Source organism: Mercenaria mercenaria, chromosome 1 (genome assembly GCF_021730395.1).
Source record: "Mercenaria mercenaria strain notata chromosome 1, MADL_Memer_1, whole genome shotgun sequence".
NCBI lineage: Eukaryota > Metazoa > Mollusca > Bivalvia > Venerida > Veneridae > Mercenaria > Mercenaria mercenaria.
This window is the reverse complement of record NC_069361.1, coordinates 80892534-80955000: the sequence shown is the minus strand read 5'-3', so window position 1 is coordinate 80955000 and position 62467 is coordinate 80892534. Positions and strand designations below refer to the sequence as shown.

General features: G+C 35.2%; 3 protein-coding genes across 4 annotated transcripts; 2 read left to right on the top strand and 1 right to left on the bottom strand.

The window, feature by feature from the left end:
* The first annotated feature begins 1964 nt into the window (after positions 1 to 1964).
* On the top strand, positions 1965 to 14898 carry LOC123545434 (probable G-protein coupled receptor 158). The gene is made up of 13 exons (XM_045331752.2): positions 1965 to 2183; positions 3683 to 3824; positions 4016 to 4168; positions 4700 to 4867; positions 5604 to 5768; positions 6373 to 6499; positions 6785 to 7111; positions 8821 to 8889; positions 9049 to 9158; positions 10894 to 11108; positions 11773 to 11908; positions 12372 to 12477; positions 13850 to 14898. The coding sequence occupies exons 1-13, from the start codon at positions 2132 to 2134 to the stop codon at positions 14054 to 14056; spliced, it is 1977 nt and encodes a 658-aa protein (XP_045187687.2). The 5' UTR covers positions 1965 to 2131; the 3' UTR covers positions 14057 to 14898.
* A 10368-nt stretch (positions 14899 to 25266) lies between these two features.
* Positions 25267 to 32797, top strand: LOC123545435 (probable G-protein coupled receptor CG31760). Its single transcript, XM_045331753.2, has 6 exons — positions 25267 to 26331; positions 27064 to 27173; positions 27712 to 27926; positions 29714 to 29849; positions 30863 to 30968; positions 32543 to 32797. Exons 1-6 carry the CDS (start codon positions 26245 to 26247, stop codon positions 32744 to 32746), a joined length of 858 nt encoding a protein of 285 aa, XP_045187688.2. The 5' UTR covers positions 25267 to 26244; the 3' UTR covers positions 32747 to 32797.
* Positions 32798 to 42343: 9546 nt separating this feature from the next.
* LOC123532504 (actin-2-like) lies at positions 42344 to 54811 on the bottom strand. 2 transcript variants are annotated; one of them, XM_045313971.2, is made up of 4 exons: positions 54551 to 54811; positions 54143 to 54286; positions 49451 to 51090; positions 42344 to 49128 (listed from the first exon to the last, which is right to left on the bottom strand). In XM_045313971.2, the coding sequence occupies exons 2-3, from the start codon at positions 54263 to 54265 to the stop codon at positions 50068 to 50070; spliced, it is 1146 nt and encodes a 381-aa protein (XP_045169906.1). In that variant the 5' UTR covers positions 54266 to 54286; positions 54551 to 54811; the 3' UTR covers positions 42344 to 49128; positions 49451 to 50067. The 2 variants fall into 2 exon arrangements, with proteins under 2 accessions (XP_045169906.1, XP_045169899.1); XM_045313964.2 differs by lacking the exon at positions 54551 to 54811 and having other exon boundaries at positions 54143 to 54455.
* Positions 54812 to 62467: the final 7656 nt, after the last annotated feature.

Sequence of the window (62467 nt, the reverse complement as noted above, 5' to 3'; positions counted from 1 at the left end):
AGAGTCATCATTGCACTCTTGTTGAAATATTTTGGAAAACAGTCTAAATGTTCTGAATAGAATGTTGATGCAAATTGATACAATAGGGTTATTGTAACAGTAGCTCGATCTGGGATGCTGTATTCGGCTCGAGTGGATTTTTGCCAGATCGGATCTCAAGAGGCGCGCAAGCGCCGAGTGTGATCGGACCTTGCACAATCCACGAGCGTTAGTTACACTCTAACTTGAGGTTATATCTGATCAGAATATTTTCTTGGTAAATTGTTCACATGTTTCCGATGACGTCATAAGAGTCACAAATTTTGTCCTTAGTTCGAATTATAGAATAAAGTAAGCAGCCCAGATGAAACATGGACAAAATGTTTTTCTTTCGTTAATAGAATCTCAGAGTTTCGAAACAATGTCAACTGGAATGTAAACTATTTCATGATCAGCTAGTTCAAAGTAACAGAAATCCAAAATTAACACATTTAAGGACACATGTTTTATCCGATTTATGTGTGAAACTCGTATGAATGCTTATACTTGAAAATTAGGTAAAGTATCTAAAACTGAGTTAGTTTTGTCAAAAAGAAGCTCACAAAGTTAAATCATAAAAAAAGAACTTGGGATACCACATTGTGTACCTGATCCATACTGGTAAGAATACTGGCACTTTGAATTCTATGTCGACTTAGAGGTCAGCTGGGATCAAAATCCAGGTTACCACAAAAACAGTTTGAACAATCTTGAGGACATCTTTTCTCCTCAATATATCCGAAACATTGAAGGAATGATTGTATTTATGGAATCTAGATCAAGTTTACATGGCGAAGCACCTGGGATTTTGTTTTGGATTTTACTCAGCCAGACCAGAGATACTTGATTTTGTCAATATATGCTTTACGGGCCTAATACATTGTGTCGCATGTATCTCAAAAATATTTGAACTAGAGTCACTAAACTTTATACATTGTAGGATTATTATTCAGCATGTGAAGCTGTACACAAGTGGTTTCGTTTGGGTTCTTTCTCAGTCATACTTGATGTAGTTAAAAATATGCATATAGGACATAAAGTTTGTGTTGCTTGTATCTCAAAAGATATTTGATTTTGTTTGTTTTGGGTTTAACGCCATTTTCCAACAGTATTTCAGTCATGTAACGGCGGGAAAAGATATTTGACCTAGACAAAAAAACATTAGAGTATATATATATATATATATATATATATATATATATATATATATATATATTATATTTGATGTTGTGTACCTGGTGTCCTGTTTTGGATTTTACTCAGTCAGACCTAATTTATGATTCTTGACTTGATGAAAAATATACACATACATTTATAAGTGCTTAAAAAGTCAGGAAACATTGTAGGAATACTATTTAACATGTGAATTTGTGCACCTGTTGTATTTTTTCTTGGAATTTCATTCTGCAGGATACCAGAGTTGTGGCCACTGACTTGGTCAAATTACTAGTATGCATTCAGTGCAAAAAAAAGAGAAAAAAACTTTGCCCCATATATTTTTTAAAAACAAATATTTGACCTGGAAACATGAAACCCTATAGGAATCTTTTTAGCACGTGAAGCTGCGCTCCTGGGATTAAACCATCTTACCCCATACCCCACCCTCCAAAATAATTCTCTGTCAGTTTCCTTTATCTTGGGTTTCTAGTCAGGTTTTATGGTAGTCATACCCTCCTCCTTCCCCCATCCCGCTTAGGAAACTCCAAATCCAAAGTAATATAAAATTTACTTAGTCTTGCATTGTAAACAAGTAACATATGACCTTAAAAGTGAGTGGAAGTGGTGGCAACTGTGTCCTATAGACACAAATTTAGTTGTGTGATTTTTTTCTTTACATTTCGACATTTTATGAGAATCATGAAACGTGGTCGTATCGGAGCGCATAATATATACTATATATGCTTTCGAAAACTCGTTATATGCGATATGTATTAACCAGTGAAATATTAGATGTGAAATACGCTGGATTAATTAGAAGCTCATTGAAAGCAATGCCTGTTAACGATATTCCCGATATAGCTGCACTGATAATCAAATGTCGTTAGCGATACCTGCAATTCATCTGACTGTAAAATGTGGCGATTTTGATCAATGACACTGTATTTGAAAAATAATGGCAAACTTTATCTATGTGGTATTGATAATCGTGGATCTTACATGTGGGGGTAAGTACATTAAATTACTATAAATTCTACAGTTAAAAAAATCCAAGACAAATTACTGTAGCATAATCTACGTTAAGAACGATTATGGTAAGATTTCTAAAACTTTTAGAAATTTCATAAGAATTGATAAAATGTACTTTAAATTAACAAATCTGAAACGAAAAATATAGTGTATTCAGTATTGCAAAGAGTTTGAACAAAGGTTTGGAACAACATTATCCAAAATTATTAGTTCGATTGAGGAACTTGTCATGAACGACTAGATTGTGCTTTTAAAATATTTTCATATATCAACATACTTTGCCGGTCTTTGTGAAATACATGTACATTTAATCTGACATTTTCTTCTCGTTATGTGTTGAAGTTTCTTGTTCACGAACAGAGTGTTTTAAAACACCTACGAAAATCAACGGTACTTTTACTAAATTGTATGTAATGACCTTTTCATTTTTATCGTGGGAAAAATTAAATAAGATAATCATATCGCATTGGTCAGTGTTTTAGATACAAATAACACAATTTAGTATTGAATTAAAGTTTATGTATCAAACTTTTGCAATGGCATATTTGATTTTTATTTACAATGTGCTATGACTTTCGATTTGGACATGATGAAGATGAAGTGTGAGAGTTTACGCGCAGTAAACCAGTGGTTTTTAGCCACTGACAGTTTCCATTCATTAATGTTGATACTGCAATGACCATATAGCATATCTATTAATTTCATGTCAGAAAACTCGAATTTATATCTCAATTTTGGCCGATACCAGAAACTTACATACCCATATGATTCAGTCATTTCACAGAACTCTAAAGAACACTCATATAACTACATCTCATGGGACTAGTTTTGTTGTTTTCAAAACATATTCCAAACGATGCATTGTGAGTCTGGTCCACTTTCTGATCATACCATTAATGGCAATCCCTCGAGTATATATATGATGCGACACGATATTGTAAATTTAAGTAAAGTTGTTATCATGAGATCGATTTTGCCGCCGGGATGTCGTTAATGTTAATGGAATGTTCACATGAATCTGAAGTGCATTGTAAATAATCAACGTTACGTAAAATTCGTGATCTAATATTTTTTTTTTAGTGTTAAACATCTTTTTTCCGATATTTGTCATTAAACATATTTTTTTTTTATTTTCATATATTAATGATATTGATAGTATTAAATAACAATCCATGTACACTTAAATGCATTACAACACACAAGAACTTTAGATTAGGCGGAAGTAATTTTACCAGGAGTACTTATTACTGTTTTAAACATAAGAACGAACTATAATTAAAGGTCATAATACATACATGTTAACATATATTGGAATCTAAAATCCATGCGTAAGTCCACGAAGTTTCAATTCTTGGGATAAAATATCATAAAAATCTATCTATTTATTGATCTGAACTTTTTAGAATTATCTCATTTCACCTGCACATTGTGATCAATAATGCAACTTTTTTCTTTTCTTTTTTTTGGAATATTTTAGCTACTGCACTAAATACAACACACGAAGCTTTGGAATATGTATTCCGTTTAAACCCGAAGACGTGTAAAGCAGGAACAAAAGAAAAGTTGCATTTACAGTTTGATGTAACAGTATGGAACCACTATACAGATCCGGCCATTAGGTATGCTATTCCTTCTTATTGCTCTAGCATGACAATTTCCATTTCAACAATGTAACGGTCTTGAACAACATTAACCTGTATATATTTCTCCAAGCCGACGAGATGCCAATAATGCCTAAGTTACTGCGCACAATACGTGTAACAATTTGCTCTTTGCTGAATTGTTTAACCAGGTGAACTTCGTTTTGCAGGACTGCCAATTTTCTTTCAAATATCATCGGAATGAACAATGGGACACTTAATTCTTTGACAGATGAAATGTTGTTTCTTCTGGGTAGAAACAACGTTCATGGAAACTCGGTGATATTTGGCTCTGGTGTTGCCCTAGAAAAGGGCGTCTACAGGTTTGAAAATTTTGTTTCTCAATTGCCTTTGCACCGCTATCAATTGCCTTTACACCGCTATCAATTGCCTTAAATTGCCTTTGGCACCGCTATCAATTGCCTTTGCACCGCTATCAATTGCCTTTGCATCGCTATCAATTTCACCGCTATGGGTCCGGAGTCCTGCATGTAGTGTAGAATTCTTGTATTTATAGAAGGTTGTTTACATAGAATCGGTGATTGTACAAACATACCCGACTATTCCTGAAATTCTCGGAAGGGCATCTGGGGTATCCAGTCACGATCAAAAGCTGGAAAGTTACTGTATGACCCAAAACTGTATCGGTGTTACTTTTTACTTTTAACCAAACAAAACGTTTTATGGTTATTACAACAGACAAAGTAATTTATTTAGATTCCTTTTAGGTTTTTTTATCAATCATTCTAAACAAACTCAGTTAGTAGATAGCTGAAATAATTGTAAATGTGATCAATTTTGTACTATTTAATTTAGAAAGTTCATGCCATGAAAGCTTCACTTCCTTTTAACAGTAAATATGACAAGTTTTGTCCATACGCACACAAGAAAAATGGAACTGTCCAGTCACATGATATAGCAGTGAACTATGACTACCTTGACACCTACACGATATGGTACACTGACGTCAAAGAAAAAACGTGGGAAGATGTGGACGTTGTCACCGACGTCGTAATAAACAGGTGCTTTATATGCATAATGGATGAATTTATTCTTTCTTTTAAAATATAATGTAACAAGTCTTACATAGTTTGCTAATATTAACATCATGATATAATAAAATCTATCAGAAGGTGGGGAGCATATATGCAGAAAGGGAAAATAACAGAAGGACTCTGCTTGATCGAGTCTATTCATTAGTTAATGAAATGTGCAAAACCCATTACGCTCCCTGGCACCGCCTGAAAACGGATTTATGTAATAAAGGTAATTGAATGGACTTCATTATCCCAGAGGACCTGAAAATATAACAAAAATGATTCCAAGTAGTGTGACATAATTTTACGTCCGCTAAATGGCATTTCCAGACTGCTGGTGTGATACTTAATAAAATTTTCAAAATGATCGCAACTAATTAATAAATTTTTAATGGCATTGAAAGGAAACATATAATTATCATTTTTTCCCCTCTTATAATAATGTGTTTGATTTGTTAGATGAAATGTTCATATTTGTGAGGTCTCCATTTACAAGTGATAAAGGTCACTGTTTTCGAACTTATCCTTTTTGAATGTGAGTTTGAACTCCCATATAAAATACAGAAAGAATCGTCCAGCTGATTTCTGAGAAGCCAGCGGTTATACCCTGGTGTCTACCTGTACTTTCAAAAATGCCAAAGTGATCTAATGCGTTTTTGTCCAGCATCTATAAAATTGTCATATGAACAAATGGTGTTGATGTTTGTCCTTGTATATCCAGAGAAAATGACCATCATTTACCGGAGGTTGAGGTTTCATATCCTGTGGCAAAACTATCTGATGGTCACTGGACAGTTCCATATTTTGACTGCGGGGGTGGAAATGTGTGGATGGTGACATATTCTTCTCCAATTTTTGGAGTACAAAACGGATCAGTTTTGTTTCGGTAAGCATCAACGATCTGCTCTTAACGGATATTCAGATATTGTGTCTGTAACATTAAAACTCCATTTACTGCTTTTTACAAGATAAAATACTTTTTTTAAAAACTAAAGTTTTCACTCTTTTATCTCATTTAATGAAATTTATTTAGTGCAAACTATAAAGTCTTTGCTTTGAACGTTCGATATCCCTTACGGTTTAACCAGTGTTAAGATATTAAAAAAGTATTTAGTGACAAAGATTACGCCTACATGGACTGTTTAAGCACATTTGTTCAGAGCCGATTTGGGATTTAAAACATAAACTAAATACTGACGATTATTATGAAAAGGGAATATTTTGCATTGTCAATCCAAGACGCCTCTGCTGCGCACGAGTTTCTTTCGCCTTGTTCAAATCACATTTGGCACATTGAGGCTTTCTGCACAGTCGAAAGCTTTAAAGTCTACATGTGACCAAAGTAATGTTGGTAATGTTGGTGTGGCTTAGAACCCACTTAAAAATGAAGTACGCCATGTGAGATATATCATCAGTGTTATGAATCCTTTTTCAAAAAAACATTTACGACAATATACGGAATTTTACGTATTGGAAGCTGTATTTTGTAGTGGAGTTGCAACTGTAGACATTGAGTTAACGCAGATTGATATAAACCAGTGTGATAATAACGAAAATGAACGTTCGTCTGGACTTGATGTATTTCGTGGAACACACAGATGTCAATCAACTACAACGGTATACAGTCGTTTTTTTTTTAATAATTCCAGTCTTGACTCTTAAAATGTGTACAATCCATGCTTTTCTTTTTGTACTGTTAAATTAATATCTTCTATTTAATCAGCTAAGCATTCGCTGCATTTCAAAATATTTTGTTATCGTTTGATTGTTTATTGAATGAAACTGAAAATCAAAGTTATACAAATCTCTTTTTGTTATCTGGCGACATGAATGTTTCAGTTTCTATAATTTTAGCTGATATTTAATGAGTATACGTTTCTTTCTCAATTTACACTATTTCAGTGTGTGCCTATGGCAGGAGATGGATTTGTCCCTGGGGCATACAACTGTGTATGTAACGATGGATACTATTTACCCCAAGGTGCCAACAGAAATCAGTCATATTATGGAAGAGAAATAGAAAACTACGTCAGAGAGTTTGGAGTCATCGAACCTGGAATGTTCCAGTGCACTGCGTGCGCAGCCGGATGTACTACATGTGTGGACAGTTCTCCATGTTTATATGAGATTAATACTATCTTGAAGTTCTCTCTTTTGATAGTGACGCTGATAACTGTTTTAGGGATTATGTCCATTGCTGTTATCATTTATATCTACAGAAACAATCCGGTAAGAAAAGAAACAATAGAAAGGCATGCATATCTAAAAAATCTTTATAAAATTGCGGCTTATAATAAATGTTATTTCACACCTATAATTATATTTTAACCAATTGGAAGCTTTTCTTTCTATCACGTGACAATACAATAGAAACCAGTATTGTACTGTGTGTCACATTTTCTTAAGTATATATAGTAAAATCCGAAATCTGCAATCCACAAACTCCATATTTTTTTCATATTGGACTCCAATCCCAAAAATCCATATCTTTTCATATTGGACGGGACAACTCTTCCGATTCCTTATAAGGAGATTTGGAATTACTTCCCTTGTATATAGCGACAGCAGTATTTTTTAAAAAAAGCGATAACTTTCTTATTTTTGAATGAAACATATTAGTGTAAGCACTCAATTTCTTAGTTAGAACGTTTCCTATCCAGTTATCATGGTTTCGGTTCAAAATTTCAGGAAATGTTGTTTTCGAAAAAAAATGTGCGCCGAGAGTAGATCTTAATGTACAGAACCTATGTGTTATCAGAGAAGAACGTATTTTAAATTAATGTGTGTTGTTGTTTGCGAGTTAAAATGTATAAAGTAATGTTTTCTACATCTATTTTTATGGTGTGAAATAAAGAGGTAATTTAACAGTGTTGAGTACAATACTGAATTCGATTTGACTCGTACACAGCAGTAATAACCCATATTTGGACTCGGCCTTCGCCTCGTCCAAATATGGATTATTACTGCTGTGTACGAGTCCAATAGAATTCAGTATTGTACTCAACACTGTGAAATAACCTCATATTTATTCTATATCTGTTTTATTTACCCAATCGTGTACGTTCATTTGCAACACGTGACCGTACAATATATCACCTTATTGGACGCACGTGCGTACAAAAATCCTGAAAAAGTCCCATGTTAAACATACGATAAAGCCCGAAACGCGTGAAAATGTTCCGAATGTAAATCGGGTGAAGTAGGCGCTTTAAAGTACAGAGTTAGATTATGCGTCTTGAAATGAGGACGGCAGAAATATGATTTTTAATTTTTGAACTTGAATAAAATAGATATAGAATAAAAAGGTATTTAACATTGAACTGTAAAATACGAGATATATTTGGACGAGTACCCAGCTCCAAATATATCTCCGTATTGTACAGAACAATGTTAAATAACCTAATAATATTTTTAGGAGTAGATTACAATTACATCTTATAACTGGCAGCTATAATTCATGGGCAATTTTAAAACTTTTAGTATTGTTGTCTTCATTTGAAACACTTTTTGAGTCCGCTTCTTGGAAAAAGAACAGTACTGGTGGCATATGATGAGGCATAGTCGGAACCTAAGTGGGATACGTACTCAGGACTTGCGGGTTGAGCAGCCAACGCCTTAATCAAAAGACCATCGCTCCCCACAGTCAGTTAATGTCAGACAGATACTTATCAGTCTAGGAGTTGAGAAAAATATGTTGTTGATAAAATATTAAAATGTCAACTATATCAAATAGTGCACAGGTAAGATTCCATTTACTTTACCACCTCTGCTCAATCTTTCAAAAACTCCCCAAAATTCTCAGACAAGTCGTGTTTATGAAACAAGAGTAAGCAGTTTCAATTTAAAATGATACAAAGGTGTAGAAATAGACTTTATATTTTCATTTCCAGCGGATTTCTTATACAGATGTACAAAATATATATTTTGCATATCTACAGGTAATCAAGTCAGCCAGTCCAGCATTTCTAGAACTTATGTGTCTTGGTGGGATATTAATTCTGTCACAGGTAACACATTCTTAAACCTCTTCATTTGTCTAAATTTTGTACTTATTCCTGCGCTTTATTAATTTATTGAATAAATGTTCATAAACTAAAAGGATATGAATATGACGTCATTACAATGTAGATATAAATGAAAAATACGTACCTCGTCCTTGTTTTCAGTTTTTCATTCACTTTTTGGACATGAGTGTGTTGGTGTGTACAATAAGCAACTGGCCGATACACATTGGTTTCTTCATTTTGTATGGCTCTCTTGTCGTCAAAACATGGAGGTAATCATTAAGATTTTCTCTTTTCATGTCAAAATACAACGTAGATATCAATAATCTTGCATTTTCTGTATATAAGTATGAATATAGATATAGTTGAAAAAAGGCTGCAAATATATTGTATTATACTTAATTTTATGTTAGTGCGCAATGTATTTGACGTTTTTAGATCTACTAGTATTGACCCGAACGGCTGGAGAGCGATCATAGGGTAGGTGGTCAAGAATGACCTATTGATATATTTACATGAAACTTTTTCTGTACGAAGCTTGTGCAGGGTTATGGTTCACTTCCAGGACTTTGTATATTTACAGTAAGGAAAAACAATATAAGTGGACTATAATCTAGTGGTAAACACTTGGGTTGTCAGTCCCGTTTAAGTCCCGGAATTTCTGAAATGATTTCCTCGGTATTTCTCACAGAAAGATTCCAGTAGAACTCTTTTCTCTTTTGTGAACTCTTTTCTCTTTTATGTAATAGTGGATTGAAGATTGAAGTTTTTTCTCGTCAAGAAAAGGGTGACATTAAAATTATTACAAAAATGTGTTTGCTGAGCGTTTCTCTGTCAATAGAAACTGCTGAAGTGGTGAAGTGCCCCCCCCCCCCCCCACCCTCGAAGAAGGAGGTGAATATTGTTTTGCAGATGTTGGTCGGTCGGTCGGTCGGAATGCAGACCAAACCATTTCCGGATGATAACTCAAGAACGCTTGGGCTTAGGATCATGAAAGTTGATAGGGTGGTTGGTCATAACCAGCAGATGACCCCTATTGATTTTGAGATCAGTAGGACAAAGGTCAAGGTCACAGTGACCCAGAACAGTTAAACGGTTTCCGGATGATAACTCAAGAATGCTTGGGCCTAGGATCATGGAAGTTGATAGAGAGTTTGGTCATAACCAGCAGATGACCCCTATTGATTTTGAGGTCAGTAGGTCAAAGATCAAGGTCACATTGACCAGGAACAGTTAAGCGGTTCCCGGATGATAACTCAAGAACGCTTGGGCCTAGGATCTAGAAAGTTGATAGGGAGGTTGGTCATGACCAGCAGATGACCCCTATAGATTTTGAGATAAGTAGGACAAAGGTCAAGGACACAGGAACCTGGAACAGTAAAATCGTTTCCGGACGATTACTTGAGAACGCTTGGGCCTAGGATCATGAAACTTGATAGAAAGGTTGATCATGATGAGTAGATGACCACTATTGATTTTGAGGTCAGTAGGTAAAAGGTCACGGTCACAGGAACCTGGAACAGTTAAAATGTGTCCGGACGATAACTTGAGAATGTTTGGGCCTAGGATCACGAAACTTAATAGGGAGGTTTATCATGACCAGCAGATGACCCCTATTTTGAGGTCATAGGTCAAGGTCACTTTGACCAAGAACAGTAGCTTTTTTGTGTACAGTGACCAAATAATTTCTGTTCCTTGTGCAATTACTGAATGCATCAAGGGGGCATTTCGTGTTGTACGAGCTTTTGTTTTCCTTACTTTTATTTTAATAGTGTGCTCAGAAAAAACAATACAGTATCAATCTTGGATCTTATAAAATACTAGGTTATTACTTATCAGGAGCGTCGTACTTTGTTTCGTTCACATCCATACATTTTCTGTCACGTTTGTAGACATGTGATTCAATTCTGTACTATTACATTTCCGACAAAATCAAAATCATAGTGAGATTTAGTAGAGATATGCGCAAATTACCAACATAGTTCAATAATATTTATGCTGTTTTAGAATATCCAAGATATTTACAATTGGCGCTCGTCAGCGAATTCGGATTCCAGATAAGATATTATATCAAAGAATTGGCATTCTAGTGTGCTTTATTTCTGCCATGTTGGCCGCCTGGACAATGAGTGTGCCATCAAAAGTTGTGGAATTGAAAACTTCGGATAATCTTCTCTATTATACTTGCCAAATCGGACCTTTCTTGTTTGCATTCATAGCGGGTAAGTTTATAATACTACTTTTACATGTTCATTTGCAAAGGTTGAATGGCCCAATAAGATTATATCACACATGTATTAAGTTTTAGACCAAAAGATAAAGGTCAAGCTTAATTTCTAAAGATCTCGTTTGGCAAAAGTACATTCCTTGTTAGAGTTTAAAGTGTTTTCAAATCAAGACGTTTACTTCCAAGAATCGTCCCATCTTGCCAAAAAAGTTGCTATAAAATATATTGTGTCAGTGTCTTTCTTATAGTTTGAATGACTTGAGATATTTTTAAAGGCACTTCTTATACAGAAATTATAATTACATATTGTTTATAATGCAAATAATATTATTTTCTTGTTTGGTTTAACATTGTACCGACACAATTATAGGTCATTTGGCGACATTTTTATCTTTGATGATGGAGGAAGACCCCATGTTTATTTCATTATTGTCGGGTACCTGGATAGAACCACCAACCTTCCGTAAGCCAGCTGGATGGCTTCCTCACATAAAAAACTCAACGTCTCACGTAAAACTCGAACCTACATCGATGAGGTGCAAGTCAAATATTAATAACAACAGCAAATATGTATGTAAAAATAAAAACTTCATGTCAAATTTTGCGGACATTGTCTGAAAAACATTAAACACACTTCTGATTATATTCTGGATTTTCAGCTAAAGTGCTTCTATTGTTGTACGGTGTTTATCTAAGCTTTACTATAAGAAAAGCTCCGGCACAGTTCAATGACAAATACATGGGCTATGCAATATACAATGCGATAATTCTAGGAATTGCCATGTCATTTCTCTCGTAAGTGTTATGCTTTGTTGTTTAGATCGTTTCACGCTTCATTTCTTAAAATGAGCCGCGCCATGAGAAAGAAAACCAACATAATGGCTTTGCGACCAGCATGGATTCAGACCAGCCTGCACATCCGCGCAGTTTGGTCAGGATCCATGCTGTTCGCTTTCAAAGCCTATTACAATTAGAGAAACTGTTAGCGAACAGCATGGATCCTGACCAGACTGCGCGAATGGCGCAAAGTCACTATGTTGGTTTTCTCATGGCGCGGCTCAGATATATTTTCTGGTGCCTTTTTTCTTTATTTTTTATTTTTTTTTTTTGAAAACGCACAGGAACATAATGATTCGTATACACAATAAAGCGTTTAACCTTTAGATGCTTATATTCTTTATAGATTTTTTTTTTCAAATAAAAGAGGATATTTGAGTTCAAACTTTATAATTGTATTAATGGGTCTTGGTGTTTTCAGTCGTCTGCTGATATCGATTATTGGTCCAGATCTAATATTTGTGTTCCAATTTCTTCATCTTCAAGTGTTTGCAACGGTGACTCTTCTCATCATCTTTGTTCCAAAGGTACGTATTTGTGATTATGTCTTGTTTTAGTTGAATTTAGAGTCATGCCGACCCAAGTAAGGTCAGTTGGCAACTTCCATCTTTTGATCATTGATGGGCCTTAGGTTTCCCTTTTTTTACTCCTTCTAAACTGGACGAGCGCCTGGGTAGAACCACCGCTCACATAAAGAATTATACACCCATAGCGAAATTTGCAAGTGATGCCAGTTCCTAGACCTTAACCACACGGTCACTGAGTTCCCGTCTGATTGAAGTTAACAAAAAGTTCAAAAATATTTTTACACATGCGGGATAAATTCAATAGATAATAGTTGGACTTACCATCCGAATATTGCCTACATTGTCGGAGAACTCTGTGGCCGAGTAGTTAAGGTCGATGATTTCAAATATCTGTCATGTGAAAAAAAAAAACATCCAGATGGCTTACAGGCGATGGGTAATTCTTACACAACTGCCTGCCCGCCAGCACCTGTAATAATTCCCGTCATCTGGGTTCTTCCTCCACCATCAAAAGCTGGAATGTCAACATATAACAGTGTCGGCCTGACGCTAAATCCAACAAAACCAAAAAAGCAAACCAATACATTGTGCAAATTTAAATGACAGACGGTCATCATACATGCTATAAACAGTTCTATGTAATATAGGTATAGGTTTAATTTATTGTTTGTATTTATAGTCCTTTTTTATTTTCTTTCACAATTTGTAATAAGCAATTATCTCTTAAATGACAAAATCGTCAGTTTTTGGCGATTGTTGGAATAGCAAAACATTCTAAAATCGCCAGACAACGTAAGCTGTCCATGCACATCATCCAGCGAAAATGCATGTTTACAGATGCTGTTACAATAAGTATGTTAACAATTCTACCTGGATGAGCTTTGCGACCATTTGAATGCTCCGTCTTAGGTGCCAAAATATTTATAGAAGTCTGAAATGAATCCACTGGATATAACTCATTCTAAGGAAATAAGTTTTGATTGCAGATATTATAATTTGAATATTTACTCGTATAATATGTGGCGTGTACTGTATTTAGTGATTTGATTCTTTTTATTTCGGCAACAATAATTTCAAAGATGTCTAGTACATTTTGTGCTTCCAAGACCGAGTGGTTAGAGCACTGACTTCAATCACTTGCCCCTCACAGATGAGGGTTCAACCTTCGCCCGAGGCGCTGAATTCATCATGTGAGGAAGTCATCCAGCTGGTTTACAGAAGATCGGTGGTTCTACCACATACCCACCAGTGATGAAATAATGCACGGACTACCTGCACCACCAAAAGCTGGAAAGTCGCCATATGACCTGAAATTGTGTCAGTGTGACGTTAAGCCCAACATAATTATATTTCGAAATCATTTTGTTTCCAGTTTTTCGCCATCCGTAAGAAGAAAGAATCTAGCCCTACATTCGCATCTGTTGTTAACCAAATTTCGGGTATGGATAATACACACCGCTTCCGCAAACGTTCTTCTGCAGATGAAATTAACATCAATTTTCTTAAGTTCTTAGTAGCCATGTCTGACAAGGAAACCCAAACAAAGTGGAAGACAGAGGAAGAGAGCAATGTTGTTTGAGCTTGATAACTTTAACATTTTTAAATGTCTTTTATAATTATTACGTTTAGTTCAATCAAATTATGTCGAGTTTCTGTCCGATGTGATTTTTAGAAAACTAATTTATGAAAAAGACGTTGAACCACGGTCTTATAAAATACAGAGGTGAATTATAGGTTCTGAACACATGGTTTTGCTGTATCTCTATGATTCTATGAGGTGTAAAAAGTTATTCCATACAATTGTGTCGAGCGAAATGACAAATAAAACGACCGATGTACAAAACAGTTCAGTTTTTAAGCTGCCCTATATGTTTTTACAGGAAATAAGTGGCACTGAGTGATACAGAGCATTTAAATTGCATTAATTTTGATACCTTTAAATCATCTCTGAAAATTTGTTCAGATTTCACATTTAGTTTTGACTCTATGAAACTCGTACACAAGGTTTATTATTCGAATCAGAACTGTCTATACTGTATTTGTTGCGGGATTTTAGCCGTTTCAAGTAAGAGCTCAGTGGCCCTGGCAAGGTGATAATAGTACGACGGTTATTATTTTCTTTTATATATTACATACATGTATATAGTTTGATAGTTTATTTGCAATATTCAATTGGACCAAATGGCCCATGAGGACATACAATACATGATACATGTATATGGCAAGACAGTGTACAACATGTAGATCTACATGCATTTGAAGTAGATATGCGGAGAAGGTTTACAATACATTGCTTAATAATATCCTTAATGCATACAAATATCAACGACTATCAAAATAATTAGTATCAAAAATTACAAAACCACCACACAATATTGTGATAAATTTTAAGACGAGTTTTGTATGAAGTCTATTTTTGAAAATTCTTTGTTTAACAAATGTAACATGGTAATGTGTGTAATAAAATGATTACCATATATTATTGTCTTTTTAGGAACGTAATCATACATTGTAATCATACTTGTCAGAAACGAAACACAAGATCAACATATTACTCAAAACAAATGAATGGGATTTATATAACACATTATACTCTACACTTGTTACATCATCTAAAAAAGTTCACATACTGGAAAATCAACATAAGCATGACCAAAAGAATCTGAATGCCACATAAACTGCAGTTGAAAGTTACGGAGCGCTTTAGCAAACAGTAAAGTATATAGGATCAAATTATTATAGCACAGGTTAAAAACCTAAATGATAACTGATACACACAAGTACAATGAGCACAAATATACAGTCATTATTATAAGTCCGAACATATATGTATTTTCTCATCAAAATAAAGTCACGACTTACTATACATATTCAAAATGATAAAAGTTACACGAGTAAAACATTAATATCAAAGACTTCTTCTATCATCAATTCCTGTAAGTATTATGATCAGCATATGACTTTTCTTTTCTAATAGTGGAGCAGCTTAGTGAGAAAATCTAAGGAAATACTTCACTTAATGATACAAGTATGAAATTTACACTAAATGTTCATCATATGGCCCAGATTCAAAAATGATCGAGGGCCACCTAAAAATCATCCATTTTCAAGATGGCCTCCGAATTTCAAAATGGCTGCCAGAATTGAGGCATTTTTCATATAATCAGGATCTGTAAGTTTCTAAAATATCATATTTGTTAGGATATAACATGTTTTTCCCTATCAATTTATTCCCATAAGTTTTATTTCTAATGTTGCCTTTTCCAAATATCGACCCATTTAAGAAGGTCGCCATCTTTAAAATGACCACCAGACTTTTAGATAACGTTCTTATCACGGCCAAGTTTGAGTTTTCTAATTTCAGTGCTATAACCATCGACTATTGATTAGATCCTGGTCCCAGATAAACCTGAAAGCATATTATTATGATATTGGCCTGAAATAAGCCTATATGGTTTATATGGACGTCTCTTCTTTTCAATCTCTTCTCTGTTCTATTCTTCATTTTTTGCTTTGTTTCACTGAGAAACAGTCTCAAAATCATGGCAATACTGAACCATTGCTTATCAGCTGAAACAAAATCTTTAATTAAATGATATGTGTAATGATTCTATAGAATGAACTACAAACACTACAAGGACACACTGATATAGTTCATAATGTCATGTAACTCAGCATGGGGTTCAGTGACAATTTCAATACGTGTATGTATAAAAAAAATCAAAACAAGTCGTATCCCATACTGCAAAATGTTAAAATATATATTGAAGGCGGTAAAAGGATAGTCCCTTGGCCTTCAAATTATAATAGTACATACTTTGTATTAACAGATACCAAATTTGAATATATCATTGTAAGTTTAAGGATCTGTGCTTCTGTTTATGTTCTATTTCAAACTTGATAATGTCGAAAAGAGTTTAACAGAAGACCTCCTAAACTATGGAATAGCTTTCTTAGATGCGTTGAAAATAAAACTAAACTATTTAGTTTTCGTGCGGATAAAACAAGACGTATCACTAATGGTGATGAATATCCCCAGACATCTGCTTATTGTCAGAGGAACAGGGTTATTAAAAATATGATACATTGCTTTGTATATTGTACAGGGAGAAAATGTACAAAGACGCACAAAAATGGTGTGCAAAACTGTATAAGATCTCCAAACTTCACTGCTGTACCTTAAAAAGAAGAAAGTAGGTCAAGATCAAGGTCACTGAAAGTCAGTTTTGAAATGTTTGTTCAAAACTGTACAAGTGGTTCGAATTTTATGGCAATATCTTAAAAAAAGAGAAGAAATTAAGTCAGTTGGTCAAGGTCATGGACAAGGACCATGTAATCTGCTTTTTAATCTTGTCTTTTGGCAGTTTCTGTGATATGCAGGCTCCATAACCACAAATCAAATCAAGCCTGCAATATTTTCTTTTATGTTGTGTTTGGAGACCTGTGGGTTTCCACTTTTGTATTCTATTATATCAACAAGAGTCATCAACTAGTTATACTTAACATAAAAAGTATGTTAAAAAATCCAATGTAACTCTGTTCTTATTTGAAACAAATAAAGGGCCACAACTTAGTCATTCAAATGGAACGTGTTTGCACATGCATAACTACACTTGGTACCAATGATAATAGTAATAACAAGGTGTGATAAAAGTCTGGCATACAATGACTGATAAGTAGCGCGGATATATTTTTTCCATATACATTTATAAAAAAAAATAATAAAGGGCTATAACTATGTGAAAAATAATTCAAATGGAACATGCTTTGCACATGTACAACTTGACTTGGTACCAATGATAATTGCAAGGTTTGATAAGTCTCGTGTATGATGACCGAGAAATAGCGCGGACAAAAGTTTTCCATATACAAATAAAGAAAGAAAAATAAAGGGCCATAACTAAGGGAAAAATCACCCAAATGGAACCCGCTTCGCACATGCGCAACATGGCTTTATACTAATAATAATTACAAGGTTTGATCGAAAACTGACAAATAATTGCTGAGAAATAGCGCAGACAAATTCCATATACAGACGGACGGACTGGAATCCAGAATAGCCTCTAGATATCTCGGGGTATAATGATAACTGTCATAGCAACAAAAGGTGCCGATATTGTTTGCAATTTATATATAAACAGAAATGCGCTTGCTCCATGTAATCACGAAGAAGCCGATAATCGTATATTTGTTCATGCAAGCATGCCTCATTGACATGAAACCGAACAATTACAATTATTAGTTAGTTCTTGCTATGGCAGTGTATTGATGTTTTGTGGATTGCTTACTTGTTCCTCACTCAAAGGCATTGCCATTGTTTCTTGCGACACTGTTTCTGCATTTGTCGGCAAGGGCAAGAAATCTGCATGGCAGGAATGGAATGTTTGTGAAACAGCTACAGTTCATAGTATTTCATAGTCTCAGTGTTGCAAATTACATAATAACTGAGTAGGAAATGGATACATTAGAATTGTTTTTTAGTTATATTGTATGCTTGATCAAGCACGACATGCAAGGTGGATGAAGCTCGACTTGATTTGTTTGCCCGGAAACAAAAAGCATATAATGCGATTCCACCAACAAAAGGTGCTCTGAAACAACTCATCAAGCGAGCAATTTTTCAGGCAGGCCATGTCTGGGGTAATGCAGCTGTTACCATGCAGCAACTGCCACCTCCGTCAAACTGGGGATGGCTGAAGCAGAACAATGTGTGGATCCCTTATCGGATGGAGTTGTCGGTTATAGCTGAATGCTTCCAGGGCGTTCAAAAGTGTGTTTGCAAAAGGACTTTCCTGTACTGGAAATTGCAAGTGCCACCGCTTAGGTCTGTATGCACAGCAATTTGATGTTGCAACTGTTAAGAAAATGGCTAAATGCAGCATATGCATATTTTTTTTTTGTTTCGGTTAGAACACGATTTCCGATGTGTATAGTTTCATGGGTATAGTAAATCAACAGATAGTTTTTTAAGGTTTGCATTATAAGAAAATGTTGCTATTAACTGTGCAAGTGATCACGCTGTCCTATTTCTTTATCCCCTCGTGGTTTATAAGACGCATTTTCTAACGATGTTAATTTATTGCACTGAATGTAATCTGAGTTTAATGTATATAAAACTTATATTGGTTGGTGTGCTTCAGATTTTACCATTGTTCGAAAACAAAACTGCAAGTTATAAAAACTTAAGTGTTGAGATGTCTAAATCCATGAGCTTAGTCAGACAAAATTGATTACAAATTAGAAGAATATGACTACTACAGATTGGTATTCTGTTCTAAACTGAAAAGAAAGTGTATAAATAAAACCAAGGAGCTGCGTTAAATAAACGCTTGATGCCCCCAGTGGCATCCTTGTCAATAGAATTTGCACCTAAGTCCAAAACGAGGTCAAGGTGAAACTGAGGTCAGGTGATGTTTGAAGATGAGGAATGGTCACAGTTTACATCTGTATTAGTATCAATTCTTCTTGTAAGGGGTATTGATGCTAGACGAAACGGTCCCATTTGGTTAACCAAGAGATGGCCCATATAAAGCAACCTTAGTCCAAAATGAGGTCAAGGTCAAGGTAAAACTGAGGTCAGGTGATATCTGAAGATGAGGAATGGTCACAGGTTACATCTTCAATAGTATCAAGTCATTCTAGTAAGGGGTATTGGTGCAAGACGAAACGGTCTCATTTGGTTAACCTCGTATGGACGGACGGACGAACGAACGAGCAAACGGACGGACGGACAGGACAATCACTATATGCCTCCTGCATCAGTAGATGCTGGGGGCATAAAAATGCTATCGTTTTAATGTATTACATGCTTGCCTCAAATAAAGTATTGAAAAGTAAATACAAAAAGGCGGCCATTTTGTTTTTGCGGCGGCCATCTTGAAAAACGACATTATTTCAAGTGGCCCTTGATCTTATGTTAGTTACTGTCCTCAGGTAGTTACTGTCCTGTAAATTTGATGCTTGTATCATCAACTGAAGTATTTTTGCAATATCCTGCTCCACTAAGTCAGTATTGTGCCCTGTTAGACAGTCTCACCATAGCCAGTCAGATTAAATTGTGCATTGTTTCTTTTTTTAGAACGGCAAATTTCTTATCAAAAATCATTGAAATGAACAATGGATCACTGGATTCTTTGACAGATGAATTGTTCTTTCTTCTAGTTAGAAATAATGTACACGGGAATTCCATGATATTTGGTTCTGCGATCGCAGTTGAGAACGGCGTCTACAGGTTCGATAATTTCTTTCTTACTACAATGCTTCCAAAACCCTAGTTTCGTTTCAAAAAAATAGTTACCGTTCCACTGCGATGTCCCAAGTTAATATGTATCACCACGATCTCATCCTTGTAATTTCCCATTACATTTTATGTAAAGTCATTTGTATTATTCATCTTCTTTAAAGAATGTAAGATCTTTAATAAGCATGTAGGAAGATAAACATATCTAACAATTAGCATATCTTTTGACATATTCGCTGTGTTCATATATTCGCATTTATTAGTATTACTTACAATCCTTAAACATGTTTGTCTTTTAGCATTAGGGTAAACTCCACCATTTCATTATGTTTGTGTACCAATCGGTTTTGTGTTAGGAACGAACACGGTGAAATTTGATTGGCTGATAATGACGCATGCAAGTTTATTTACGTTCATAAAATGCGCTAAAAAGTCAATAGATAAAAGTTGAAAATGAATAAAAATAAATATGGTCTTAGAGACTTCGAAATTTTGATTGTTTCTCTGCATTTGTAGGGAAGTGGGCGTCTTCGACTGGAAATTAAGATTGAAAGAAATGGCTTTGACAATGACAACAGCTATAATTTGAGGAACAATTTAAACTATGCCTTTCAGATATTCTTGTAGAATATGTTTAAATCAAACTTCTACTGGAAACTGTGACATCAAAACAGATATATGAGCCGTGCCATGAGAAAACCAACATAGTGGGTTTGCGACCAGCATGGATCCAGACCATCTTGCGCGTCCGCGCAGTCTGGTCAGGATCCATGATGTTCGCTTTCAAAGCCTATTGGAATTAGAGAAACTGTTAGCAAACAGCATGGATTCTGACCAGACTGCGCGGATGCGCAGGCTGGTCTGGATCCATGCTGGTCGCAAAGCCACTATGTTGGTTTTCCCATGGCACGGCTCATATATAGTGTCGCTTCCAATTATTTTACAGTAAATATGACAGGTTTTGCCCGTATGCGTACAAGAAAAACGGGACTGTACGTTCACATGATCTGTCCGTGAACTACAATTATTTCGACCCTAACACAGAATGGTACAATAGCATCAAGATAAAAATTTGGAAAGGTGTCAACGTGGTAACAGATGAAATAATGTACAGGTACTATATTTAAATCGACATGTATATACAAGAGACAAATTGCATTCCAAATATACCTCATAATTTGATTAACTTTAGATTATGATTGCCTTATTCATAAATAATAAATGTTTAAAATTGTTTACTAAAACAAAAAAAACAAAAAACAAAAAAAAAAACAACAACATTTTGTCAAATTGCTTTGACATCTACAAAAATAGTGCTGAGGAAAAGAACACTTGCGTCGTAAAATGAAGACTGGATAGACTTAAATTCACGTAAAGTTATGAGCACTAGCTAGACATGGTGAACGCTGGCTAGTTTTATTCATAATTTATGGGCTTTTTCATATTTATATCGCAATTTTGAAATTGTTGCCCTGAAAGGTTTGTTAAAAACATACAATGAGTGTCAATATTTACATTCTTTCCCATTAACTGTCTAGAAAAGATGACCACCATCTTCCGGAAGTGGAGGAGCCCTATCCGATTGCAAAACTGCCTGACGGCCACTGGACGGTTCCATATTTTGATTGTGGAGGAGGTGATGTGTGGATGGTGACATACTCTTCTCCCATATTTAGAGTAGACAACGGATCTGTTTTGTTTCGGTATGTTTAGACTGCAATGCCAGTTCTAACAATTATTTGCATTGGTTCAATAAAGAAAGAAAGACAATTAAAAGACTTAAAAGTATGAACGTAATAACATATCGATTTCCAAGTTCCACGTCGACAATACCTAAATTCGAACAGTAGAAAGATATGAAAACTTTCTTTATTGCTCAAGATGTGTCTAAATGCTATATTTAGTAACAATACCATTTGCACTTGTGTTCAAAAGATGTGTAGCCATATTTTTCATGAAAATATTACGACATCTAAACAAGTTTTATATCTTATAGAGGTGTAGCAACCATCGATATAGAACTAACTTATATTGACATTAACCAGTGTGACGATGACATATCTGTTATGGGATCAGGCCTTGATGTATTCAGAGGGACGCACAGGTGCCAACCAACTACACAGGTGATAAAGTTTCTTTTATTAATTTCTTTTTACAAAAATTGTTTTCCTTCTAACAATAGCAAAGTCAGCTAAAGCCAATGGCTCAGAAATTTTCTAGCACATGCAAGTAAACTAAATCAATGTTTGGAAGACGATGTTATTCGGAATTGTAAGACTTTATTCTTTTTTGCGTACGTTTCAAGCTGGCGTCAGTGAGTTCATAATTCTGCAACTTGCAATACTGTACTGGACAAAATGAACAAAGCCGTTTATGTTTTAATTTTAAAACGACCCAGTTTATAGCCTACAATTTATTTTCCTGACTGAAGACTGAAAATGTGACGTTATTATGCAACAAAACACAGTTGTTTTTACGTCACAATTATAACGTCATAGCGTCAAACGCCATATACTATAAGCGTGCTGGAAAGAAAACCAAACAAAGCATGCTTGTGGTCAAGGATAGATAATAATCCCCGATATCGTGTTATAATCTAAATAATATATGTCAAACAGTGAGTTAAATTCAATCGTCATTTGTCGTTCACATGCATATAAATACATCACTCAGGCTGTTCCATTGTGAGTCGTCACACAGATCATTTGCTTCTGTGCTCCAGACAATTTTTTTTGTCGATAACATCATTGTTCGGGATACTGTATCTTAATTCCGAAGTAATCAGAAAAAATAGAGATTTTTATTGTAAAAAGAAAGTGTACGGATGAAAATTAGTACCAGGTGCGTTTAATTTTATCTCTTTACTCGAATTTTCGGGATACTAACTATTTCAACCTAATAAATCGAAATTTGAAGTTACTAAACCTTAAATTTCAAGTTACTTCTAAAACATTGAGTTAATTATTGAAATTTCGAGTTACATGACTCGAAATTTCGACTCGTTATCTTGTCTTTTGAACTTCTATCCATTTCTCAAAGGCTTAGATATCAATGGATCTTTGAAAGTCAAAATATATTGCATATATAAACTTAAACATATATTATCATATGTCAGATATGTTAGTATTTTTTTTATGTTCTTTCGTTAGTAAAAACTTGGTTATATTGTATTTAGTTTTCCCTTTTAACATTTCTAATTGTATTTTCATGTTGTAGTGTGTTCCGGTAAAAGGACAGGGTTTTGTTACTGGAGCATACCTTTGTAAATGTGATAATGGATTCTACTTCCCAAACAATACCTATCGAATTCAGGCATATACCGGAGATGAAATCGAAAATCATCTTAGAAAATACGGTGTTATAAAAGCAGGACAATTTCAATGTATTGCGTGCGCAGCCGGATGTAAGACATGTGTGGACAATTCGCCATGTTTTCATTATCATAACAATTTTTTGAAAACTTCACTTTTAATTTTGACGATAATAACCGTTCTTGGCATCAGCTGCATTGCTCTAATCATTTATATCAACAAAAATATGAAGGTAAGTGCTTTTAGCCTGGTATTCGCAATAGGGATAAAATGACCTCAGGGGGAGGAGTGCGGCCATGACTGTTTGTTAAAATAAGGCTGTTATTATTATTATTGTCATCATTAATATTGTTATTATTATTATGTACAACGCCACTGAATATGTCATTGTATAAAAATAGGCGTTAATCAAATCATTCAGTTTTAGTTTCAGTTTCAGGTAAGTAAAGGAAACAAACATTCTTCGTTAAAAAGAAAAACATACCGCGTTAATTTTAAAATTCATTTATAGGTATCTACTTTTTATAGCTAGTTATAGTATAAACACAACCTCCGTGGGCCGGCCGAGTGGTTAGGGTCGCTAACTTCGAATCACTTGCCCCTCACCTATGTAAGGAAGCCATCCAGTAGACAGGCGGCCGATGGTTCTATCTAGGTACCCGCTCGTGATGAAATAATTCACGGAGGGGCACCTGGGGTCTAGCTGGAAAGTCGCTATGTGACCAATGATTGTGTCGGTGCACCGTTAAACCAAAACAAAATCAAAACAAACAAAAGCAAACACATACTGAATATTATTTATATAGAATAGGATATCAAAGATAAAAGTGTCAACAATATCAGACATATTCAATGGTGTATAACCTTCTTATTCGGCATTGTGAAAAATATTCATGTATGTACACCATATATGTTAAAGTCATATCATCTCACAGAAAACTTATCATTAACGTCTCCCATTAGGTTAATTGCCACCGCCTCTGTGGGTCCCTATTTCTGTTGACAAGGCTTGAATAACTTACCATCAAATATTCTTAGTAGGTCTATAATCATTTTCAATTTAATCTAGTCACAAAAGAGACAGTTATATAAAGTACTGAATAAAAAAAATGAATAAAAACATGTCAGACTTAATGGTTATATGACTGCAGATATGATAGAAGTCAGGTGATTTTAAGAACATTATCTCGGGATCAGTTCATCATGTACAATCAATTAATTGCTAAGTATTATAATGCTGCGTAGACAATATAATCTTCGAACACTTTTGACATTAAAGTGATCTGTTGACATGGGAATCAAGATAATAAAAACATGAACCGGGAACCAGTCACGTATACTGTACGCCATTGGTTTTCAAATAAATAACACTCAATATTCAAGTTGAAAATAAAATGTATTTTGATTATATACTATTTCTTATGAATAACAAAAGTTTAGATATCAGTAACAACAAAGATGAGGCATTCAATTAAGTCTAGACATAAAGTCCTTCAAATAACCAATAATGTTCTTACAAAATATGAAATTTCTTAAAGTTTTGTTTATAGTAATAACTGACGTTTTTAATATTTATTCTAAAGCTGTGATCTGCAAGGAATAGCAACTCTTGCATTAAGCAAGTATTTACTAGCTGAGACATATGTTAGTTTACTTCCCTTGCAATTTTACAATTGGGTGGAACTGTAAACAGTATTAGATACAATGTATATATCATAATCAGTGACTCAGATAATAATATAATATTACTTTCGATTTATATTTACACTTGTTTCATTATAATGTCAATTTTCATGATAAATACTGAAGATTTTTTTCTTCTTTTATACATAATGTGTGATATGGTACAAATAATATTTACGGCTAAATTCCAGTTTAAATTATACATCTGAATTTATTTTATTACACTTTAATTGTATCATATTTAGGCACCTGCCAACACATTTTACGGGGAAAAATAATTTCTCTCAAAAATCCATAACGAATGAGTACTTTGAAAGTTACTAGTGGTACAAACTTTTTGACATAAGATTTTTGCAACATATTATTACAGATTAACAAAAATAGTGTGCAGAAGGTAGCAAACCGTTGCAACACTTTTGAAATAATGCAGAAAATTAACATTCTTCTTGCATTTTTACCAATATCTACATTCTTCTTGCATTTTTACCAATATCTAACATTTAATTTCAGCCATTTTTATGTCATATACACATTCTGTGCCAAACTTGATGGAAATGAACATGTTGAAAATGTCACCCAAACTGTGGGCGATTAGCTTTAAAACATTTTCTGATGTCATACAATATGCATGTATCTGACAAGTATTTTTGTATTGAGATGAATTCTTCTCGCAATAATCTAGTTATAATTGGGGATTAAATATTTAATAATAGGCACGACTTTAAAGAAAATTAAACAGGATGTTTCTGAAAATCTGGAACATGATCAAGTCAAGTCTTGAATGATAAGCAAAAGACGTCAGTGCTTTAATTGTTTGTTGTTGTTTTTTTTTTTGTTTTTTTTTTTCAAAATTTTGAAGTTTTAGGTACTGTCTCTTCACAATATCATAAGTTTTTGCATAACAAAAAACAATTAGAATATATTCATATGTGTTTGATTTACCCTTAAAACTGCATCAGGTGTTTATATTGAAGGTGTACAATTAACTTTCAACAAGCCAATAACAAAATAAATATCGCTAGTATTTTGCTTATGTCAAATTTCACAATTACCGGACCGATAGGATAAGTATATTGCAATTATTTTGATCTGTATTTTCTATGCCTACTCTGTAACCCCTTCGCATTACTTAGCATCTTCAATTCAACTATGTGTGTCCACGGAGTGCCCACACTCCTACATCTTGATAAAGTTATTTTGCGTTTCCCCGTTAAACGTTTTTTTTTTCATTTTGCTTTTCACCCATGCATACTAAATAAATGTGTCCGAAACATGAATATTATTTTGTGCCAATTAGGGCCTGGTTTCGTGCTGTTATTGCTCTTATTGCGTAATCCTGAAAGGGTTGACATTTGTAAAAAATACACGTACCATTGCACTGTTTCTTATTTTATCGTTTAGCAAAGATGTGATATGCAGAAATATTATTTTAGGAATTGTAACAATCTAACTACTCATTTTTCTGTGATAAAAGTGTTTCATAGTAACCAAATATTTAAATCACTGGAGTGGTCGTTAATGTAGTAATACAATATGAACATATGTCCGCAGGTTATAAAATCGGCCAGTCCAGCATTCTTGGAGCTGATGTGCCTAGGTGGAATCTTGGTATGCTCACAGGTAGTTTACTAGATATTTGTCGCTCCAATTTTAAAATTCATTAAATGCATTTCTTTTGATAAAGGCAAACCAGTCGTTTTGCTCGGGGATGGAATGATTAATTACGTGATAAAAGTCCAGTTAATTTGTTATCTTTTCCATTAACTCAAATGATGAGAAATTTTACTGATTATTCCAATATGATAAACCACGCACATTTTCATAAAATACGGCATTGACGTTACTCGGTGCCTGTAAGCACCGAGAAAGTGTGCTACCACATTTGATCTGCTCTTTTATTATGAACAGCGTTTAAAAATTGAAATGAAATGATTGAACTTTCACACACTTGGAATCGTTTACTAGCATTCGGCTGGCAGAATAACTTACTAGATACTATTACTACTAAATTATTCCGCGGGACGTGTTTACATCCTGCTAATGACGCGATGACGGTCGACCTACTATATTTGTTGCAATACGTGAGCAGTGAAAGAGCATTTCTTTCTTTTTTTCTACTTGTTTAAATAAGAGATGTATTAGAAAATATAGTTATATCTTAATATGCTTATGCTTGGTAGGCCGTATAACCTCAAACATGGTTCTGCTATATATCAGTAATTAAATATCTTATCTATGTATTTGTTTAAGTACAGTAAAAAAATTCTAATGACTGTGTAATTTTTAAAGCGGTTCTGTTATTGGGATGATAATAAGTTTGTTCTGGGAAGGTAGCTTTTGTTCTATTTCCAGTTCTTCACTGAACTTTTGGAAACAAATGTGTTGATGTGTACCATACGTATTTGGCCACAACATGTTGGTTTTGTTATTTTATACGGCTCCCTGGTCATCAAAACATGGAGGTAACGTATAAACAATAATTAATCATGTAATCGCAGTTAGTCAGAGCTTAATAATAGAAAGGCATTTTCTTATCTAGCCGATAGATTTTGTTATTAATGACTCCTTAAACCAGTTGCTGGTCTGTAGTGTGTGGTATCAACCGGTGTATTGTTCAACACTAAATTTTGCTCGACTAAAGTCAAAACTTGAGGAAAATAGATATGAAAACTTCTTTACTATAAAAACATATTGAATGACTTGCCAGTCAGAAGTCTTCGCACTTCGGGCAATAGTTTTAACTACTGACCGGCAAGCCATACAATAAGTACTTTATGAAGTGTCTAATAATCATGTCGAAACTCTTCTTTAATTAATTAACCATGTTTATTTCATTAATAATATTTAATGAAAAATCTTCTGAGTCCGATTTCAGTGCGTCCGATATGTGGATACTCTATATAAAAGTCATTTAAACGATGAAGGAAATCATAATATTCATGAATTTATGTATGGTATATACATGCAATAAAATAGGTATTTTATATCGATTTGTTGAAGAATATCAATGATTTTCACAATCGGTGCCCGCAAAAGAGTTAGCCTACCGGATGCCGTACTGCATAAAAGGTTAGCTATTCTCCTACTGGCTGCTATTGCAATACTGGCCGTGTGGACAACGAGTAGCCCACCAGAAATAAGTGCACTTAGAACCTCAGACAACCTGATTTTCTATGTTTGCAAGTTTGGAATTTGGGAGTATACCGTCATTGGAGGTAAATACCTAGAATGTCATATTGAAGATCTCCTTGACTGCAATGTCTCACTATTGTTCTCAACTACCTTATAACGTCTCAAGAAAAACCCGCTTATATTTCTTAATTCCAGATTTATTTAAGATATCTTCATGTATTATGTAAGTACGATGGCATACGCCGTTAAATGTTCGATTAAACAAAATTATTTTCCTTGCTCTGTCCCTTTCATTAGTTTGCTTCTCCTTTTTACGGTTCAGCAGTATATCACCTAATCTCAGACAAAAACAATTGTTTTTAATGAATACTGAATATCAGATAAAACATGTTTCTTATTCTTCTAAAGAAATACCATTTTATCAAAGCATGCCTTAAAGAGAGTCCAGGAAAGTTTCACACTTCCGGATAATTGAAAGTTTCTTATATGATATTTAGTCTTTAAATGGCATAACATATATATTTTTCTTGCTTTTGCAATAATATCCGAGCCCTAAAATTAAAATAAAAGTAAATATTTCGTTGATTTTTTTTCTGTTTGACCGCCACATGCCTTTTAACCGATATATTCTAAGGGGAAAAACTAACGTACAGAAATGAAAATAACCATAATAATAGCGTCTTTGAAATGATACTCCAACCAGTCATGTTATTTTGGTATTGGGCAGACCAGTCATTTGACTATCCCTCTAATACTGAGCACCAAGCGAGGAAGCTACTAGTATTATTATTGCACGGCCAGGAAGAGAACCCACGACTCCGTGCCTCCTAAGCCGTGCTCTGCCATAAGGCTGCCGAGGCGGTTGAAAATAATGGCTCACGAAATAGACATAATTCATCCATAAAAAAGAATATAAACCGTAAAATGAACTTTTCACAAATGTTGGTATACAAACAATACCTTTGCTATATATCTACTAGGAAGTTAGTTTTATATCACTTCTTTCAAACTGGTGTCAGAGCTTTTAAAGTTGTCGAACAATCCAGAAGTGTGACTCTTCATGCGTTTTTATTCAGCAATTTAAGGCATGTATCAGAAATTGGCACTCATTTTAAAGACTAATACACATGTTTTATATGCTGTTCAATTTTAATAGAACAACTTTCTTACTCTGATTGGTGACATTCGATTACTTTTTTTAAATAAGAGCTGTCCAATGGCAGCGCGCTCGTCCATTTGAAGCACTTAGAAACAAACGCTTTAGCAAATTTTTCAAAGTGGAAAAGGGAGCAGAATTGTGATAAACGTAGACGCAAGAGTTATGGAACTTGTTCTAAGAGATCATCTCATGATGCCAAAGACATGTGTGAAGTTTGAAAGCATTTGGCTTAATAATATCTGAGAAACCTGCTGACATGCAAAACTTGAACGTGACATTCTAAGTTAAAAAGAGACATAATTGTGACAAAATAAAAGCAAGAGTTATGTTCTTGTACTGGGAGGTCATGTAATGACATGGAGGACAAGTGTGAAGTATGAAAGCATTTTTCTTGGTAGTTTCTGTGAAACCTGATTACATTCAAAACTTTAACCTGAAATTCTGAGTTAAAAAGGGGCATTACTTTGAAAAATAAGTTTGAGTTATGTAACATGTCCAGGGAGGTCATCTTTTGATGCCAAAGGCATGTGCGAAGTATGAAAACATTTGGTCTATTAGTTTCTGAAAAACCTACATGCTTGCAAAACTTTTGTATCGTGGACGTGGACGCCGGCGAAATGGTGATTACAAAGGCTCTACAAATGCTCGAGCTAAACAATATGAGCCATACACTTTATAAATGCAACTTTCGAATATGTTTTGCTGTTTCAGCTGAAGTCATATTGCTGTTGTACGGTGTGTATCTAAGTTTTACAATAAGGAAAGCACCTGCTCAGTTCAGTGATAAATTTATGGCGTATGCAATATACAATGCCATCATTCTTGGCCTAGTAATGTCCTTAGTGTCGTGAGTATGAAAATGATTCTTTGTTTTGCTTTTTACAGAAATAGTTAGTATAAAAAGAGGTCGTGTAATGCTGGCATATTTTGAGAAGGGTTTTGGCGGCATTGGCTTTCTCTTAAAATTCTGGTAAAAAGGGCGCCACAAAATCCGACTGTTCTTTATTTCATATGAAAACAATTAGTTGACATTTTCTAGCATATTAGATTTTCACAGACTTGTATTCCTATAAAGAACAACATCGCTACTATAGCAAATAAAAAAGGTAAAAGTGTGTTACATTTTATATATGAAAGTTACGATTCGTCAAATACAACCCTCTATCCCTCTTCGCTTCTTTCAAGGTCTCTTTCCTACACATACAATTCTTAAGCTGCCGTTTTTTACTTAGCATGCGATACGAGCATGCAGTTTTTTGCACAATGCTTTCAATACATACCAAAACGTAGTAGATTAAAAGAAAACACGATGCTATTGAGAAAGGACACGAGGAATGGAAGAAAAAGCAGCCTAAAACCATGCACTTAATAAATGTGAATGTATTATGAGATTTTTACGTTGGCGAACGCTTACAATTTCCAGCCCATGCAATATGTCAGTGCTACTGTAACACCTGAACAAACTGAGTATTGATTATGTAAAGATGATATTTTATGTGATATGTGATGGGAGTAAGTTTCAGTTATATAACTTTTCTTCGATTTATAGACACGAGTTCATTCATTGATATTGCTCAAACGAAATCTTAAGACATTAGTTTTCTCAAACTGCCATCAACTTTATTTTTATTCAAACCATATCAAATTTGAAAAAAATCTGTCAAATACATCGGTCAGTATGTAGTGAAGATGCGATTGTAAAGGTCATAAAGAAAAGCAATAAAAAAGTGGTTTGTTTAGTATCCTTTAGTTCGTCAACTGTACTGTATCTTAAAAAAATAATCAATAAGTGTGTAAAATATAATGTCTGCAAGTTCATACGATAAGCCATCAATAAGAAATGTTTCTTTTCTTTTTCAGTCGCCTGTTCATACCGGTTACTGGTCCTGATATGATATTAGTACTTGAGTTTGTGCAGGTTCAAGTCTATGCCTCAGTCACACTTCTCATTATTTTCATTCCTAAAGTAAGCCTCTTTTTTCCATTGGAAACTAATTAATGTAAACCAAAAAATGTTTGCAAACGACAAATCCTCGCATATTTCGCAATCAAAGGAAATCGCGAAAGTTTGTCTTTATTAAATATCGCAAGAAGTTTTAAACGTACTTTTTGTCCGTCGTTTTACAGTCCGCCATTTTGAACGCATGGGCTAATAAAAATTCTTATCGTTATCCTCTCTCAGTGAAAATAAAAATAGTTGGCTCATGATTTGCAAACTATATTTTATCAGTTATACAAATGAAAATATTTGAAAATTACTAGTATAACTTGCATTTACTAGTATTTGATTCATGGCCATTACTAGTACTTGTACATCAATTCAATTTCAAATCTGCATAAGAATGACTTCAAGTGTCAAGTGTGTCATCGGTGTTTGCGATTTACCGACTTTCCTTTTATTCAGATTTTTAATACCGGCTCTGGTCGAGCCACGCTGTACATCAAGGCAAACTTTCATGATTTTCGTTGATCGACGGTTTCTCGTTCGCGAACATTTGTTGGTTTACAGTAAAATAGATTACTTACGGGAGGTGTTCAACATATAACTGAAAAGTTTAAAATTCAAATTCAAGAAGCGCGCACGAAATTGATGAAAAATATAAAAATCATATGCGTGAAAATAGGTGATAAATTGGATGTTACAGTCAATGGACTTTCGAAGACTGGCCATTCATATACACGTTTCAAAAAAGTGGTTGTTAAAAATATTCAGTCATATAGATCTAAACTAGCAGTGAGCATAGTACAATAAAAGCTCGCAGTGCTGTTGCACTAAAATATAACACCATAGGCACGCGATATCCTGCCCAACCCAGTTGCAAAGTAAATTAAAGGTTAAAAAGATGGACACTAGATCTACGTTACATATTACGGTTAGATTACGTTATTAGTCAGTTTCAGTTATGTCAATCTAAAAGAACGTCTTTTAAATAGAGGATATTTGTTTGTTTTGAGTGAATATGGAATATATCTCACTGAGAAGTGGGAAAATTCAAATATTTTCACGAGCGCCTAGCGCAAGTGAAAATATGAACATTTTCTCACTTTGAGGTGAGATATTCTATATTCACGAAAAACAAACAAATTTTCTTTTTATCTTATGCTTAATTACGTTGAGATATGCATTTTGCAACAAATTTTAATCTCAACGCGGGAAACAGACGCGCGTAAACGAACATGACGTCAGTCATGATGTAACGTTAGGAAGACGCACACGACATAAAGTTCCATTTTATTTTATTTCTTGCTGCATAACTTTATGAAATTCTCATTAAGTAAAATAATTTGACTCGAGAAATATACTATAAAGAACAAAGTGCGACTACCATTTTCATCCTGTTTTATGCAAATAATTTAAAATTTATACACAATGTACAAGTAGATCGGCAAAGCTATATCATTTACAGTGAGTGATATGGATTATATCTCACTGATAAAACACAGTATTTCATCAGCTAGCATAAAATAAAAAAAAACAATATAGAATCTATAGAGCTACTATAATTATTTACGTTCGTCACCTTATATTTCTATTCCTAGTTTCTGGCTGTCAGAAAGGAGAGAAACAACCAAGTTTGCAAAGCCATTATGAGCCAGACTTCTATACTAGCTGCGGCAGGTCGCTTCAAATCCAGCCCCTCTGTTGCAATGGACTTAAATGTAAATTTTCTGAACTACATGGTAGAACAAGTAGAGAAGTCTACACAGACAACCGAAAATATAGAAAAACAAACCGCCGAGTGAGCAATATTGTATAGATCACAAACGGAATTCTTTCATTTTGTATTAGATCTATGTTTATTTGGGGAAAAAACCTTGTTTTTCGTCTATAGCAATGTATTACATTTAGTTAGAAATAAACTTTAAATAAATAATTATAAAATGTTAATCAACTTATTGTGATTAATTCTGACACCTTTATGATAAGGATGTATGTCCCATACTGTCTCAGATCAGTTACACCATTTTCGAGTGTCCGGAGCAGGCCAATGTTCGCGTTACTTAGTGACTAAAAGTAAAAAAGAAGTCCTCATTGCAAATGCCTTTACCTGTTTATTAGACTTCGAAAAATAAAATTGACAAGAAGAAAATTTGAAAGCACAGAATGCAACAAAGCCAAATAATAGCAGATTTACTGTGTTTAATTGAGCCTGTTCATAAGAGGTAATGAAAACTCGCAACATCCCTAACGCCCAAAGCACCGGATTCAGTGGAACTCTGTTATGTAGTTACATTGACCCCAAAAGGACTAGAAAATACTAGTCCAATTTCGGGGAGACTTTTCACGACCGCCAAATTCATATTGTCAGTAGTACGATCCTTTGGACGCATAGAACGCAGTCAAACAAATTAATAGCAGACTCGGGTCGACTGAATCAGATCACGAGTTCATACCATCGACCTGAGCGGAACCCTTAGATAAAGATTTATGAATGTTATACATACCCAATGACCAGAAGACAAGTGAAAAGAAAGAGTGACTTCATCCTCGGTCTGTAAATGTTTTGCTTCTGTAATTGTCGCAAGTTTCATTGTTGTTACGCTTATATTTCTATTGCATTTAGAGGGTAGCTGCTTCTGTCGAATTCAGACAGGATCATTATTTACTTCAGATGTCTCTACAGAGATATTTTCAAATCAATTAATATCAGTCAGATTACATGGACTGTTCTAAACAAAACACTGCAAGCTCTATACTTGGTTGTGGTTATATATAAAACATCTTTTTTTGTGCATGAAAGATTGACTATCAATTTTAGTTAGTTAGTTTAGTTAGATCTCCTTTACTCGAGATCATTATTGGTTTGGACAAAAAATTCCATCGTTTTGTCAATTCTAGGCTTTACGACCGGTTTATACAAGACCGGAATATGTAAATTCTGGTGAATGAATCAACCTGTAGATTTTATAATATTGCTGGAGAACAAAGAATCTGTCAATTAGGTAACAATAACTTGTTAGGTGATGAATTTCGTTATCTCTTCAGTTGCACTTACTTTAATAATGTTAGAAAAAAAATATAAATGACTATTGCTTTAAACATCCTGCTATTTAATTCTCCAAACTTATGAATTGTGAAAATAGAACTACTTTACTTAAATTGGCAGTCTTTTGTATAACAAATAATGTCTAGGTTTAGATAATTTGCAAGTTTTGGGGTGATGGACCCGTAATCAAACTTGGTTGCTTGTTCTACTTGGGTGGCTCGGCATTCTTCGGATGTAGAAGTTGCCTATTGCTCACATATCCGAGAGTGTTGAGATCGTGTGTGGAGGGTATGTAGTTCGCCGACTGTGATTGCGGGTCCACTACCTTAATAACATTTCTCATCCTTCTCGTACACTGTTATCCATAAATATATCTTGTTTAATATGCCATGTTGTTGTATGATATGTTATGTTTATGTAAGATACCCATAAGGACATTGGCTTTCAATAAACTTTGAAACTTCGGACACTTTCTACATATCTGCTGTGGTAAAAAAGACACATATGCATCGAGATATTGAAACATCAATTTTTATGTTTCATAGCTCGACATGTGTTGAAACTTACTAGGCACATGTTGACAAGAAGTTAAAACACAGTTTATCAACATCTTATCCACACTTAAACAAATATCTAAAACGCAAAAACATATAGTACGAAAAAAGCAGACAACGCTCTAGAAAATGTACACTAATATATGTTTTTATTCTATACCTATTTTATATATCTAATCGCGAACGTTCATTTGCAACACGTGACCGTACAATATATTACGGTATTTGGATGCACGTGCGTACAAAAATCCTGTATTTTCTGTATTTGGACGCACGCGCGTACAAAAAATCCTGTATTTTCTGTATTTGGACGGTTCAACAGTCCCATGTTAAACATACGATAAAGCCCAAAACGCGTGAAAATGTTCCGAATGTAAATCGGATGAAGTAGGCGCTCTATGTACAGAGTTTGATTATGCGTCTTGAAATCTGGATTTGAGTTTTTTTGTTTACAACACACAAAAACGATTCAAGGAATACAATGCTATCTGATTTAGATATTAAAACGTTCGTTAATAATCAAAAACTTAAAAATACAGTAAAAAGGATCATCAGATGTTGGAATATTTGAAAAGTCGCTAAAAGATGCCGTTCCGGACGAAACCTAGAAATTGTTATCAGCCCTGACTGTCTGAATAGCTACCTCAGCAGTTTTTATTGAACGGTTAAGAAACTAAATGGAGAAGATTATGAATGGCAGCGGACGGGCGGTCAGCATCCAAAACATGCCTACGCTATAATTCAGTTTTCGTCGGATCTTCGCCAAACTTGCTGACAATGTTTGTGGGCATTACATCTCGGCCAATTTCGCTAACCAGCCAAATTGTACCAGGCACTGTTTGATTATAGTCCTTGAAGTACTCGGAAAACGGGGAATTCATCCCCAACTTTGAGCGTGAAATATACGAGAACCACAACTCTTGTCGGTATTGATTTTTTGCCTTGTGCGCCGTTGTAGTTGTTTCCCTTTACACTAAAATATCGATAAACCTGCTGTTTGGCATTTAAAGGTAAACTCGGCTCTACATTTTCGAGCAACGCATCTTGGTTAGACAGAATTATTGAAGTATGCTAATTAAAGCAGAATATAACACATCTTTAAGCTACTGTAATTAATTGTATTTTATGGACTTTGCTAGATATCGACATTGTTTCACGAGTTATAAATGATTCTATTATATTAAACAATAAGTAAAATGTACGATTTTACAGTAAAAATACTTGTTTATCATGCGTATGTAATGTTGATTTTCTGTCCTGTATATGCTGAGTGGAGTTATAAGTTTCGTTGAATGCATGGACCAAAAATTTAAAAATAAAAAATGCCACTTTTCAGTGGTAAAGGATATACATAAAACATCACACTAAACGATTCCTTTTCTTTCAAATCCCTTTTGAAAGCATTTCCCCTTTTTGCTGTGAAACGTAATGTTGTAAAATTATGTTCTCGTGTTATTTTTTTTTTAATTTATCGCCATGAAAATTTCGATTTTGACAATTACTGCATATTGACTGTAAGTATTTTACGAGTGATGTTTTATGGACCTTTGCGAATACACCGGATGGAGATAAGTTAAACACCCCAGGCTATGCTAATTACCCCCAAAATACGTCTGTAATAAAAATAATCAACTGAGACATAAAGTAGAGATGTTCTGCCATATATATCTTCTCATAACAGATATTTATTTATTAAATTATTTATCGGCAAATTGATCATAGATGTACTTTTTTTTGCATAAAATTTTAGATGGGTGTAGAAAATTATAACAGAAATTTAGGTGACGGTTAAGCAGTTTGTTTCAGAATAGTTTCGAACAGCTGGACAATACAATCTAAACTGAATTAAACACATATATAAATTTTGGCAATTTCTAGTGTCATGTGTGTTTTTAAATGCCTAGATCCACTACTATATAAATTCAACATTTCATTTTGAGTCATGTTTGTGCACATTTATATTATACATACATTTGTTTAAAAAAAACATTTTATAATTGTCTAAAACACATACTATCTTACATTTTACAATTAACCTAAAGTATCTATTTGCTATTAAAAATTATTGTATTACAATACAACTTCATTGTTTCACAATATTTCGCAAAAAGACCATAAAACATTTGTGAAGAGGTGTCCACCACGATAATCCAATCTAAAACCCCCGTCTTATCTGCTGCTTATCAGCGATTATGTAATAGTCGCTAATTGATGGGCAATTTTTCACAACAGGGGTCCCCGTGGACCATGAAGATTTGTGGAGTATAGGAATTAATTTTCCTTTATGGAATGTAGAATAATAATATAGTTATAAAAAAGGTCATATACAGGTGAAAGTGATTATTGTATTTGATAAATATACATCTGTTTGTTTTTTGTTTTTTCAGTTTGAATAATAAGTTTCGTAAAGTGTACCCTTTTCATCTTCTACTGAATTGTTCGCACGGATAAATAAATCAAATTATCACCACAGTTTAACATGACCATCATTCATTAATTTGTAATTTATACTTTTTCATTCACACAGTGATCAGTGAACGTAAAGAAGTCATGGCTGTATGTAATATTTTAGGCCCATACATAACAAAATTTTCGCGAAATGTTTCAATTATTGAACAGTTTATTGAAATATCGTCAAAAATTATACCGGCACACAGTTTGTAAAGCAATTACATGGAATTAATTCTAATTGCCTTTTTAATTTAAAGCGGACTTTTTAAGACCAATTTATTTCCAATTAAAGATGTGACTTAAAGTTTGCCAATTCAAAAAAGTTAAGTAAATATTTGTGAAAAGTGCTCAAGATTGCGATTACTTCATTTTCAAATTAAAATGGAAGCAATTTGTCATAATTCAATTTTAAAATGAAAAATACCCAGACAATGTTCAGACAATGGAGAATACTTCACGAGGTTATAAAATAATGTCATTTTGATAGAAAATGTCTTTATAGCCTTTTAGAACCTGACATAACCGATCTTTTCAAAATTTCTATATAGAAATACATAGAAACCATAGTCATCAACTTCAAACAAAAATGGAAGCAATAAGTTTTTGTATCACATCGATAAAAAATATATTGAAATAAAGGGCAAAAAATGAAGATTACTTCACGAGGTTATAACATTTTGTTAAATAACGATAAAAATACGTTTTTAATGTTTGAAATATATTTTCCTATACAAATTTATAGTAAAATTGCTTATCGATAAACGTTATCGGGTCCGCGATCCGTGTATATTCAAGGGAGACTACTTTTGCCAAACTACTGGTCAGTGTATTGGAATGTTGGCCATGTAGCCTTGTCCCCTCTTTAAAGTCGAACAGTTTTCATCCGATCTTCACCAAACTTGCTGACAATGTTTGTGGGCATAATATCTCAGCCAAGTATTATTACCACCCAAATCGCAAAATGGCTGTTGTAGGGAGGTTGCACCATATACTTTTTTTAATGATGATACGCAGAAAAAACAACATTCAATGAATTACGTATATTACGTATGAAGTGAAATAAATATAGAATAAAAAGGTTATTAAAGGTCTAACATTGTTCTGTATAATATATATTGGCACTCGTACCAAGCTGGGGAAAAACTAGAAAAGGCAGGAATACAGTATTCAGTGAAACATTTTTAATTTAAACTATTATTATAGTAAGATAAAATAGATATAGAATAAAAAGGTTATTTAACATTGTACTGTACAATACAAGATATATTTGGACTCGTACCCAGCTGCGAAAACCATATTGAACTCGCCTAGCGGCTCGTCCAATATGGTTTTCTCAGCTAGGTACTCGTCCAAATATATCTCCGTATTGTACAGAACAATGTTGAATAACTTAATAATATCATACATTTCAATATACCAATATTAAATGTACAGTTGTTAATTGTTTATCTGTCGGGAAGTTTCCTTGAGGTAACGAAAACGTTCGAGGAAAAAATAATATGTTTAGTCAATTGTTATGATCATCAAAAAGTTTGTGCAAACCCCGGTAATTATTTTAATATAGAATATTGACGTTGAAATATCTGAAAATACCGCTAAATTGGCAGGGTGACCGTCAGTGTGACACGGTGATGTATATGTAACGGAACGATAGAGCAATTGATGAACTGCTCATGCAACAGCTTGCATACGTTATAAAAACTTTGATATTTTCCCTTTACTTAGTTTTTTTTTTTTGTTGTTGTCACAAGAATTCAAATACTGAACGTTTCAGCTAACGCGAGATTCACTTCTTTGCCAATACTGAAAGTAGTTTCTTGAAATTTAGCGTTCCCGCAGGACAGTGTGTCGTTGATAAAATATCAAAGTTCCCGCAGGACAGTGTGTCGTTGATAAAATGAGCCGTGCAATGAGAAAACCAACATAGTGGGTTTGCGACCAGCATGGATCCAGACCAGCCTGCGCATCCGCGCAGTCTGGTCAGGATCCATGCTGTTCGCTAACAGTTTCTCCAATTCCAATAGGCTTTAAAAGCGAACAGCATGGAGCCTGACCAGACTGCGCGGATGCGCAGGCTGGTCTGGATCCATGCTGGTCGCAAACCCACTATGTTGGTTTTCTCATGGCACGGCTCAAATATCAAAGTTTCCGCAGAATCGTATAAAATTACTTATTTTACGACTGCGACCCATTTTTGAAAAGTCATGCACTAAAACATTGGAATTTACAAACAAATGAAAAATGTTATAAGGAGCGAAAACGACCATAAAAATAATAGAGACACACATTCTGACAAAGTTTTATGACAATCAAGTCAAAAATATTGTCTCTAGGGTGTTTACAAGGTGTTTCAATGTTCTGAAATAGTGACCTAGTTTAAAATGTCAGGTATTAAACCTTAATTTCATAGAGACAAACAAACACTCTGACAAAGGTTCAGGAAGATCAAAATGAAAAATGTGGTCTCTAGAATGTGAACAAGGTTTTCTATTATTTGACCTAGTGACTTAGTTAAAGATCTCAGGTAAATTGACCTTAATTTCATCGAGACAAACGTTCTGACATTTTTTTAAAGATCAAATGGAAAAATGTGGCCTCTACAGTGTTAGCAATGTTTTTTCTATGATTTGACCTAGTGGCCTGGTTTTTGACTTGGGGTAAACCATTAGAATTCATAGAGACAACTATTCTGAAAAAGTTTAATGAAAATCAAAACAAAATGTTGCCTTCAGAGTATTAAAAAGAAGTTTGACCTAATGATCTAGTTTTTAACCTCAGATAATCTAATTTGACTTGTTTTATATTTCATAGAGACAAACATTCTGACAAAGTATTATGATAATCAAGTAGAAAATGTGGCCTCTAGAGTGTTAATAAGGTTTTTCTATGATTTGACCTGGTGACCTAGTTCAAGACCTCAGGTATAATAATTTCAAACTTGACCTAGCTTTCATAAAGAAAAGCATTATAACAAAGTTTTACGGAGATGAGGTAGAAAATATGGACTCTAGAGTGTTAACACAGTTTTCCTACTAACTGACCTAGTGACCAAGTTTTTGACCCAAGATAACCCAGTAACAAACTCATCCGTGCATTCTGATCAAATTCCATTAACATCTGGCCTAAAATGTGTCCTCTAGTGTGTTAACAGTCAAATTGTTACAACGCACGACAGACATCGCACGAAGACGGACGCCGGACACTGGGTGATCACAATATCTCATTTTGAGCACTTTGTGCTCAGGTGAGCTAAATATATATAAAGTCGTTGTTGCACCTTGTTGAAAAAGATCGTTTGGTATTTGTATGATATTCAACTATTTTTTGGTTTAAAAATGAAATCTACACCACTGTAGTCTTATAAATTGCATTCATCCATTCTCTAAATACAATAGTTACCTGAAGGCCCTATATCGTTCAAATGACACGTTTTTACCCAGATAACCTAGTATCTTATTTGACAAAGATTGCATAGAGACAACCATTTTTACCATGTTTCTATAATTTACCCAAGTGACCCTGTTACAAATTTATCTAAGACTAAAACAGACAAACATTTTGACTAAGTCTCGTGATGATCAGGTTGAAATAATAGATCAAGCCTCTAGCATGTTAAGAAGGTCTATCTACGCTTTGATCTAGAGACCTAGATTTTATAATAGATAATGTACTTTCAAACTTGACTTAAGTATCATAGAGACAAACACTTTGACAAAGTTTCAGGAAGATGAAGTAGAAAATACGGCCACTAGTGCATTCACATCGGGTTTTTTTGTGGTTTAACCAAGTTACCTAGATTTTGATCACACGTAACCCATGTTTTAAACTGACAATGATTTCAAAGAGACAAACATTCTATTAAAGCTTTATAAAGGATTTATGAAGCTCAAGTATAAAATGTTGGTCCAATTTCGGGGATACTTTTCACGGCTACCAAGTTCACATTGTCAGTAGTTCGATCCTTTGGAACGCATAGAACGCAGTCAAACAAATTAATAGCAGACTCGGGTCGACTGAATCAGATCACGAGTTCTAAGCTCAAGTATAAAATGTTGTCTCTTCAGTGTTTACATAGTTTTTCTATGATTCGATATTGTGACCTTCTTTTTCAACTCATGTAAACCAGTTTTGAAACTGGCCTAGAATATACAGTGACAAACGTTCTAGAGTGTTAATAAGTTTTTATTCAATAATTTATTTTGTGACCTAGTTTTCAACTCGGGTACCCCAGTTTTAAACATGACCTATATTTCATAGATACAAGCATTCTGACAAAGTATTATGTCGCCTCTAGACTGCTGACAAGATTTTACCATGATTTGACCTAAGGACATAATTTATAAATTAAAGTGAATCAGTTTTCAATCTGACCAATATTCTGCCAGTTTTATGAAGATAAAGTAGAGAAAATGTGGCCCCTAGAGTGCTAACAACGTTTTCTTTTTAAATGACCTAGTGACCTAGTTTTAGACCTTAGATAACCCAGTTTCAAACTCGTCCGAGATTTAATTAAGGTAATCTCATGGAAATTAGGTCAATATTGAGACCTCTAGTGTTAACAGTAAAATTGTTGACGATGGACACCGGACAAACACAATAGCTCACTTCGGGCACTGTGGTAAACTATTAAAACTTTTATGTGTATTTTGTAACTTTTAAAGGTGAGATGTGGTAGTATAATGAATATGAGCCGTGCCACGAGAAAACCAACATAGTGGGTATGCGACCACCATGGATCCAGACCAGCCTGCGCATCCGCGCAGTCTGGTCAGGCTCCATGCTGTTCGCTTTTAAAGCCTATTGGAATTGGAGAAACTATTAGCGAACAGCATGGATCCTGACAAGACTGCGCGGATGCGCAGGCTGGTCTGGATCCATGCAGGTCGCATACCCACTATGTTGGTTTTCCCGTGGCACGGCTCATATAATTATCTTTGCATTATTACGTATTTTTGAAATGCTGAAAAAATGAACTGAACGTATTACATTTTAACGGTACTGGCAATATAGCAAATGGCGGGTAAGCTGTTTTGCTAAATATAGTTCAAACCTTCCTATTGTCTTTCTTTTTCTGGATAGACATTGTTTTTCTGTCTCCAATAACGTATCTTTCAGTATAATAACTGTTATCATTGCTTTGTACTGCTATTTCAGATAAAACACGTATCACTTGGCGGTATAATAACCTGGCTTTAAATGGTGTCTTACCGCGAACTGTACTGAAACCCTAAAACACCACGTGAATGGGGCAGAAACGTATTTAAATGCAAAATATACACAACTAGCATTAACGTTTTAGAACTGTTAAACATACAGACCGTTTAAAAAAACATATAAGGAACATACTATTGAAAACATTAAATTTATTAGCAACAAAATCTATAAAGTCAACTCCAGCGGAATGATTTTAATTCTAAAGAGCTTCTAAAAAGCGGGGAAATATACGCCCGAAGTTAAACACCTAAGGAGGTTAAGCACCACCACGAAGACATAGCTATATGAAATCCAAGCAAGCTTAGAATTCATTGACAAATCAGTTAAGCATAAAATAGTTGGAATTAATATCACTCATAAAACTTGAAGGTGTTTTGTCACAAAAACATATGTCTCCCCCCTTTGTATACATTTAGTTCTGGCGGTCATTTTGCGCAGCGAAGCGGAACATGTCGGCGATATGCACAACTAGGCTTGGTACTGATCACTCCTGTGAAGTTTCGTCGAAATCTGTCCAGCAGTTTGACCTGTGAAAGCCAGACAAGATTTTTCTATCTTTAGCGATGGTGGCCATTTTGTGAAGCGAAGCGGAACGTGACAGCGATATGCACAACTAGACGACAGAAACCGTTTTTTCGGAGGGTAACTGCGGAGTCGTGGGGTTAATAGGGGCTGGGGAAGTAGATTGTTTTTGAAGTTATGCTTCACGAAGTATGATACTTTTGACCTTTGAGCTCAGTTTGTGACCTTAACCTTTCGCCTGCCTGCCTGCTTCATGCGCGCTACACATCGCCCCGTTGCAACCAATCTACATGCCAAGTATGAAGTCAATATCCTGACCTATCATCCGGACACAAAATAATACCCAAGATTTAATCTTTGAGCTAAATGTGGGACCGTAACCTTTAACTTACTGACCCGGTTTTGCGACCTGCACTTCGTGTAATCACCATCTACCTTTACTGCAATTTCAAATTCAATACGTTGAATAGTTTTCAAATTGTGCTCTGGACACAAAATGTGACGGAAATATTTGAAATTTGAGCTCAATTTGTGACCTTAACCTTTGACCTTACAATCTAGCGCAACGCACTGCTTATCCTTAATTTTGATCACTACCTACCGATCTGCTAGGATGAATACCTCGGTTTTTAACTTATTGTTTAAACACGAAATACGATGTCAGATTCAATATGTAACCTTTAGTTTTTTACCTTCTTGCTCTTTGGACATCGTCTCACCGGCACCTACTTTTATGCCAAGTTTGAAGTCCAAATATTTTTTTACGTTTTATGCGCTAGCTACTAATTTTAACGGACAGACAGACGTACATTTATTTATTTTGTTGGGTTTAACGCCGTACCGACACAATTATATGTCATATGGCGACTTTCCAGCTTTGATGGCGGAGGAAAATCCCCAGGTGCCCCTCCTTGCATTATTTCATCACGAGCGGGAAGCTGGGTAGAACCCTCGACCTTCCGTAAGCCAGCTGGATGGCTTCCTCACATGAAGAATTAAACGCTCCAGGCACACGCGTCATCACATACTACATCCGTTTTTATTTTCAAAACGAGTGTATAACGGTAATGTTTTTGAGCACTTTCGAGAGAAGGTCCATATGTCAGTGTTCAACAAATGCATATGGTACAAAAACAATTAAAACAGGAATTAACCACGACAATATGGCACACTCAAAAGTCGTCATATGTAAGTTTAGGTGTCTTAAGGTGGTAGTATAACAGTTGATGGAATCTTAGTCGCTAAAATCTTCTAAGGTTTGTTACTATATTAGTACAGAATGTAAACCTATACATTTCTGGGAAAAAAATCTTTTTTAATTCCTAAACAGATAATACAAAACTGGTGATATTCCTTCTAAATACAAAACGATATAGGTCACTAAAGGGAATAAAATGTTCACCCAATCATCAAAAATTGAACAAGGCTTACATACCCGCTGTAACTAGTCCCGTTCCCAGGCAGCAATGTTTTCTAAGATATAAACATGGCTTGAATGAATTTGTTAAACTGCCACAAAAGGAATATGCCTTTCACAGTATTTTGAAATCGGGCCAGCAGTTTGAGACGAGAGGCATACAGGGTAAATTAGACCCGTCCCCTGGAGGCCAGGTTGTTGAAAGAAACAGAATGATATGAGGAGTAGAGGGTCACCCAAGGAACATTGCTGTGAAATTATTTAGAACTGGATCAGCAGTTTCAGGGGAGAGGATTTTCTAAGTGTATGGAAAATTAATAAAATAGAATGATTTGAAGAAGTTTAGTATACGGTCACTCAATGAACATTTCTGTTAAAGTTTTTCAAAATAAGGCCAGCGTTTCTATTTATTTTGGACGACGAACGGACAAAGAGGGACATCTAACGGCTCTTAAAGCTCGCCATGAGCACTTCGCGCTTAAGTTAGCTAAAATATTTTCTGGGGTTGGATAGATGTTGGGCGGTTTAATGTGGTTGGGCGTGGTAGGAGGGATGACTGGATACTTTAGAGATAATAACAAGAAACAAAAGAAACTGGAAGCAGCGTAAACATTTTTAGCGGGGAAGGATGTGAGACGCTGACAACGTGTGGAATGGGGATCACGGAAGTTTAACAGGCACTATAAAGAAACGCAGGATACTAAAGCGAAAAACATATTTGTGGGGAGTGGTGGTGGTTGTGTTAGGAATAAATGTGGGCGAATGGGTGGGTGGGTGTGGAGACATAATACGAAGAAAACTTATCAAAGAAGAATTAAACAAATGGCGGGGGAGCTAACATCAGAGTGGGATGGTATTGATTAATTGGAGAAGTACGGCAGGGCAGATGTCGGGATACTAGGAGACAATAACAAGAAAACACAAGAAACTGAAAGTACAAAAAATATGACTTATTTGGGTGTGCGGGGAAGAGGTTTGGATATACAGAAGTTACCAGTCTTCCAACACTGTTCCCTGAACACATTTTAAATTCCATACGACACCCAAACGGCACAACCGCTTTTTGAGCATCCGCCCTAAAAACGCAGTACAACTTTTGGGTATAGGGGATCAACATGAACTGTAATAATCCTTGTAAAAAATCAGTGATAGTTCAGAATTCTATTCCCTTAAGTGACCTTATCTTGTAATCATATGCTCCCAGTATAGTCATTTTTATTCATTCGCCGTCTTAAGTGAATTTATGGGACAGGGACTGTGAGGAATAAACAATTTATATTAAAAAGAAATAGAGCAAAAGTTGATGATACATATGCCTTACATTTAAGCTACAGACTTCAAAATTCAAAGTTTCAAATTATTCTAAACCTTTTTCTTATAAATGGATCAACTGTTGACATTTTTATGGAAGCAAAGCGAACTTAGTTTTAAGATTTTAATATTCATAACATTGCAGGATGCGAGTCTCGAGCTCCTGAGAAGAAACTCTTTTGAAACTCACAAAACATACATTACTATCGTTTATGTTCAATCATAAAAAGAGCTCGTAGAACACGAAATGCCCCACTTGATGCATTCAATAACCGTGCACAAGGAACAGAAATTATTTGGTCACTGTGCACTGGACGTTTGATGTACTGACCTCGAATCAATAATTATGGGTCATTTACCAGTCATAAGTGACCTCCGTATCAAATGTACGTGATCTTAGACCAAGCATTCTGTTAATTATTTGGCGAAACAAATTCTAATGTCCTGTGTCAATGTGACCTTGACCTTTGACCTACTGACCTCAAAATCAATAGTCATGATCAACCTCCCTATTAAGTTTCGTGATCCTAGGCCCTAACGGTCACTGTGACCTTGACCTTTGACCTACTGACCTAAAAATCAATAGGGGTCATCTGCTGGTCAAGATCGACCTCCCTGTCAAGTTTCGTGATCCTAGTGCAGCGTGCACGGTCTAGCTCAGAATATATAAAATATAGTATAAGTTTTCCTATGGGCTTCCTTGCCGACTGATTGAAATAAATTATTTTAAAAATATAAAATAATTATTGCTAATCCACCTATCTCAATTTAACTGATGACGAGCACTCAAAATTAGTGGATGGGGTCTTGTTGTATGGTGATTCACAACAAACAATGCCCGAGGTGAATACCATACATAAGATTTATCAAAATACAACCAGATATCAAGTTCCTATCGTCATGGCCCTTTTGCAATGTTTTGAGTAAGGACTCAGACTGTGATAGGAGGTCAAGAACTTAATAGTATTTGGTAATATTTTCCTATTTGTTATCTCTAGGCAGCTGGGCAGATTCTTTAATATATTTACTTTGACGTTGTTGACTCCTCGGTAGCCAGGCAGATTCTCATCTCTTCGTGGCGCTGGCCTCGTATTTATAAGCTTCATCCAACTGTAATTAATGAGCGCTCAATGATCATGACGAAATCAATCTCTTTAGTACAATGATCATCGAAGTGCGTAATTTGTCTTTAATTTGTGTATTTTCCGTAATTAGAACCTAAAACTATCGTAATTGACGTGTAAGTAGATAGAACTTTCTTTTCTAGGAATTCATGAAAGATAAGTGCTAATTTCGTTTAGTCTATTATCTAAAATATTGAATTATAACGGTTCATCGGTGGGTGCGAATATGATTGGGTTAAACTATTTTAGGTACGAATTATAAGGTATGCAGTAACTAAATCATATCAAACATTCTGATAGAGGCATCTCACCACACTAGACCCAAGCGTTCTCAAGTTATCGTCCGGAAACGGTTTAAATGTTCCAGATCACATTGACCTTGACCTTTGACCTACTGGTCTCAAATCAATAGGGTCATCTGCTGGTCATGACCAACCTCCCTACTAATTTTCTTGATCCTAGGCCTAAGCGTTCTTGAGTTATCATCCGGAAACCGTTTAACTGTTCCGGGTCTGTGTGACCTTGACCATTGACCTACTGATTTATTTCAAATCGTTAGGGGGTCATCTGCTGGTCATGAGCAACCTCCCTATCAACTTTCATGATCCTAGGCCCAAGCGTTCTTGAGTCATCATCCGGAAACTGAATGGTCGACCGACCGACAAATGTAAAACAATATACCTCTCCTTCTTCGAAGGGGGGCATAATAATAATTATGCTACCGTATAACATAAGCTGACTAATCATTTCTGTCAAAAAGTAGGAAGATCAAACAGAAAAAGTTTGAATTTCTAACCGGGAATGTTTAAAAATACCTTTTAACGTACAGGATTGTCGTGTATTATATATGTTTAGATCCGTGTGAGAGACAAACTGAAAAAGGACTGTCAAGTCAAAACAGGAATATACTACTATCAAGTTGAAATTCTGCATTATGCTTAAAAGCTATAAATAAAAATTTTCCCAGAACAAGAAAATTTAAATGCAGCAAGCGCAGCTGTCTATATATTACGACGTATTGCATGTTAAGTAAACTGTTCATATAATTGTGCTTTAGCCGAGTATTCTGAAATTATGCCTTTGCAAAATGGTCAAAAAGTAACCTGTGCCGTTTTACATTAACACCGTGTCAAATGATTTCATTGAAAATACTAAAAAGCGATATAAAAAGTAAAACAATTGTGTAAGAATTATGTTTGGCATTGCTAATGTATAACTGATTTGCACTTAGCCCCGCCAAGAGATCAAACCATTCCATCTTCCTTCGTATACAGTTGTCCATAAGAATGTCCAATCAGCTGTACAAAAGACCTGGTTGGCCTAGTTTAGCCTATTCATGACAATAAACAGCATCTATAAACATTTAACACTCTTCTCTTTGCTATCTCTTTCGTTTATTTAATTTGCGTAGATAAAATATAAAATATTGTAAAAGGTTGAGTTGATATCAATGTGTGCGGGTGAGTATCTGTCGATAATCACTGTACACAATAATAAGCGTCCGCTATAAATAATAAAACAGTTTTAAAATACACACGCATTAAGATACATTTCAGAACTGCTTTTGGTAAATGTTTAATAAAACGCGGCAAGTAAAACATGTATTCCTATACATACCCGTATATGGCACGCCAAATAATTACGTAAACTCAGGTTCACGGTCGAAAAACTAGGATGAACGGTCGATAAACTAGGTTTTTCGAACGTAAAACCAGGTTTTTCGAATACTACTGTGAAATCATTTTTATTCGCGTAGGACGAATTTTCGCGTATTTCGCGCTAGAACCGATGCGCGAATTTAAGACTGCGCTATTATTATTTTTTAATTTATTTTTTCATTTATAAATTGAAAATGCGCGAATTAAAGCCCGCGCAAAACAGTCCTTTTTACGTTTGCGGGAAATTTCATGCAAGCGAATTTAAATGATTTCACATTAACCTATGTTTTCGGACGAAGACGTAAGATAACGGGCGTAAACCATAGTTTACGCTCGTGAACCCAGGTTTACGTTCAATAAACTAGGTTTCACAACTGAACTATGAATTTCGGTCGCTATCCTAAGTTCACGAGCGTGAAACAATATTTATGGGCGTAAACCCGGGTTCACGAACGTAAACAATAGTTTACGAACGTGAACCTATATTAACGACCGTGAACTTGGGTTTACGACCGTGAACATGGGTTTACATAGGATAACGACCGAAAATCATAGTTTTGTTCGAGAAACCTAGTTTATCGAGCGTAATCCTAGGTTCACGTTTGTAATCTGTGGTTCAAGCTTGTAAACCCAAGTTCACGGTTGTAAACATAGATTCCCGCTCGTAAACATAGGTTCACGTCCGTAAACTATGGTTCACGGCAAGCAAATTATCCAATAATTACATTCTTGGCCGAAAAACTTGGATTATCAAATACTTACCTATGTTTTCAAGCGAAAACATAGGAAAACGGGCGTAAACCTTAGTTTACGCTCTTGAACCCATGTTTACGTTCGATAAACTAGGTTTTTCGATTGAGCAAGAACCTATGTTTACGGGCGTGAACCTGGGTTCACGAGCGTGAATCATAGTTTACGAACGTGAACCTATGTTAACGACCGAAAATCATAGTTCACGCTCGTATACCCTAGTTCACATTCGTAAACATAGATTCACGTTCGTAAACATAGGTTCACGTCCGTAAACTATGGTTCACGGTCGTAAACATAGGTTCAAATACTTACCTATGTTTTCAACGAAAACATAGGAAAACGGGCGTAAACCTTAGTTTTCGCTCTTGAACCCATGTTTACGTTCGATAAACTAGGTTTTTCGATTGAGCAAGAACCTATGTTTACGGGCGTGAACCTGGGTTCACAAGCGTGAACCTGGGTTCACGACCGTGAACTTGGGTTTACAAGCGTGAACCTACTTTCACGAGCGTAAACTATGGTTTGCGGCGTTATCTTATGTTTTCGCTCGAAAATATAGTTTAGTATTCGAAAAGCCTGGTTTTACGTTAGAAAATCTGGTTTATCGATCGTTAATCTTAGTTTTTTGACCGTGAACCTCGGTTTATGTAATTATTGGACAATCGGCGTGCCATACCCGTACACAAACACAAATGATATACCTTCCTATTTTTTGATAACAGTTATTCGTTAAGTGGACTAACCCACATATTTAAGACGAAAAATAATTTATAAATAAAAATCCATTACAAGTGAGTACTCTAAAAGTGATAAATGGTACAAACTTATTGACACAAGATTTTGGCAAATAAAATAACCAAATATATTGCGCAGAAGGTAGTAAACCGTTGCATCGCGTTTGAATTTTTGCAGAAAACTTACATTGTTCTTGAACTTTTACCAATATCTTTTCAACTTTTCATCCTCTTTATCATTCTTCAATGTTATATATACATTTTATGCCAAACTTTGAGGGAATGAACATGTTGAAAAATTTCAACCAAACTGTGGGCGGGTAGCTTTAATGTCAAATCCTAACTTTTACACATTTTATTGATCACAGCCGGTCCATGATCATTATAATCAAGTCTTGTCACCCATTTCGAATCCATACTGCTCAGAGAGGCCATGATTGAGCCGCCACTCCATGCTGCATAATGTCTTTCGGCACGAGGAATTTCTTTTACCTTAACATGAAGACCGGACGGAAATATTTTGTTCATCTCAATTTGCAGTCTCATTGTGATCCCTGAGAACATCGTGTTGCCTCCAGATAAAACTATATTCTTACAGGCAGAGTTTCGTATATCTGCTTCAGCTAGATTCAAAGTTCTTTGTACTTGCAGATGAAGACCGGGACAATTACAGTTAAACATATCCGGTTTGAACAAACCTTCACCACACATTAGTCTCTCTTCATTTAGCTTGATAGTTTCGCCGTCTGGGAGTGTGTAGATTCGTTCATAGAAATCGGTAGATTTGGCGAGCTTTAGATCAGCGTCATAATCCTCTGACACGAACACTAACTTTTCTTTTATTGCTTTTGAGTAAGGCAAGGGATCAACCGTGAAAGTTTTGTCCTTAATATCTGATATCATTTTGGAAAGATGATAAGTCAGTGATCTCCCTGCATAGAATGTCTTTGGTATAGTTTCTCTTATGAGACGACCTTCGTACACAACGCTTGTGTAAGTCGTGGAATCCCCCGACTCTACAACCGTTCCGGTAGTCAGTCCGGAGCTCAGCAAAGATAAAACGGACGTATCTTGGAGGTAGAGTGCTTGTACATCTAAGTATTCGAACATAATCTCCGCCAACTTTTCTCTCATGTAATTTGGATTCAAAGGAGGTTCTGCGATAAACACATTTTGTTCTTCGGAGTTTACCTCTAATTTTGTCATTGTTTTGTCATATATATCTTGCATAACGTCCCAGTCTACAACAATACCATTAGCTACTGGATGAACTTCTGTCAAATGACACTGTTCATGACCTGGTAGTTCAATATCGACTGATTTTATCGCTCGCTCATTTAAACTGCTATGTGTACCTTCAGCCTATAAAGAAGTAAAATCATTTAAGGTAATGCATTCGAAAAGACAATCAGCAACTTTCGTGTGATATCGTATTCTTATATGCTCTTCCGGCATTCGTAAGCCGTTAATATAACTCAGAAGCGCACATGGATTTCCGTGACAACCGGGAAAAGCCGAAATCAAATTCGGAGAATACGTATTTCAACGGGAATACTAGTAACCAGTTGTTATTAATACCCTTAACGACAATGTCATTTAAGTGTTTACTGGCGTTCCGAGTTCAACATAGCTGCGACTTATGTTTTAAAAGCAGACATAACATAACGATCCGCCCTGATGAAGGTTCCAAGATGGAGCCAAAAGCTAGGCAAAGCTCAACAAAAAGTCTCAGATAGGTAACCATCATCACTTATTGCTGGTGTAGTTGTCTCCAAAGTTACAACATACAAGGCTTGAATGCATAGCAATGTTAACGCATGCATGCGTATAAAGATACTTTGCTTCACTTGAGTCAATGTTAACATTGTATATCGTAAATTAGCTATCTAAAAGCTGCCACAAACACTCCAATACAAAACTGACACAGTTCGAAATTTTTTAAAGTAAGTTAATGCTATAAAAATACTTCCTCCTACTTAAACGATACGGATCATTTTGTCTGATTTCAATCTGATAACACACAAAAATTGTTTGAAGAACCAGGAAGAGAATTTGAATAGCTGAAGTAGCCATAATTCAACTGAATATTAGAGCAGCATATGGTCGTTTCAAGTGTTCTTTTGTAAACGAGTTATTACCTAAACATTCATAACATTTACCAGTAAATCACTTGTTTAAAGCAATCAACATTCGTCGTTTCCATAAATGGATTAGCTTGCAGCAAGTCCCTCTAGTTTGCGATATTCTATATCCTTTAATAATTAAACTTTACAGGCCTGGTTGAATAAGGTTTGTAGGCTAATCATTGGAAGAAAAAACAATGGTGCAGCTTTTTAGAATCACCGGTACAATAATTATATGAGCCGTGCCATGAGAAAACCAACATAGTGGGTTTGCGACCAGCATGGATCCAGACCAGCCTGCGCATCCGCGCAGTCTGGTCAGGATCCATGCTGTTCGCTAACAGTTTCTCCAATTCCAATAGGCTTTAAAAGCGAACAGCATGGAGCCTGACCAGACTGCGCGGATGCGCAGGCTGGTCTGGATCCATGCTGGTCGCACACCCACTATGTTGGTTTTCCCATGGCACGGCTCATATTAAGCTGTATCTTGAAATCGAACAACTCTTAGGATAAATACTAGTAGTTCAGTATAATTTTGTGCCGGTCGGGAAGGATCGAAACAACTTTGTAAAGTATGAAAATATGACCAAAAGATGGAAAAAGTGTAACTCCATAAATTGAACAAAGCAAGTGCCTCGGTTGCCTCAGTAGTCGTTACAGCCCTCTCTCCACGTCTCATACAAACACATACACACTATTACACCCATCATCTCAATTCAGCCTGTCAACAGAAAAAAACATTTTTGATATTTTCCCCCATACCACCACTTACTTATGTTATTCCATTCAAAGATTTTACATGCCTGCCTGTATAAAACTATAAAAAAAATCCCTGGTTGTAGATGCAGATGGGAATATCCACCTGGGCCCAGTTGTTCGAAACTTTAACAGACTGTTAAACTAATCGCCTGTTAAATTTTGATTCAAAATACTAGTCTTGGTGGGAAACACTAGTAAGTTGTTTTAATTTTACTGTGAAGACGTTTCAGCCGTCATAATCCTTAAGTCATACATTTGTTTTTCTAAGTTTTCTAAAATGTCGAAATATTACTTTAAAAGTTAATCGACTGTTAGCTTAATCAACTGTTAAAGTTTCGAACAACTGGGCCCTGGAGGATAACTTTTTAGGCGGTAACGAGGCTCTGTCGAGCGGAAGGTGGATATTCCCATCTGCAACAACATCAGTGTTACAACTTTTTCTTGCATGCCCTATTTAAAAAGTAGCTCTAATAGAAAAGAAAATCAAACAAATTACTTTTCTATAGCACTGTTTTCGTTTTGTTTCATTATCTGCAGGGAAGTCTTATGCGTTTTTCGTTAATAACATTTATTTTCATTGAGAAATATATTATATGGAACAAAGAGAAACCTTCAAGATATTTGATATTTTATCCGGTATTACGTAAAACATAATTAATGCTTAAAAACAATTACAACACAGATGGTAGATCGCTGTATACGTCATTTGCACACCGGGGTATAAGATGGAGTTTTCCAGCACCGGTGACATCACTGGAAATTCGCCAGTCCGGTATGCAAGAATATTATCATTTCTTACCTTCACCAAAACACACACACACACATTCCTCTACACTCCAAACTCTCTTCCCTGTGCATTTTATCAACTTCTACTCATAACTGAACTAGAGCTTCGATCAGTTCAAGAAAGATCTATCTCTAGGATCCAAGATCGAGGTGCTGAGTAATACAGACCGTATGTTTTCACAGACACTTGGGGGTCAGCACCCCTCCCAATCCGCCCCTGCCAACCTTCAGCCACTATATTTTCGCCTTTTAAAACAAACTGAGCACATGTTTCGATCATACAACTTTTGTTACTTAAAAAAAACTCTTTTCTGAGCATTGATAGAATATGGAAGGTTTTTAACATGTTGAAATTGTACATAACAAAAGTTGTTGTATGATCGAGATACGCTCAGTTTGTTTTAAAAGGCGAAAATATAATGGCTGAAGGTTGGCAGGGGCGGACTGGGAGAGGTGCTGACACCCAAGTGTCTGTGTATGTTTTCAGAAGAAAATGTGCAAAGTTTGAATAGAGTCTAGCTTCGAAAAAATAGTCATGCATTTTGTAGATCTATGCCTTGAAGGCGTAATTTAATTTAAACATATATGAAACAATTGAGTACATTAACAGCAGTAGAGGTAATAGGCTTAAATAAAGACACTAAGTTAAAATGATAACTAATCGCGCAAAAAAGTGAACTATTCCTAAATACTCTACAGCATCCTGCAAAGTAGATAAAGTACACTATATGTAATTCCGTACATACCTTAAAAATGAGGTCACGGCATACAAGTGTTGGGGAGTCATCCCCTGCAAATCCAGCTTTAAGTGTGTCACTACCTGGATCAATAACGACAGTATTTCGTTTCCCTGTGGTCTTCATAGTCATTCTTTAACCTCTAGCATAGTCCTAAAGTAATAAGCACGATAACAGATTAATTCCTGCCGCTCTTTCAGCAGTGTTGTGTGTTGAGCATAAAATAAAACAAATGTAGAATATAATAAATTTAATCGTCTTTGCACCTGATGTGAATATAAAATTAACGATACCGAAAAGGAAAGTAGACTTCTTAAAAGGTTAAAATATGCAAAGCCAACTCATGTTTATTGATCATTATTTTCGTATTTTTGTCAGTGTGAAGTTTTTAAAATAAAGAACAACTTAGGCATTTACCTGTGTTTTAAATCACAACCGATAAACTCGTATTGTAGTTAGGATGGCTGATCATTTTATACTGAAGTCAAAATGTCTTATAGTATACATGTATAATCTATAAATAGATTAGCATAACATGTGAAATGTGCTAATATTCCCTGCGATTTTCTAGTTAAAGAGAAAATGTTGCTCAGCAACATATTAGATAACTCAGCACATTGAAAACCTGTTAATTAATACCAAAAACCAGTTACACACACTGATTAGCACATTTATCGAACCGTAGAACAGTCACTGTTTTGAACGTGCAACTCGAAACGCCATGTATGGTACGTACTGTGTCGACAGGGAAATGGCACTAAAGGCTCGTCTACACTATTCAAGAAAACTTGCACAAGATATAAATCACAGCAACTTGTATAGTGTAGACAGTACATTGTGTCCCCCATTAGTGTCTTTTTGAGTGGCAGTTTCCAGATAATTTTCGTCTACAAGATCTTGTAGCGTTTAGAACTCATCCTATTTTCCTTGGATGGTAGTGCTGTCAAATGCTCTGATAAAGGGTTTTTTATGAGGAGCACCTGCTCAGTATGGTATTTTGTTTACATTTTTTCATTAAATGTGTATTGAGATATAATAAAATCATCATTGAATGTTTGGCTTTGATGATTTAACAATAAACATGGCAGTGTGAACAGCAGAAAAAAATGATGTTTTTTATTGAATGAAATGCTCAAAAGCCAATTTTATATAATTCAATAATAAAATCATATCTAGTACTCCAGTGGAAGAGTAACATCAGCAAGTTCGGTGTTCTCAAAAAGCATTTTTACATTATCAATGATGTTTCTCACAAGGTTACATATTAACAAAATATGACTGTTTTATCATATTTCCTGAAATAATATCTTTTAAGTAGCTTTGTTCTTCAACTGGACATGTATCACTTCAACTAGAGTTTTTCTCAATCAATGTTTTCACCAATGATTAATTTTTAAATGTACAAATATTTTATCTTTATAAACACTTTGTCCCGGTATCATTTCGGCCATCTTTCTTATTTACCTGTCATGATTTCCCTCCATTTAAAATTAATGTGTCTTCCAAGTTCAAGAAATATTGCAAAGCACTAATTGCTTGTACAAGATATAAATTATCTAGTGATTTATGGGCCCTACAAGATTTTCTTGAATAGTGTAGACGAGCCTTAATAGGCCTACGCCGACCCTTAATTGGCTCTTGGGTGTTTTCATGAATTTCATCGAATTACAAAAAAAAACTGATTGCGTCTAGAGCTAAATCTAGAGCTATATTTTCTAGGAGACAATGAAGATATTTAATTTAAAGCAATAACAGTCAAATTTGCCACAGACACTTTGAGGTCAAGCCCCTCCACTCTTCGCCCGTGCCAAATGACAAGTCTTTATTACAAACACTGAAACATGCTAGTTAATAGTAGTACTTCTTATTGCATCGATAGTAAATGGTAATTTTAAAACATGTTGAATTTGTAACGCAACATAATGACACAGATCTATCACTCAGTTATCAATTTGTATATAGGCAAAATGTTTCCTACAGACAGAATTTCTTTAAACTTTGTGTACTGACTGACTAAGAGTCAGTCAAGTTTAAAACAGAAATATGTATTAAAAATCTTAGGTACATGGGCTTGATCTTTAATCATCTGCCCTTGAAAATAGATTTTTTCCCAGTATTTTCCGACTTTAAAGGGCAGATAATTCATGACCAATGCTGGGTACCTATGATTTGTTTTATTTTATATTTCTGTTTTTGATTTGATCCTCTGTCAGTAAACACAGTTTAAAGAAGAAATTCAGCCTGTAAGAAAATTTTGCCCCATGTCAATATAGACACGTTGGCAAATGTCCTTGCACCATGGACGTGACAAAATGTTCAGTGTGTTTTAAAAGACTAAAAATATTGGCTGACGCTTGACCTCCAAGTGTCTGTGAATTTTGCTCGAAAGACCACGTCTATTAAGATACCACTTGCATTAAGAGGCGACTTTTTTTATTTCTCCTATATGTTGTTATAGAACAAATTGCATTGTCTTAAGCTACTGTTGCCCTTCCCTTAGTTACACTGTATAGGAGGGTGCCGTTTAGACCCCTTTATAAATTGAAATATATCCATTCGACACAATATACAACCGATATATACAGTTTAATACAATCATTAAACTTATTTTAGCAATCAGTTACGTAATTAATGAAGTTAATCATTGTTGCTTTTTTAAATTCAGAAAATAGATGAAAAGAATGTATAAAATTCAAACGGTTAGTTTAAAATCCATATTACATGAGATTATCGGAACTGTGCTCCAAATTTACTATTACTAGTGTATGTTTACTTGCAAGAGCGGATCCAGAAATTGGGTGGGGATGGGGTGTGGCGGGGCCCCGGAGTTTTAGGGTGTCCGGGGGCATGCACACTCAGAACAATTTTGGAAAGTATACCTCAAATAGTGTAATCTGACTTATATGTGATACATCTGAACATGAATACTTGAAACAGTGTCGTCTTTTAAATTTGTAAATTTTCAAAACAATGCAATTAAACCAAGTTGATCCGATTATTGCCTGCTCCAACCCAACCACTTAACTTAATTTCTGCAAGCAAAGTGAGCCGAATTATTTAAAAATATTGACTAAACTGAAATATATCTCAATTTAAGGATATAAAAATGCCTGCTCGCCAGATTTTAACCAATATCCGCCTTGGATCTAGGATGGGACCAATATCAACCCTAACCCTAATCCTAACCCTAAAACGATAAACCCTAACCCTAAACCCTAACTCGTACCCTAGAGCGGAGTGATTACTAATATTCGAATGTGAATATTAAGTTCATAACTATTAGTGATGGGCCGACAATCGGCGACAATCGGATAATCGTCGGCATGGCATTCATGATTGCGATCGCCGACTTCATTTTTCCCCGACCGATTAATTACTTGGCACCCTAAATGGATAGTTTAGTTGTTTCTGACCTTTTTCTTTCTGGTATTTACGGTTCTTTGGGGCAATTATGCCAAGGGAAACTACTCTTATGCATAAAATGGCTACCTCCAACGTCTCGAAAGAACTCGCGGTCATCTACTGATGGACAAACTTTGGACATTAGTTTGGCAGTATGCATAGCATGCTGTAAGACTTATGCAAGCAAAAGTATTTTTCAATTTTTAATTTTGTGGGATTGAAAACATTCCAGTCGTTATCTAAAAATTAATAAATCGTTAGTACTTGTTTTTACTCCAAATAATTTTAACTTAATACCACAATATCACTGGATTAATACCGTCTGTCTGCATTCTGGTGGAATTAGGACGAGTACCTGATTTGAAGTTTACTATCTTCACAAATATTTTACTTTTACACTGTTAACTTACTCGTGTTAATGATGGGATACAATAGAAATAGGGTATTTAATCTCTGACAGTGGTTCATTTGTTAAGTAATGATATAAAACATACACTGTGAAGTGAACTTATAGATATGCAGCTTAAATAACCGATTATCCGATTATATCCGATTAATCGAATCGGTTGGTTTGTCCGATTATGCCGATTAATCGGTTGGCAAATCTAACCGATTTGCCCATCACTAATAACTATTCTAGAATCCGTTGCTGCTCTTGTTTTTGTTGTCTAAAACAGTAGTCCTCAGTTGCTCACACACGCACACAATACCAATACCAAGATAAAAGAATAAATATGGGACTATTTTTTACACGTCCAGAATATTTGTGTGATGCGGTCACATAGAAGTAGAAGGAAAACTCAAACGACGCGAAGTTGATTTAGAGCTGTAGCCAGTTGCTGCACCGTCCATGATTCTGGAATTAAAACTTTCTTTGAAGAATATCTCTTTCTATCTATATATATTCTTTTTCTGCCGAACTCCTTGCACAGTTGACAAGTCAGAAAACTTAGAATGTTTAAAGAAAGAAAATATAGAATAGAAATCATGCAAGTAAGTAGCAGGATCTTTGCCTTGGTACGTAGATTTTATACGGCAATTCAGTAAAAACTTCAAATAAAATAACAGAAATGTTATCTTTACCCGATTCATTTTTCAAGATCAACCAGGATACGCCATAAACATGGCTGCCAGGACTAGCGGTACGTTTTCAAAATATCTTGCCATAAGTTCAAAATAAGTTAGATACTTGGAAGACTTACCAAAGTTGTTTACTTTTCCCTGTGTGTAATTAGTGTCTTGTTTGCAGAAACTGCTAGCCTGATTTACAAAAACAAAATCACACAAATGCTTTATTACGATTATCTGAATTATTCCGATTCGTCTAAAGCCGTGGCTGCCGGACAGCGCTGTCACATTGCTCTGAAGCGTACAGTGAAAACAGGACGTTTTTAGAATTGTTTCGCACAAATGTTTCTCATGTGCCCCTCGTCGAAGATTCTCAAATTATACCGATCCGTTAAAACCTTGATGACCCTCGAGATCTATGATGATTGTTCAAGTGATGCCTATCATCGTGACACGAGCTGTTTGAAAAACGCGTAATTTCCATATGATGGCCTGTCAGAGGCAATTGGGTATGGGATAACCTTGACCTTTGACCAGATGACCTCAGAAACAATAGTGGCCATCTACTGGCTACATGCTACCACCATGTGACAAACTGGTGCCAGACCTTCTCCAGTTTTCAATTTCGAGGTTACTGTGACCTTAACGCTTGAGTTACTCACCCCAAAACAATAGGAATCAGCAGTCATGCTATGATATTTGAAATAAAACACAGAAATGCGTAAAATATTGATCCCTACTGATCCTTAAAATATGCTGACCACACCCAATACTTATATGAATTTTAAAAGCATTAGGCACTAGAGTTCTTCAACTGTTAAGTTAAAACTGCATTCATTCTCGAGGTCAATTTAACCTTGACCTTTGATCTGCTGACGTCCAAAAACACAATGAGTCATCTACTGACCAGAGGCAATCATTCTATGAAGTCTGACGACTGTATACCAAAACGTTCTTTAATCATTGAGCGAAAACCATTTTCAGTTTCAAGGTCACTGTGACTTTGACCTTTGAACTATTGACCCCCAAACCTATAAGAACCATCTACTGACCACAAGCAACCATATAATAAAGACCGAAGTGTTCTTATTTCAAGGTCACTGTGACATTGATCTTTAGCAGACCAACAACCAAAACAAGGTCACTGTGACATTGATCTTCAGCCTACCGGCTACCAAAACAATAAGGTTCACCTACTTACCAAGTCTGACTATTGTAAGACTACGCATTCTTTAGTTATTGATCGGAAACCGAATGGTACAGAGAGATAGACAATGAACAAAACAATATATACTCCCTCTTGTTGGAATGGGGCAAGCGTCATAAAAATTATGGCCGCCAAAGCTAAAAACTAGAAAAAAAATCTTCAAATAACATCTGTTAAACCGCTGTTCCGATTTTTGAATTGTCAGTAGTAGTATAAACTTTAATATATCTTTTTGTCAGAAACTGCTGGCCCTTTATAGCAATGATTTCACACATGCTTTATGCTCTACCGAGTACGGTATTCCGGTAGTGCCAGCGCCTGCTCCCTACTGCTTCGCCATCGTACCGTCGTACCTTCGCGTTCACAGGGAGCAGGCGCTGGCCCTAACGGAACACCGTAACCGAGAGTATGCACTGTTGTGTATAATTTATCGTTCTATATTATAAATTAAAGAAAGAAAGAGTTTCGTATAAATTTTTAATTGGATTCATAGATTCTTTTGATTAGCATACCATGAAGACCATTCGCCTTATAAGTGGTCCAACGTATTGAGGTAGATCTCTCGTGTGCCATAATGTTTGACAATATCAGTTTTATCTACAATTATTTTTTACTTTTAATAGCCATGATTGATTTTTCATGAACAGGTTAGTACAGGACATGGTTCTAATTAAAAAAAGAAGATCGGATAGTTTGTAACGGCTAATCAGGCCTTGAAAATGTCATTTATTAACAATACAATTTAACCTTTACCCTGCTAAATTTCTATAATGAACTTGTCCATCATTCAATTTGGGCTGTACCATTTATTATTTGAAGGGGTGTTCACTGAAATTTACTGACTGAATGGCGAACGGTGCAGACCTGGTCTGCACTGGTCGCAAAGGCAGAATCACTTGCCGCCAGCATGCTAAAGGTTAGAAATTTTGAAATGGCTAACTATGCATGTACATGTAGTTATAAATGAATTTTAAGTGATATTTTAAATTGAAAATATATTCCGTTTAAAAGTTTTCCCACTAGGGATTTTTTTTTTCAGCTTTCTGGGGTGCAAACAAATGTCGGGAATCTATTGCACGTAACTGTTATTGTTTTAATTGTGTGAGAACAAATTTCTGGCTTCCGTTCCGCCTCAAATAGGACAGTATCTAACACAAAACTGTATGTTCATCAAAACAAAGTTTAAAGTTGGAATTTTCTCGTTATATGATTTAAAATTTCTGTATTGCAAATGTCTTTAAATATAAAGAAAACGTCATTCGTTTATGTGGAAACTTTACAATAGAGTTTTAAAGCGGATTTTTGGTTGCCCAGGCAAAAACTGCATGGCATTACATGAAGTGGGTGTTTGCATATCAATGCTTCCAATTTTGCTGTAACAAGATTATCGTAAAAAGAATGAATCAATTTGCTTAAACTTTTAATTATCTTATTGTTCGCATATTTTTATTATCCAGTCATGTTTAATAGTAATACCATTTTAAAGTATTTCTAATAAACACACTTTGACATGATCTTATAAACCCATCCTAAATACAAGGAAAAAAGAATTTGGGAATTTTATAATTTTGTTTTGTTTATCATAAACAATCTAAAGTGAAAAGTCACCTTAGGTTATACGTCGTAAAACTGTTAGTCATTAAAATTTTAATACTTGTTATCCAATAGTCTATCAAAGGCAAGATTAGTTTCATAATCGAGATTAACCTATGGGCGACTGGGGTTAAGTGATTTTTGAAAGATTACGCCTTTTAGTATGTGACGGGTAGTGACTAGATACATACGGTAAAAATCTTTATCATAATACATTAAGATGGTTTTACCATTGATTTTGATAGGAACGCGTACTCTTTAGTCAATTAAAAGGCATTACTTGACCTTGTGCTTGGTATGGAGAAATTTTTCTATGAAATGTGATAGTTTAAACTACAAAGACATCGTTTATCTTAATTACGTATTGACAATAAGTGAATTAACGTTATTGATAGGGAATTTTAATACCATTCAGTCTCTTAAATCAGATCTAGACACGAACGTTTGCAGACCAAGATGGATTCTAATTTAAAATATTTTTTAGCGATTTCGGAAAATAAACGGAAAGAGATGGAATTGAAAGGAACTGAATCAAAAATTGACGACATGAAGAAGAAAATGTTGACGCGGTATTGGAAGGATAAGATTAGTGTATTCGATGAAATGATTCGCTTGAACGTGAAAACGCCGTCATACGACAGCGAAAGAACAAAAGGTGAAAGTGAAGATGGTGAAAATAAGATGACACTGGGACCGATGACAATTGACTCGAAACTGTTGAGCAACCGCCCAGTCACTTTGCAAAGAGGAACGAAGGCGGGCAGTAGAATCGAGCCTGTTATAAATATAGAGGGTTCAGATGCCGTGTGTTATCCGAACAAGGAGGCAAAGAGGGGACGTAAAGTGGGACTTAATTTGAGTGTGTTAAGACGAATGGAACAATGTAAAGCACTGGAAGAAAATATTGCCGCAATACGGTGTAAAAGTGCTGCCAGACGAGAAATGTCAAATATAGACCGAAATTACTTAATTATGCAAAGACCAAAAACTGCTCCGAAACTAAGTAGTAAATCAAAATCACATGACAGCGACAAAACACCCGATAATTCTCCAGAGGAAGACGC

What these genes read in the sequence shown, in the direction of transcription:
- LOC123545435 (XM_045331753.2), top strand. Translation starts at nt 26,245, where the DNA reads ATGAACATATGTCCGCAGGTTATAAAATCGGCCAGTCCAGCATTCTTG. An exon ending in CTGGTCATCAAAACATGGAG is followed by an intron (nt 27,174 to 27,711) that starts GTAACGTATAAA and finishes GATTTGTTGAAG; the next exon opens with AATATCAATGATTTTCACAA. An exon ending in GGAGTATACCGTCATTGGAG is followed by an intron (nt 27,927 to 29,713) that starts GTAAATACCTAG and finishes TTGCTGTTTCAG; the next exon opens with CTGAAGTCATATTGCTGTTG.
- LOC123532504 (XM_045313971.2), bottom strand. Translation starts at nt 54,265, where the DNA reads ATGACTATGAAGACCACAGGGAAACGAAATACTGTCGTTATTGATCCA. An exon ending in GCCGTGACCTCATTTTTAAG is followed by an intron (nt 51,091 to 54,142) that starts GTATGTACGGAA and finishes ACTTCTTTATAG; the next exon opens with GCTGAAGGTACACATAGCAG.
- LOC123545434 (XM_045331752.2), top strand. Translation starts at nt 2,132, where the DNA reads ATGGCAAACTTTATCTATGTGGTATTGATAATCGTGGATCTTACATGT. An exon ending in AACGGATCAGTTTTGTTTCG is followed by an intron (nt 5,769 to 6,372) that starts GTAAGCATCAAC and finishes TGTATTTTGTAG; the next exon opens with TGGAGTTGCAACTGTAGACA. An exon ending in CTTGTCGTCAAAACATGGAG is followed by an intron (nt 9,159 to 10,893) that starts GTAATCATTAAG and finishes ATGCTGTTTTAG; the next exon opens with AATATCCAAGATATTTACAA.